The sequence below is a fragment of the Macaca nemestrina genome, chromosome 1 (genome assembly GCF_043159975.1).
Source record: "Macaca nemestrina isolate mMacNem1 chromosome 1, mMacNem.hap1, whole genome shotgun sequence".
NCBI classification, from domain to species: Eukaryota; Metazoa; Chordata; class Mammalia; order Primates; family Cercopithecidae; genus Macaca; species Macaca nemestrina.
This window is the reverse complement of record NC_092125.1, coordinates 5,060,684-5,132,772: the sequence shown is the minus strand read 5'-3', so window position 1 is coordinate 5,132,772 and position 72,089 is coordinate 5,060,684. Positions and strand designations below refer to the sequence as shown.

The window sequence follows — 72,089 nt, the reverse complement described above, 5'->3', positions numbered from 1 at the left end:
AAAGGCTTACAGCTTAGTGTAGAGAAGACACTTGCAGAAGTAGCTACCCTCCTGTCTAGAGCTAGGCTTGTATCCAGTAAGATTGGGCCTGGAATCCTCCTGCACATCAGGACTGGTTTCCCTGGAATACACACATTTGCTATCTTGGACCCCTTCAAATCTTTTTGATTTCAGATTTATCTCTTGTTTTTCATTTGTAGTTTCACTTTTGTCTCTCTGTTTTGGTGCTTGACACAATTCTACTGGTACTGACCTCTGGCTTTCATTTTTGGCTAGGGCTGATATTCTCCCTTTGGATGATGTGATCTAGGGCCACTCTAGGCAATCATCTTACCTGAGCTAGCCTGAACAGGAGCCCGATCCAAGCTTAGTCCTTAGGAGTCCACCAGATGGCAAATTGAAGGTAGTGATTGAAAAGCATCTCCAAGAAAAAAATGGAAAAGTGCTACAGAGAGCCCAAGGGAGAGCCAGCCTGGCCTAGACTCTACCACAGTGGCTTGGTGGACAGAAAGCAGCCAGCTCCTGTGTTGTAATTCATTTCTGTGCAACACAGAGCTCATCCTTGCAGCCTCCTAGCTGACCTCATGTGACTCTGCATATACACACCTCTTGTTAATTCATCTAGTGCCGTGAGTTGCTTGACTGTAACTAGACATCTCCAACAATCCATCAGTTTATTTATTAATTATAGCAAACTGGTCTCAGCCACAGAAAATTAGAAACGAAGTTTTCAATAAGCCACATCTCCAGGGATAGTTCACAAAATCAAAAAAAGGAATACCTGGCCAATCTAAGTCATTATCACAATCAAATAGTGCTAAATGGTTCTTCGTGGGATAAGCCTAAATTAAGAAATTGTATTAGCAGCTCTAATCATTATTGATTATTTAATTATCAGCCATTTAAAAATCGTCTCCAGTTTTGAGATTATGGATCAGATTGAGATTTATAACATCCTTCTTTAGTTCACTCTACCCTTTAACAAGATGTATTGCAATGTTTTTGAGTTAGCACTGATCTTACCTCAATCCCCGCCATAGTTCCTTCATTCCATGGCAACCTGGAGCAAAGATAATAATAGCTAACATTCATGGAGTTCTTATTATGTACTAGGAAAGTGTTTGAGTTCATAAATAACTCATCAATGAGAACTCATACATGCTCCTAGCACACATTGTGATTGATTATATTTATTAACTTATTTAATCTTCATAAAACCCTACAAAGTAATTATTATTACTCCCATTTTATAAATAAGAAAACTGAGGCACAAGGACATTTGATTGAAGTGTTCACAATGAATAAGCAGGAGAGCGAAACTTTGAGCCCAGCTAATCTGGCTCCAGGGCCCTAGAATCCATGCCTAACCACTAGGTCACTTCACCTCTAATGCCTCCTAGCTTAGTGTTCATTGCCTGGCGGGTACTCAATCCAGCCAACCATGGGAGTCCCCACCAGATTGTAGGCTCTTTTGAAGACAGCATGGTGTCTTATTTACCTCTGTATCTATCCTTTACCATTGCTAGCACTGAGCTTTGAATTATAGAAACTCAACTCGTGTGTGTGTGTGTGTGTGTGTGTGTGTGTGTGTGTGTGTGTGTAATTGGAAGGGTAAGATTGAGGGAGGGAGGTAGCAAAAAGAGTAAGATAAAGATTTTACTGATTCCAAAAGTAGCCTGAAGTCTAAAGATGTTATAATCTCCACTCAGAATCTTTGGGGGTAAACATCTTTAACACATACGAATATATCAGAGCCAAGCTACACCCTGACTAGAAGACCCCAGGTCTGAGAAATCAGGGCCTGGACGTACTCTCTTTGAGAAACGTTAATAGGTAACAAAGAAAGTCGGAACGGTTGGTGAGTTAATATCTGAAATGCAATTCAGATGAAGTCATATCCAGACTCTGCCAACTTTCAATTGCTTCCAGCATCTTCAAACACCACATGCCAAAATCTTCCCTCTACCTCACTCACCAACACCTCTGCTTCCCAGTCACTGCAGCGCAAAATCCCGTCTTTGAATCCTCCTTCTCCCTGTTCCTCTCTCCCCTACCGCCATCTACCCAATCTCCAAGACCACAGACTCAACCTCCTCCTTATCATGGCCACGGGTCCCCAACTCCTCTTTCCCTGCCAAGTCTCCTGACTGGCCTCTCTGCCTGTTCTCATCTTTCCTCTATCATCTGTGCACCACTGTTGCTATTATTTTTCTAATTGCAGTTTTAGTATATCCTTCTCCTCCTGGAAGATATGTGATAAATCCCCACTCCTGCTGGAGTAGATAGTCCTTTACCTTGAATTCATGGGGCTTTTATCATATCACTCAATTGAGTAATGTAGGTTTTATTCCCGCCTCCCATCCCACATTCAAGTTCACAGTCTCCACTCTAACCCAGGTGTACTATTTCTAGACCCGCACGTGTTACCTGCTCTTCCCTCCTGCCAGGTCTTTATGGACCGCCGCTCCTCCAGCTGAAACCTCCTGTTTCCTGCCTGCCTTTCAATTCACATAAGCTTATTGCTTTTTACCAGCCAAACCCAAAGAGACACGTCATTGAGGGTGGTGAGGCTCTTTTAATTTCTCTTCTCAAAAGACACATTGTCTAGCAGATTGTATTCATCAGCCGTCAGGACACATGCCTAGGTTCTTTATTACCTGCTGTGCTTTTATGTCGGCCTCCTCAATGGGTTGTCTGTCAAATCTGAACTTTGTCTTTCTCAGGGGCAGGTCTCTCTCAGCCTTACTTGTTTACCTCATAGTCTGTGCCGATTACTTTAGAAGACGGCCACTTTGGAAGAAACCTACCTAGCTATGGAGATGCCTCCAAGGAAGGAGGGCAGAGCCAGCAGCCAGGACCATGAACCTGGAGGTGGATGGCCCAAGATGGGATGGGAGGAGCAATTGGGTCCAGGTGCCAGATGCTCATTCCTTTTGACGCCCTTCAACACACCTGTTATTCCTCAAATGCCTTGAATAAAACAACCAAGTCAAATTCTCTTCTTCCTAAAGGGGATCATGATAGACCTCAGCAGGTTTTGGACTCAGCCAATAGAGAATAGGCATTTTTAGTACTTAGAAAATAGGCTCACCAGCCGGGTATGGTGGCTCACACTTGTAATCCCAGCACTTTGGGAGGCTGAGGCAGGTGGATTGCTTAAGCACAGAAGTTCTAGACCAGCCTGGGCAACATGGTAAAACCCCTCTCTAAAAAAAAAAGAAAATAAAAGATGCTCACCTTTGGCTCACCTATGATAGAATGGACATGAGCATTATCCTAGTGACAACTGACAAAACTCATTTCATCCATTTCTGCGTTTTTAAGATGCTGAGTCACTCCTGGCTTGGGATCCCATAATCCCATCTGCTTTAGATAGATGCTAAGTAGGTTATTTATTCTAGAAGTCTTTAACTTCTGTCCTAAGTAGTGGATGCCATTTCTCGCCACACTATTTATTCCAGGTGACCCTTATAAATGGTTCATTCAAGAGGAACTCAGAGTAGGAGCTCTCCCTTACCCAGAATTTTCCTCAAGATACAGACCCCTTAGTTTGCTATGGATCCCGTTAGAACTCTATGACAACTCTCTCCTTAACACGTTTCAAGTCTGGATCTTTAATATTTTGTCCTAGGACTATAACGAATCTAGGTGCATTAGTCCATGACTCTATCCATCGCCTGCTCTACTATTTCATTTCAACAAGGAAAAGACTGAGAGTACCCTCCAAGTTTTGCAGAATAGCCTTTCAAATATCCACAGTCTCACAAAGGGAGGGTGATGCAGTATGAAACAAGCCATACAACCTCAGAATCAACAAGCAACTGTTAATATTTCTTCAAAGACAGAATCATCACTTACTGTAGTTAACTTTTCTGAATACCAGTATATTCATAGTACTCTCCTAGGCACTGAGAAGAGGGCCAAGGTGATGATGGGAAGGTGAGAAAAGAAATAAAATGGGTCATCAACCTTAAAGGAATTACAGGCAATTCCTGTTATTCTTGGTAGTAATGTTCTATAAAGTCTCTGTGAACACTGAATCAAGTGGATACTGAACTCTTCTTCCTAGGGGAAACACAGGGTTATGTTCCTGTGAGCCTCTGGTCACAACATCTTTGTCCATTGATCAATACATGCCTTGTCTTTGTGAGTGTGTGTCTGTTTACAGACATGATATTTAACACATATTGTTAACTCATTAACGTTGAGCTCATGGCCAACAGCATCATAACTCATGGGTGAACAAAGCATATCTACACATGTATTTTCTCCATAAGGCACATCACAGCCTTTGTGCACTTAGGGATGCTAGACGCACTGCAGCCCTACCCTTGGGGGCCATTTTAAATGGCAATAGCATCAACAAAAAGCACAAAGGTGCAAAAAAATGTGTCATTAAACGTACCACAAAGAGGACACTTGTTTACAGGTTGAAAATTAAAATGAGCGGGCAGAGCATCCCCTGGTTTGACCTCACGTGGGAACATGTGTGTGGGACGATTCGAGTTTTTCTCCACTCTGCACACATCTGCGCCTGATTGTGAAAGTGCCACGGTGTTGATTTGGGGGTAACATAAATTCAGCAAGTGGGCAAAGTCACAATTCTGGAATTCATGAAGAATGAGGACAAATTGTGTATTCTGAAAGGCCTGTCAACAACAAATTATACAATTTCTGAGACAGAACTGGGGCAAAAATGAAATATTGTAACCTGGACCAGCTACCTAATTTGCAGGGCCCAGTGCCAAGTGAAAATACAAGGTCCCTTGATCCAAAAGACAGCAGAGCAGGAAGCCACATGTGGGTCTTGCGAGTGAGGGCTCTTTACCGCTGCACAGTTCCTGTGCCCATGAAGCTGGCCCGACCTAACAGTTAAATGACTACATCACGGGGAGCAGGCTTGGGGACTGGATTAAGAAAGGGTTTCTGGAGGTGGTAGCATTTGAACAAAGCCTTGGATGGCTTGAGAAAGTAGCTGAAATGAATGGCTGAACACCACCAATTCACGTAATGCCCACCATATTTACCAACAACCGTCTGGAGGCCTGCTCCGAACTCCATGGCACAAAGGTTGGGTAGCTCTTACCGACTTGACCACGTGCCAGGTCCTGAGACAAATGGTTAACATGCGTTCTCTCATTTAATCATTACAGTAACCCTAAGAAGGGCAATGTTATGGCACCTGCATTTTACAGTGGAGGAAATGGAGGCTTATTGAGGTTAAGTAACTTGCCCAGTGTCACACAGCCAGGCGCAGAGGAATGATTTCAACCCTGACCCTCTGGCCCCCATACTCTTACTTAGAACCTTCCCCAGAGCATATTTCCCTCTTTAATAGGCAATACATGTTGTCCTATTTTTAAACGGAGCCATCCTTGGTAGTCTCACTATCAGTGGGGGCCAGGTAAACACACATGTATCTCAGAGGGGATAGGTGAGGCCGAGAGGGCACCTCCATCCCTAACCTACTTCCCAATCCTATTGGTTCACGAGCAAGGAAGCGGTCATGCCATTGAGACATGGCCAGGGCCCTTACACTTGTGTAATTCCTTAGAGTTTACAAAGTGCTCCCACCTTCATTATCTCATAGGTTCTTGCAACAGTCCCGTGAATTCCAGACACATTTTACAGATGGGAAGCTGATTGTGAGGGAGGACAAGTGACTAGGCCAAGGGGCAGGCAGGCAGGAAAGCAGGCAGCCAGGCCGGTGAGGAGTGAAAGCGGGAGCCGGAGCCCAGACCTGCAAGCTCCTGGTCAATGTTCTTCTGGCTCAGCCCCTCGGCCTTCACCAGGACCATTTTGGTGGCAAGTCGTTTAAAATCACGGTACAGAAACGCCTCAGCTCCACATCTTCCCCTGCCTGACGCCTCTCACTGATACAGTGCAGGTGCGTGTGTCTGGGTTTGCTTAGCAAATGCATTCTCCTTTGGATTTGGGTTCTTTAAGAGTGGGGCAGGAACACAGAGTATTTGATAGGAGAATTAATACTCTGAATAGTATACAAGACAGGAATCTGCTGGCAGTTGAGGCTCGATTTGTGAACTATTCAGCTGAAGGGATTTTCTAGCTTCTCTGAACAGGTTAATTAAGCAAAGTTGCTGGAGGGGGCTCCCCTTGGTATGGGGGCAGGAGGAGCAGAGCAACATTTGAAGACTCGCACACCGACTGGCATCTTTACCCAGCACCGGGAGGCTCTTTGGATCCAAGAGAGGAGGCTTTCCTTGCTTTCCACTTGCTTTGGCTCTGGTCACTGGTCTCTGTCTTGCAGCCAGTGTGCTGAGGCCCTCTTGGGCCCCCTGTCCTGCAGCAGACGTGAGGGGACGGAGGGCTCTTTCTCCTTCCAGCAGCGGCACAAGGAGGAGGGCAAGGTCCTTTCTCTTCCATGTTGAGATGAGCTGTGGCGGGAGGGAGGGAATAAAAAGAGACGCTGGCTCTGTGTTCCAGAATTCATGGTTAGCGTCTGCTGAGGCTATTCGCGCTGTAATGGAAATTAAACAACAAAAGCAGGGACGAAGCAAAACAACCCAAATGATCAAAAAACATTCTAGTGGTGGGTGTAAAACTTGCTTTCTCTCAGCAGCAGAGGTCCAAGTATCCATACCCACTGGAAAGCTGAAGTGCTGAACAGAATACCTTTGTAGTCACTTTTGCTCAGAGACACATGCACACACATACATTTAAGGAGGAACGCGCCGTTCGCTGCCCTATGAAGTATCACACGTCCGCATAGTAAGCAGTATATTTCACACATGAATGAGGGGTCTGAATCTCAAATGTAAGCCACTGGAGATCTGTGAAAATTATCAAAAGGGGTGAGTAGAAATTCAGCAATTTTATTCCGTTCAGTAAGGAATAAGTCTGTGGTCGCTAACCATCCTTCTGTCTCATCAAGAAATTTTGTGGTAGACTCATTCTATGGAAAGTTTGTCTACAGTTTTCCATCTGCTGTGATAATCGTTATTAATCAAGCTGCTGTCATACCATCTTGGGCTGTGATTTTGTTAACTCCTCCATGCTAAGTAGGGTTTGTCCTGGGGAAGGAAGATGTACCTGAGGGGCCCGGATGATGTGTGCTTCCTGCATCACGTGACAAGTCTCTGGGCTGTTAAATACCATTTTCTAAAAGAAGCATAAAATGGGGACTGTGAGCATCTATCTGTTCTAAGACTCACCCATCAGATTCCCTGAGATCCTGTTTGAGGTGGGGAGTCGGTTTCCTACCCCACAGGTTTTCCATGCAGTCCATGTGAATCTCTGATTTCACCAGAAAACATATTCGCTGTCTGCCCCGCAGCTTCCCGTGTCTTGGCCCCTGTTGAGTAGGCACATGCTAAACTCCATTCCCACGCAGTAGGGAGAGGGGACTCCTGGGTCTCTAAGAAGCTGACCCTGAGTTAGTGTCTGGAGCTGCCCCTGGGTCGGTGGTCCACAAAAATCAGTGCTTTCGAGTTTTTTTGGTTTGTTTACTTCATTTTTGTATTATTTTTATGAAGTAATTTAAGGCTAAACAATGTTTTAAAAATAATCTAAAAATTTCATCCACCACCAGAGATACTTAGCTGCATGTGGAGTTCATTTAGAAACTAGAACCCCAGCATTGGGAGACAGCAAACAGAAGGTAGTGGTGGATTTCCATTTTAGGATTAGTGCAATGGAAGACATTTCACAAATATGACTTTGTGCCTAAATACGTAATAATTCATCACACTGGAGATACCAATAAAAATGAACTGTGGCTCACCTTTCTGGAATCTTCCATTGGTAAAATCCCCTCTCCTCTCCTGGCCTGCCTCATCCATCTCCCAATACATCTTATTTTAAAGGCAGAGAGAATTGAGCCTGAGAAAACAGAGGTGTGATTGAGAGAGGTGATATGATAAACATATTCAGACTGATGAACAGAGCTTTTGTAGCTCCTAGTGTAGAATGGAGATTGTGATAATAATAAAACAACGAAGATTTATTGAGTGTTAATGTGTGCCAGACACTGTGCTAATTGATTTATATCCATTGTCTCATTCCGTCCTCACAAGATCCTATGAATAAGTTGCTGTTACTGTCCTGCAACTGGTAAAGAGCAGAGCTAGTGTTTGCATTCAGGTTCCCTCCAGAGCCCATGCTCTTCAACACTGGGCTCAGTTGAGAAAACAGGCGTCCAGCAAAACTAAGAACTGAAGTTCACGATGACTTGACCTCAAGGAGAATTCCTCAGTCTTTAAGGAAAGAGTTAACTACATTCAGTCCTCTGTACTTACCAGGACACTCAGGAGTTTCCAGGTTAACCTGGAATTATCCAGAAGTTCAGGTAGCCTGGAGATAACACTGCCAAACAATTTAGATTAATTAAGATTTAAATTTCTTTTGATGGCTTTTCTTATTGTCCCTAGACTTTCAGGTCTATAACGTGTAGATACCTAGGTTTCCCTTCCTCTTATGGTGTTTCCCTGTTGCACCGCGAACGTTCTGACTTTTGTGCACCTCAGATTTTTGTCTCACTGCCATAGTCCCGCTTTCTTTGCTTGGATGAATTTTTTTTTCTTCGTACTTCCGGGTTTCTATTTTTAAAATGTTTTCGGAATAAGCCCCGGATCTCTACTGAAGAAGGCAGGTACTATTCTCATTGCCTGTTGTCTACCCTCTTGCTCTGCACTAGCCCAACTCCAGTGTTTTAAACTTTCCTTCCTTTACATCCCTACTGCCTTTATTTACATCACTCCTTTCCCAGTTTTCTCTCCTCTTCTATCCTAAATGTTCAACACTGCTCTTCCCACTGAGGAAAGTACCCCCTCCAGGAAAGAGGAGGTTCAGCTTTCCAAGCTGCCAATTCAGCATGGCAGTCGGGAAGGCAACAGAGAAGCATACATTTAAAATTGCTGACAGGCATAGAAAACCCTGTAGGACAGTGGAAAACGGTGGAATCCAGGAATTTTCCGGGGCCGTTCATTACTCACGGAACTTTGGCAGGTTGAAGCCTGCTCACCTCTCCCCGAGGATGAACGCTCCCGCTAATGGAATTCTTCTGTTTTCCTATGGCTCTAGTTTTGTTATCTTTAGGCACCGAGTCAAGCAGCATGTGCCAGTGGGGGTGGCAGCTGCCCCTGCTGTCACTGTCCTGGCATGGCGATGACCCTTCTCTCTGTATCAGCGTCAAGAGGATGCTGTCATCCCATGGCGCCCAGCAAAGCCTCCACCCCACCTAGCAGGGCACCAGGTTGTCTCCAAATCCCTTCCTTTCACCATTAACCGTGAAATACCCAGCCCAGGAAATGAAGGTGAAAAGACCTGTACATGCATAGGTTTCTGCATCCTGATCATACAATTTCTTTTATGTGGGGTTCTTCTTTTGCTGACTATGGTTTCAAATTCTAACGATACTGTAACTAATTCCTGGAAGATGATGGGATTTTTTAAAGCACAATTAAATTAAAGCAGACTTTTCTTTTGGTAAACTTATTTTTAGTGAAGTGTATAGGATTAAAAAAAAAAACCCAACACAACACTAGCAACATGCTCAATCTGGATGTGAAAGCACACTTTCCAGCTAAAATTCCTTACACATATTTTATTAATATCATTTAAGAAATGCACTGGCTTATTAGTCTAATAGAAATTTAACCTTGTATGAGTAAGTATGAATACACAGCAAAGCATCTGAAAAATCTAATTTATAGATACTCAAGTGAAATAATTTAAACTATTAAAAATGCTAATATGCCTGTCGACCTACTATTTAATTTGCATAAAATACCATACAGGGAGTCACTGCCTAAGAGGACAGAAGTGCCAGGATGGAAAATCTGAAACAGTCAGGCTCAGAAAACGTCTAAGGACTCATAGAGCAGGCATCTCCGATTTTAAAGTCAGCCTTAAGTCCTATAAACAACTGTACAACCATTATCTAACCTCTGTATTGTGGTTAGGAATTCAAGTGCCTAATTACATGCTTAGCAAAGAGGAAAAGACACAAGGTCCTTCATGACAGGTCAGCTTTAAAATGGGAAGTGTTTTTACTCAATCTGATCCCCTCATAATAGAAATGATCCTAAAGTTTCCCCCTTTCCTTTCTCTTTTCCACTGAAGAGAATTATGAGTGAGAAAATGCAACCCACTGGGAAGCAAATCCTCACTGCAGACCCGATGGTTGAAATTCCTGACTTGATTGATTGCCCTGATGCACTCCCTTCCCCTGGCAGGAGCATCCTCACCCCTGCCCAGGACCACAGAGCCATCTCCTCCGCGCTGCTCACCAGACCCGCCATCCATTACCCCCTCCACTCAACAGCTGTTTCCTGCTTGCTCCGTGCAACGTGAGGCTTTTTTAAGCCTTTAAAAAAAAGATGTTTATATAGTTTTCATGATTTCCTTTTGGGCTCTAACTAAATGACTGCTCTTCTTCTCTCCTCCCCCATGTCTATATTTGACACCACCAAACCAAGAGGCTGGCCGTCCCAGGGTTAACATCTCAGTGAATTGGACAGGTAGACCAGAGTCACAGGAGGTCACAGCCCTAGCAGCCTTCACCGAGGTGCCAGTGCCATGGCCGACATCGCCACTGGAGCCTCGCTGGAGGGTGAGAGTCACAAAGCCTGCATCTTCCCTGAGCTCTCTCTCAGTACCCAGGAACCACACAGATCGCATCAGGCTCCAACTGGAAAACAGGCTGCTGCCTTCCTTTCCTTCCAGGCAATAACGTAATGGGAACCGGAGGATTCTTAAAAGGAAAATGAACAGCAGAAAGATTGGTGCCTCTGCTATTTCCAGCAGACTGGACAGCCTACACAGAGAATCGTCAGAATGGGCAAACGTACATAGCCCAAATGTAACGTTCACATCCGCAGTACATTTTCCCTTATGCAGAAAAGCAATTCTCAGTATCCTGTAGCTAGACCTTCCTATTGCATAAAGAGTGCTTTCCATTTAAAAAAAAAATCTTCTTTCCATAGTTTACCCAAAGGGCAAATAATGGACTCTTGCAATTGCCGTTTTGTGCCCAGCAAATTTAGGAGACAGAGGAGGAAAATAACTTGCTATTAGTCAGGAGTCACTCAGTGGTAGAATCTAAATTAAAACGAAGTGTCTTTTGAGTCCTCAACTTTCATTTCATCCACTGAGTCACACAAACAATAATATTCAACAGACTAGAAAACACTCATGGTCACAGTGTAAATGCTACAATCTTGTAAATCTTTCAGAAAATTCTTGAGGCATCATAAGCCATTCAGAAACATTTTGAGTGGTTTGTCACCAGATCTTCCAGATGAGATATTGCCTTCGTTTTCTTGTGGCCTATTTGTCCTATTTTAGTACTTTCAGATATAATTTTTAATTTGTATTTGCCAAAAAAACCCAACCTACAGTGACAACATATGCAATAGGTGCAGCTTTGGGGGTGTGTATTTTTTTTGTCTTTGGATGGGAACTGTCAAAAACCAAATCCTAACCCTGCTTAGTTGACAAATACATTTTATAGCTGTTTGAAGATTTAAAGCAATACAGATTGTCTGAGCCAATAAGTTGATTTGGTGAGAGCGGGATGCTAATGAGTCTTTGATCCGTGCAGAGGCCAGTGAGCCCGTAGCACAGCCTCCGCCTGCACCCCTCACCCCGCCAGCTGTCTCGCAAATGCCTGCCATTGGTCACAGGGGGGACCAGGCAAGCTGGGAGTGTGGATGGATCAGCGCAAATCCATCATCTCTCCAAACGCATCACTCAAGTGCTGGTCCTCCACATGACAGACCAGCAGCATTCTCCTTCTGCACAGAGATGGCACTCGGTAATAAAGAAAGGGTCTTTACAAATATTGGTGTTGGTTTTTAAAGGAGATCTTTTTTTTTTTTTGCCTTGTGCTGAAAATAAATGTCGACTGGTATCTATTTCATGACTTGGGCTTTTTAAAGGTAGTGTGTGTGTGGTGAGGTCGGGGTTGGGGCGGAGGAAGCTTCAAGTCCTCGGAAAAGCCGGCTGGGTCCTGGGGACTGACCGTGAGGGTGAGTGATGGCAGGCACGCGATGGCAGCGTGAGGCAGCTGGCCTGCAGCGGGGAGGCCGAAACAACCCGCAGCAGCTGCACAAACGCGAGAGGTCAGGCCGTGTTTGTGGACGCTGACTTCTCCCTAGGCACCCCTGGATGGTGGGATACATCAAAGCCCCACAGCCAGGAATAACACCCAGCGGAGGGTCTGTGTATAAACCCCATCCCAAGATGCTGACCCAGGAGTTAGCTGCAAGCCCTCCGAGGGTGGAGTCACCTTCTTCTTGCACATGCTATTTCTGGAAGTAGGTTGTGTGATGGAGGAGGAAATAACCCACATTCCAATAGTATTGAGAAGGTAAAATTCAAAACAGTGTTCCCATGCTGTGTGGCCACTTTCTTTTTCTGATGGAAGTGCCTTTTAACAGTCAACAGATTTTGATTAAGCCCCTGCAATACACCAGCCACTGAGGCTAAGGGGTGATGACACAGATCCTCAGGTTGAGGTGAGTCAGGAAGGGTTTCCCCGTGGGTGCCATATTATACCTCTTTTCTTATAACTGTCATACTTGAGGCTGTGGAATATCGTTTTAGCCAAAGGCCTATTATGAGAAAAACTAATTAAAAAAGAAGACAGGAAAATATAGTCTCTAAGATCTAGGAGCTAAGATGACGATTATTTTTAATTGTTGCTTGTTGAAAGTGTTGGAGATGTCTAAGAAAGACAATTTTGTATGGCAAGAGGAGGAGACCATGATACACTGAGGAAAACCATGACAAAATTTATAAGGGCCATTTTGAGCGAGAGAAGGTTCCAATTGTGTGTGTAAAGTGCTTGACAGTGCTTGACCCCCAAGAAAGGTCAGTGTGATTTCTGGACTATTTCATATAGAAAGGAAGGCTCCCATTTTTAAATGAGTTGGGCTCCAAAAGCTGACCTGGAAGTCTGTCTCGTGGAATATAGACTGCTCTGCTTTATAAGAACATAAGGCATTTAGGGCCGGGCACGGAGGCTCATGCCTGACATCCCAGCACTTTGGGAGGCTGAGGTGGGCGGATCATTTGAAGTCAGGAGTTCGAGACCAGCCTGGCCAACATAGCAAAACCCTGTCTCTACTAAAAATACAAAAATTAGCCGGGTGTGGTGGTGCAGGCCTGTAATTCCAGCTATGTGGGAGACTGAGGGAGGAGAATCGCTTGAACCAGGCAGGCGGAGTTCGCAGAGAGCCGAGATCACACCACTGCACTCCAGCCTGGGCAACAGAATGAGACTCTATCTCAAAAAAAAGGGATAAAGAATATAAGACATTTAGGGACCCCCACCACTCAGGAAGGCTGAGGCAGAAGCATCACCTGAGGCCAGGAGCTCTGGGCTGTAAGTGCGGTTGGCCCATGGGGAGACTGCGCTAGGTTCAGCATCATTAAGGTGACCACATGCTGCCTGAGGAGGGGTGAACCAGCCCAGATGAGAAATGCAGCAGGTCAAAACTCTTATGCTGATCTCTAGTGTGGCTGCGACTGTGAATAGGCACTGTGCTCCAGCCTGGGCAACAGAGTGAGACCCTGTCTCTTAAAAGCCATATATATATATATATATATATAGAGAGAGAGAGAGAGAGAGAGAGAGAGAGAGAGAGAGAGAGTATTTTTACAATAACGAGAGTCCCCTGATGACCTTTGGAAATGCTTTTTTTCTCTACAATGGCCTCAAGGCCCCACACCCCACTTGTCACCTTGCGCAGACTGCCTTGTGACTGCTGCCCCGCGACTGTCCCCCAGCTTCGGCTGTCCCAGCCACACTGACTCACTGTGCCTGGATCTTGTAAAGTTGCTCCTGGCTCAGGACTTTGCACTGGTTCCCTCTGGCTGGAATGCCAGTCCCTGATCAATCTCTGTGTGGCTCACTGCTTCTCTCCCTCCAGGGAGGTCTTCTCTGACCACAGTCATCCCAACCCTCCACGCTCTGACTCACCCACGGCTGCTTCATTTTCCTCCCTAGCCCTTTCACCTTCTTAACTGCTATGCAAGACACTCACTTTGTTTATTGTTGGTGTCTCCCACCAGCAGGCAGAATCCCCACGGGCAGGAATTTTGTCTATGTTATTCCCTGCTCATTCTCGGTACCTAGAACAGTGTCCGACACAAAGTCAATGCCCAGGAAATATTTATCAGATGAATGTGATTATTAAAAAGATACTTTAGTGACCACTTTGCAGTGGTGGACTCAGGCTTTAGAAGCCCAGCTGTGTGACCGTGAGCAAACGGCTCACCCCAAGTCTATTTACTCACCTGGGAAGCATGCTTTCTCTGTTCACCTCATAGCACTGCTGCGATGAACAAATGCAGCCCTGCTTGTAAAGTGATTTGACACTTTCCCTCTCTAAGCCATGGTTTTCATCTGTAAATTCAGAGTGCCGTATTAGCTATACTTTAAGATCATTTAGCCCTCTTACAGTCCACGGTAATGATGGAGACAAAAATCTGAGCCTCTTTCATGTTGCCTGGTACCGACTGTGATGACTCCTTACGCCTGACGACAGATGCGCTGCCCGGCACTTCCATCCTGTTCCATCCTGAAGCCCCCATCTCTTGTGCCTGATGGCAACAGAATTCTGACCCATGTGCCCATGTCCCTTTGGGGGATCCCTGCTGCCCACCCAGAGCTTCCTGGGTATGCCATTGGGGTTAACTCTGGGGTCTGCTATGCTCAGGTCTTCCTTCTGACCCATTACAATGTGATTGAGGGACTTCTCAGATCCTCCCAAAGAAGGATGGAGGCATCCTCCCATCTACAGCTACTGTAAGGCTTCTGCCACAGGTCGAGGCGGGGATGGATTTTGTGATGATGGATTCCCCAAGGGCTGGGAAACAGAATGCATTGCAGTACCGCGGAACCATCCAAATCCTCTGCCATAGCCTCAAAGCGGAATTGTCCCTGTAAGCCTGAGCTCGAGTATTTCCCTTTGAGTCCCTCCTGCTTCATGGCTGAGCCGTCCTGAGAAAGAAAGAAAGGGCTTCTTCCCCCGAGTTACCTGGAATGACCTTTAGATGCCAGTCAGTTCGCGCTCTAACTTTTGGGTGTCTCTCAGTTTTCACGTCTGCAATGTAGCCTTGGCATATACCGAAATTTAAATTTCTAAGATCTATTTTAAATTTCCCTTTTGTATGTTAGGCAGACTTTCCTTTATCCATCCTGAAATCACCTTTGAAATTTTAGACAAGGGCAGATGTCACTTAATGTGACCGGCCAGCATTCTGCTTGCCGTTTGTTATGTGTGGTGGTTGTTTTTCCCTTTTGCTTCTTTTCTCTTTCTGTCTTTTTTTTTTTAATCACCATCATACTATAAGACCAATTAAAACAAACTTTCCAAAGACTCTTATTTTCTGGCTGAGCTATTCCAACCTCTGACTTCTTCTGAAGCGCGAGATAAGACTTTCTGATTAACTGGGAGTGGGATGTTTATTCAATCTGTTCATTTTATACATTATGGAGACTGCTTTTTAATTTTTATGCCATGTCAGTGGCATATACTTTCTGAAATTAATAAATACAATACATCCCATCAATGTGTGAAATTTTTAAAACCCCGTGTTTCCATAGTTTGACATACAAAAATGTACTCACACACTTCTGAAATCTACTGTCAAATCATTTCACATCTGTACCTAAAGCAAACAGACATAATGCTAACAGCTTGTTAGAATTCAGAAATGCCACCCGCTAATCAGCCCACCTGTGGCATTCTCGGTCCATCTTGCAAGCTGCATAGCCTGCTGCCAAGAAGCTTGACAAGAAAATGTATATTAAATTATTGAATAAGATGGGAAATATTGTACAGTGTGGGATAAAGAGAATGCGCAACGTGTGGCCAATGAACATACTGTACCTTTTCATTATAATGCCTGCCTGGAGGTGACCTAGCTTCCTCCCCATGTGCCATAAATGATGAAGCTACTGCTAAGGCTCTGGATGCAAAGTCGGCAGCGAGGTTTTCATTGTTTCCATCGGCTTTTTGTTATGTGTAGTTGGCATTGGCTAAAACAAAAACTAAGACAAAAAAAAAAGCAGAAAGCAAATTTTGAACTGAGTTAAACAAGAACAACCCCATTTTTCTACAATTCTGTCCTGCGGTTCAGAGCAAAACAAAGAAGATTTCCTGACATTCCTGACATTCTTTAGAAATCATAGTAGCGATCATGTCAATCAACTCCCATCATCAGGTATGATTTAAAATCCTAGAAACATGATCTTTGGATCTTTCAGGGCAAAAAAAGCCTAATAAAATGCAAAGGTGAAATAAAGTGATTTAAGATCCTGGAGCAGAATGGAGCGGCGGATCGTGGAACAAACCATGTGAGTGCCCTCTGCCCATGCCTGGAAGCTCGTGAAGTCGGCCTAAGCGTGACATTGCACAATGCGATTACATTTCTACAAATTATTAGTTTCTATAGAATATGAACTAACGTGCTTACAGACGTGTCTTCTCTGGGGGTCTGTGGGTAAGAAATGTTATTTTAGCATCTGTTCTTTTAAGGCTATTTGCTCTGGGAAGGCAGTGTGTTTTGCCATAAATTTAGGTCATTAATTTGTATCTGTTCTTTGTTTATTTAAGAAACAGGACAAAAGGGCAGCTGCTGAAACATTTGGCTGTGCCGAGGGGTAGTGGGCTCGACATGCTGGAGTTCTGCACATGACCAGCTTGAGTTTGTATCCACAGCTACAGGACAGAACTTTATGGAAACACTTTGCCAAGCCATGTGGTGCTCGGCTTCCCTTTGCATCAATACCCTTTTAATTACCTGATCCTGAGGGGGAAAAAGTTAGGGAAAAGTGTCAGTGCAAAAGCCTAGGAACCTGCCGAGAATCAGACTTCTTTAAAGAAACAGCATGATAAAATGTCTGGCAATTATTCTACAGGACATCGATATAAATCCTGCAACTGGCCTGCAAAGGTAATACTATGACCTATATAATTTGATATTTATAAACTGAAGCACAATAATATCCAGTAAATTGATTGTTAACAACATTTAATGCTCTGAAATTGGCCATTAAGTGCAGAATCATTTGAAAGGCATTATTGTTATTATGAAGCATTGCAGAGGATTTATTTATTATCATAAACCTAATGGACTCAGTAAATTAGGTGTATTTAAAAAGGTCATTTGCTGCTGGTGATACTGAATTCTAAACACTTTAATTCAAATGGATAACAAAACATAGCAGTCTTTTCAAGGATGGTACACATTTAGGCTACTCCAAATAAACAATACAGAAGTACATTTCCTGAAATTTGAATAATAATAATAATAATAATGCGACAGTACCTGTTAGGATTGTTTTAAAAGTCGTATTTGAAAATGATAAAATTTTCTATTCAGAACTACGTACTAGAAATAAAAGAAACAAAGTAAAATTTATCATGACTGAATTTTAAATAAAAAAATTTTGCCTAGAATTGTATTTCATCTGGATGAAATATGATGCCCCCTTTACATTTTTTTTCCCTAGAAAAGTCCTCACTGTGAGAAGATATGGTAACTTGGCCCAGGCTGGAGTGCAGTGGCCGGATCTCAGTTCACTGCAGGCTCCGCCTCCCGGGTTCCCGCCATTCTCCTGCCTCAGCCTCCCCAGTAGCTGGGACTATAGGCACCGCCACCTCGCCCGGCTAGTTTTTTTGTATTTTTAGTAGAGAGGGGGTTTTACCGTGTTAGCCAGGATGGTCTCCATCTCCTGACCTCGTGATCCGCCCCTATCAACCTCCCAAAGTGCTGGGATTACAGGCGTGAGTCACCGCGCCCGGCCGCAATGTGGTAACTTTTAAAATCTCAGCGGTAGACTTGTCTCAGCCTGGGGGCCTATCCTTGCAAGCCACCTGCAGTGTTAATGGGTTTGTCCGAATGTAGGATGGAAATTAAGTACGTCTCTGGACAGCGGTTTTCTCTTTTCTCTGTTGAATGTGTTTTCATGTGAGTAGAAACGATCTTGTGTTTTTCAGATGCTCTCTTTTGAAGAAGTCATAACTGAAAATGTGGTTGGAACTCAGGACTGCTCTTGCAGTTCAACATCAGCTGCAGGCCCTTCCCTGGAACACTCTGGAAGTCTGAGGAACCTGCAGGCACCTGTGGTTGCTGGAGCTGTCTTCTCCAGAGGCAGCAGGCAGTTCTCTGTGGAGGGACCCAGATGGTCTGCATTCAAGAATGTAAGAAAGACCCTTAAGCAAGACCTGTCTTTTATTTTCTCTTGCCCAGTCTTTGGATTCATCATTAGGGTCGCAGGCAAACCCCCGAAATCTTGCTCTCAGAATAAATGTGAATTTCATTCAAAGAAAGAACGTGTTCCCATCATTGCGTTGTTTTGTGGTCAGGTAGTGCAGAGGAAAATTTAAGAAGTATCAAGACACGTGATTCCTGGGAATAGCTGAAAAGATCCTTCTCAACGTTGATGGGAAAAGAAAGAAAAACAAATCAATTAGATGTGAGATCTCATCAGATTTCTTATATTCTGAGACTGTGTTTAGAGAAGAAAACACGGGAAAAAAATGCTTCTTGAATATGCGCATAGCAGTAACTTGGTATTGCACGTATACTATCTTAAGTTCATTAACAAACAATTGGGTGGCTCCTAAAGCATCTTATCTACACAGCACCTACTACAGGTATAGAAATATGCTAGATATTGTAATAATGAATACTATCTGGAAAATACAGCGATTTTTAAAAGTCTTATGGGGGAACTTTGATGTACCAAGTTTGGCATACCTAGACTCATTCTGTAGGCTTAGATTAATTTAAAACTACTTTTTATTTTTTTTTTGTAAACCAAGGGAAACCTAATTGAAATTATTCTAAAACAAAGGGAGAAATCCTCAGAATTTATCAGTCTTAAGGAAACTGATCAACATTTCACCACTGATCTCGGCACAAAGCACTTTGCACTGGTCCCACCCCATCATTATGTTTCAGTTCTATTCACCTCTTGATGCTTTTCTTTTCATCTGACCCCTATCCTGACTCCTGTATTCTCCCAGACTGTCTCCTACTCCCCAAGGGTTTAGTGAATTTAAAAAGTACACACACATAAAAAGATGCTGGATTCCCAATACCAGCATAGCCAAAAGGCATCTATCTAGTTCTTTATTGGACTCTCATTGGCTGTAACAAAGCATTTCATACGTAGATACTGGATTCCCAATACTCTAGCATAGCCAAAAGGCATCTATCTAGTTCTTTATTGGGCTCTCATTGGCTGTCACAAAGCATTTCATATGTATAAAGAAAATACTATATTTCTAATAGAGAGAGAAGATCTGAGCCTCTCTTCTACTACCTATACCTCTTCCATTCTCTAGTCTTGCTCACTTTTCAGTTCTACCCCAATATCCCTTGACTGCTAAGTTCCTCCACTTTTCTCTGTGTCTTTTTCTCCCTCACCCAGTTCAGATGCTCCACATCTGATCATCTTCCCCAGGGTGGCTGTGGCCTTTGGGATGCAGTCTAGGTGTTAAAGGAATGATTATTCATTGTGATCTCCTCCTCCCCTTATAGAGGCTCTACTCCCTAGAGAAGAGTTTGGCAGCATTTTTCTCAAAGTGGATTAAAAAATGCATCACACTTTAAAAAAAACCCACATGGCATCTCTCAGGAGACTTCTTCTGATGCAGGTTCCATTTCTGTCAAGAGAAGATGCAATGTTGTAGCGGAAAAAGCATTCAGCCCGGACTCAGGAGAACACCCTTCCAATCCTGGCTCTGCTAATTATAATACTAACTGGGGATCTTGTACAAGTCACTTATCTCTCTTGGGGGTCCTAGATCCCCAGTGTAAAACTAGAGGTTGAGACTAGTGACCATCCAAGGTCCTTCCAGCTCTGGCACGCTCCAAGTCTAGGAAATGAGACCCTGAGACTTTGAAAGGAGCCTTTCATCAAAACTAGGATTTGATGCCGGTGAGTAGGCAATTCTACCCTCTTGGTATTTTACCTGCAAATCATAAATTTTATCCTGTTTCCCAAGGTTTTGCTAGAAAGAACATCTACTAATCTAACATCTAATAATAATAATAATCTAATTTAACATCTAATAATCATTTAGAGTACAACTTCCCTTCAGAAATAGGTTTTTTTTTTGAAAGTTTGAACCAACATGCTTCCTCTTCTGGCAACGCCTATATAGTGAGAGGCAATAGATTGAAAAAAAGGGTCAACCTTGTAATTTTGTCTGCGTTTTTGGTGAACACTGGAAAGTATAAGGCTTATTCTGAGAAATCACCCTAAAAAAGAAATATTTTCCTTCTGATTCTACAGCTACAGTTAGATCAACCCATCATTCTCTCTACTTATCTAGTATAGCCTTGTGTACATAGATTTTATACTATTTTAAAAATAAAATTAAGAAACATCTTTTTCATCTTATCTCAATAAATATCCCATGTTAAGTGTTTTCTGCTGTTAAGATTTTCATCATTGGGATGCATTTCAGATATACTTGAAAATCTGTAGAGGATCCAGAACTAAAGAATGAGCAAAACTGCTTGATATTTGCATGAGGAAAGGAGAGAAAAAAGGAGGGAGGGAGGGGGGAAGTAAAGAAAGGCAGTCGGGCCTGGTTGATTGCTCTTAGCCACATTTGTGCATGTATGAGCAAGATCCATGATCCCTGTGTCGGGACAGCCTTCATTAGTACCTCTGAACTTAGAGACTGCAGAAACTTCAACAGCACAGGGAACTAAGGTGCTTTCCTAGCACACTCAATGTAGTGTGCTTCAACTATGTGAAGTACCCTGGAGAGTCTTATAAAATTTTCACTTGATGGCTAATGCTTTGGAAAGTACAAGTGTAATTTAGGCCAATGTTTTCCCCATTCCCAGTTCAGCACACAATAGCATACCTTCTTCAAGCAAAGCCCTCTCTGAGATGTGGGTGTAAACCAAGCTGTCCCCAACACATAGGATGCGTGTGATTGTGTTCCTGAAACTCTCCCTTCTTGCATCTCTTAATCAGCTCCTTTTTCTGAGCTCCCTGCCCAAATCAGGACCCAGCTCAAAGTGAGGCTGCTCATAGCAATGAATCTCAGCTGCTTCCTGAACATCATCTCACTGTAACCACGATCCTGCAGCATCAACCCTTTCTTTGAATCTCGTGTTTTGGACTACATCCTAATAGTCTCTTCTGGATTTGATCAGGGACACTCTCAACTCTCACCCTCCTCCAGATGGGTTAAAGAAAATGTTAACATTTAGCAATAAGTGAGACAAGCATTTGCAAAGACTTACCCTAGAAAGCCCAAATCTGTAAGTAAAATTAATCATGAAGGAGACATTTCTTGGATCTTTTTAACCTCTGTCCACTTAAACCTTTCCAAGGTGCTAGGGTTCTGTTGGTGCTCATCATGTTATTAGGAAGTGATTCAGGTATCAAAAAGAATCAGGCTTGGTGTCAACCAATATTAAATCTTAACTTAGATGTCACGTGAGTTTTAAAGACACAAGAGGCCAACTCTCCAGTCCGTGGTAATTCCCCAAGTTTATAACAGCCCGACATCTAAGTCTATGGATTTGATAATCAAGCAGATAAGTTACTGATGTAAAATTAAACTAACATTTATTAAAGACTTACTGTGTACTAGCCAATGAACTAAGCATTTTCTGTGCATTATTTCCCTGAGTTTTGTCAACTAACTTCTGTGGAATGCGTTATTAGTTCCACTTTAGTAAGCAACTTGCTCGTGATGGTACAGCTACTGAAGCCAGTGAGAAAGGGGGCCCAGGCCCAACACCTAAAAGAGGAGTGCTGTGCTAAACATTAAAATACTTAGTTCAGATTTCTTAAAGCGGTTAATCATGGAATATAGACTTTGAAGCAAATCATCTGTAATGGGAGTATTTGCTCAGGACAGTGGGGGAAGATTAACTGACATGAAGGAGAGAGAGAGGCAGGGCAAGGTGATTCCCAATTTCCAAGGCCCAGGACTGTTATGCAGAGGACAGTAACAGACTATTTTTCAATGTTCCCAAGGAGGGAAATAAATGAATGTCTTCTGGAATATGAAGGATTTGGTTTAAATATATAAAATATTTTCCCATATAGGTAGTTGTGAGACACAGGAATGTGTCTTCAAGGAAAATGACAGAATCTGTTTCGCTGGAGCCCTTTAAAACATAGGATAGATTTTCCTTTGAACAGAAGTGAAGACCCACAGGGAGGATGCAGAATATTCCTTCCCTCTAAGATTCTATAACCATTACTCTAGGATTCTGTAACCATTACAATTCTAAATAGTCTTCTGGCATTACATTCTTCTAGCAATAAGTCATTTGAGACCATGATAGCCAAATATGTGCAGACTCAGAAAGAAGACTGGGAGTCAAAACTGGGTGAAACTCCATTATTTTTAACCTCACGATTCCAGTTTAGATGAGAAATGAGTGCTGGAAGGAAGGGTATGAATCAAGTAAGAGGATTGTATCCTAATTTAATATTTTGTTAATTAAATACAATTAGAACAGTCTTTTTCCTATTCCGGAGGTACAAGACTCTGTCCTGTAAAGCCATTGAAAAGAGAAAAAAAAAAATCACCTTTTTTTTTTTTTGTAGTTCTTATAGTGAAAGCAATTTTTTTTTTTTAAGATGAAGTCTAGCTTTGTCGCCCAGGCTGGAGTGTGATGGCACAATCTTGGTTCCCTGCAGCCTCTGCTTCCCAGGTTCAGGAAGGTCTCCTGCCTCAGTCTCCTGAATAGCTGGGATTACAGGCGCATGCCACCACACCCAGCTAATTTTTGTATTTTTAGTAGAGTGGGGGTTTCACCATGTTGGTCAGGCTGGTCTCGAACTCCTGACCTCAGTTGATCTGCCTGCCTTGGCCTCCCAAAGTGCTGGGATTACAGGCACGAGCCAAAAAAAAAAATTTTTGCTGGAAGCAAATTTTTAATCATTCACAAGCCCTTAAAGTTGTAGTTCACTTCTATTTTAAGCAATAAAAAAATGAAATAATAACTTTTGGAAACAATTAAGGTTTTAAATCTTTACTTCTTAAAGTAATCATTAATCAAAGAAGAAATCTGTATGCATGCAGCAGTTAAATGAAGAATTCAAGGTCTATTTTAATTAGTGATTCATCATAGGTCTGCATTCTTTGGGAGAGATAGGGGCTTGGGGAGATCATATCAGTGATAAATCAGTCTGTGGGAAGTAAGAATTTTGATAAAATTTGGAACTCTGATCCAGGGAGCTGTTTTTGGTGATTTCTTAAGGCTCTGATGGCATGCTGTCACCAGATGCATCATTATTTTGAAACTAAAATAAAATGTGAGAAGGCCTGGGAAAATCTTGTGGGCTGGAAATTGCTTGCGGACGAGTAGGGCTAGCTTGTAAAACTCATTTGCTGGAAAAGATTATTCTTGTCTTTCTTCTCTACTTTCAATCATTGAAAATATTATTCTCTATGTGCCATTAAGTGCCAGACTTTTTTTTTTCAAAAGAAACAATAACAACAATTTCCAAACACTCAAAACATACTTCAACATGCTGTTTTAAGAGAAATATACATGAGCAATGGTTTTGAGCAAAAATCCATTTTTAATCCAGATTATACATTCAGTAGCAATTTAAGAATGTTTGCTTTGATTGCCTTCCTCCATCTCCATCACGCCCCTTACACTCTCTTCAGCAGTTCTGATGTGAGTGTACACTTTCCATTGTTTTCTTTATTGATTTAATCTTATAATTTGAGGTTGGAGACTGATTATCCAGCTTTTTATACAGCAGTACTATTTTTCTTTCTCTGTTTAACACATCGCAGAGAACTGAGTGTCAGGTTTCTATCTCATATGTTCCACAATTCTGTGTTCTGGTGTGATGCCGGCGAAACTGGTATAATTCGAGACAAATAGTGATCTTTCCAAGTTTCATAAAATAAATCCTTATAATTTATAGGAATTAGAAATGCAAATATTGAAACACTTTAGAATAGCACATGGTTACATTCTAACCATTTCAAGGACAGGCAGAATTAGAGAAACTGACCTGACCTCCTCCAAATTACAGCTACCATTCTAGACTGTACAAGAATAAGCAGAATGGCTTCTCTCAGAAGGAGAACAGAGACAGAGAAGACACTCATCACCTTGTCATGATGGCGGTTTCTAGCTTAGAAAGGTGAACACGGTGCTCCCAGGACCACACACACTTGTCCACATGTCCTTTCGGCATTGGGAAATAAAGCAGCATTTAGGTGGGTAAAAGCATCATTCTGTCAGTTGCTGAAGTCTCCACTGTTGATGCCAATTGTGTTTTCCCAAATGTCTTAAAAATCTGTTTAAATAAAAATGTCAAACCCTCGTATGATTTCTAAAGTTGTAGGGGGCATCTGAGGCGAGACGCGTGGTTGGGAACAACATCTTAATGATCGTTCCATCTCCCACAATGCCCAGCACAGGGTTTTGCTCAATAATCCTGTGTTTAACATTAGAATAAATGAACGGGCCAGTGTAACTGATACCCTGATGCAGGCAGCCCTTCTCTGCATTCCTGAATATCTCACTAGTCACCCTGAGTCTATTACTGCTTACCACAAATGGTTCCAAAGCTCCCCCTGAAGTTGAGCCAAAGTTGGTCTGACTGTAATTTCCACCGATGAATCCTGGTCTGTACATTGGAGGGAGTAGTCTGTTCCCTTTACTACAGGATAATCCTGCTAACACATGAAGACGGTTATCACATCTTCCCTTAGGTGTCCCCAGAATAATGTTTTCCCAATCCCTCCACCACTGCTTGTAAGAAAGAGGAAATGACTAGGTGAGTGCTCAGTAAACTTGCGTTTGGGGTCCTGTTGCTGCGAATGATCGATGTGACCTTTGGTGGGCCACTTAATTGCTCTGGTCATTTATAGAGTCATGTATAAGATGGCATTTTTACACTTTTCTGTTTACCTAGTAGTATTGTTTTGCGGAATCAAACCCTCTGAAAATTGTCAGATGTTATGAAAACGTAAGATATTATTATCACAATGAGATGCAGTTTCCAGCCACTTCACCGATCTAGCACGCTTCCCTTGGCTGTGCCCATAGTTTGCCATTGCATTCCTTAAAATGTGGGGACCAGAATTAAATTAACTCACTATTCATCCATTACTGGCCTTTTACAGTAGAAATGAAAGGAGGAGAAAGGAAGAAGTGAACTCATATTATTTAAAACTTACCCGGTGCCAGACCCTTAATTCTTTATTTATTTTACTCCTCATACTAACCCTTGAAGGCATGCGTAGTATAGGTAAGTAAAGAAAACCTTAGAAATTGTAAGTAATTTGCTCATGTCACCAAGGTCGACTTGACTCATGTTCTCTCCACTCTAACATGTTTTCCACAATTTTTATTATTCCCATAATTAGGACACTCTACTTCTATGATTGGAACAGTCAGCAATGACAACATCTTCCTTTGGCTAGAGCATAATGCTGACTTGTATTAATCTTGAAGTAGGCGCAAAGTTTTATGTTTTCATTTTTATTTCGTTTCACATATATTTCTATTAATATTTACACTATACTTGTACAACAGGTTTGGGGGCCTAAATTCCAGCCTTTTTAGAGATCCTTTCTAAACTTGATGTGATCTCACATTATTCACAATCTCTGTTCAATAATTCTTTTTTTTTTTTTTTTGAGACAGAGTCTTGGTCTGTCACCAGGCTGGAGTGCAGTGGCACAAACTCAGCTCACTGCAACCTCCGCCTCCTGGGTTCAACCAATCTTCCCACCTCAGCCTCTCGGGTAGCTGGGATTACAGGTACCTGCCACCATGTCTGGCTAATTTTTGTATTTTCATTAGAAACAGGATCTCACTGTATTGGCCAGCCTGGTCTGGAACTCCTGGCCCCAAGTGATCCACCCACCTCAGCCTCCCAAAGTGCTGGGATTACAGGGTGAGCCACCACGCCCAACCTCAACTTGATCTTTAACTGTCTGTCAAGGGTATGAGTTCAACCATCTCAAATGTGAAGACTGTTCCCCATCTAGGAAAAACTAGAAGCAAAGTGGAAGTTAAGTAGCTCCACTTGTTTCATCCCTAAGAAAGAAGACTGTCCTTCCTTTGTCCATCACCTCCCTCTGTGAACGTGGCCCAGTAAGTCATCCTGCGTCTGAGCCTCCTATGGTTAGTATGCAGAATAATCGCCCACAAAATTCTCAGGTCCTAATCCCTGGAACCTGTAAATGTTGCTTCACATGGAAAAAGGGACTCTGCACGTGTGGTTAAGAATCTTGAGATGGGGAGATTGTCCTGGTGGGGCCTAAATGTAATCACAAGTGTTCTTCTAAGAGGGAGGTAGAGGGAGATTTGATACAGATGGAAGAGGAGGAGGCGAGGTGACCACGGAGGCAGATTGGGACCATGCAGCCGTAAGACAAGTGGTAGCCACTCAAAACCAGAAGAGGCAAAGGACAAGTCCACCCCTGCAGCCTGAGGAGGGAGTGTGGCAGCTGTCGCCACCTTGATTTCAACCCAGTCATACTTATTTTTGGACTTCTGGCCTCCAGAACTCTGAGCAAATAAGTTTCAGTTGTTTTAAGCCACCAGACAGTAGGGGGGTGGTTTGTTATAGCAGCAGCAGGAAACTAATACACTCCCTTGTGTTATTCTTTGATGTTCCTGAAACTCTTGTAATCTCCTTGGATTGTATGCTCCTCCTTCCTTTCAATCTATATACATGTTATTTATGTTTCCATAAAAGTTTCCTTATAATATCTGAGCTTGCCAGACTGACATCCATACTTGACACTGGTCTTTTGAAATGTTGTCATGTAGAGGTCAGAAAACATAAAATACTGTTTGGACAGATATATAACGATTTTCAAATGTCTTCCTTTTTGGGTTTTCAAATATTGATGATACGAGAATGCTTACCAGCTACCAGTTATTATTTGTTTGGTAAATTAAAATTTTTTGTGCTAGAAGTTCTGCAGATGGCAGTAGACCCAGTGAGCTAATAGCTCAGGGGAAATGCCTTTCTGGGGGGGGAGAGACCCAGGGAGAGCCTCCCTTGCAGCTTAGCACCTTCCCCCCAACATCCCGTGTAGCTCTGAGGAATCTCACCTAAATCTGCTGTCTTTATAAAAACTGGACAATCTAATGCCTCTTTTGAATAACCCAATTGGAATTGGGTAGTTACCCCAAGTGTGTCCCAGAGTAACAGCAACGGAATTCATGTTTACTAATCCGTCTTTTCCTGTTCCTGTATTTCTTTTGCCACCTGTCTAATGTTCAAAATAATTAAATCTTAAGAAAAGTGACTGCATTTTAGAAGAGTCTGAAACAGGTCCTGTATAATTTCTGTGTCTGCTCTGCATAAAAAGTATCCTACATTGAAACTATTGAGAAAGGCAGCCACACCAAAGAATCATTTATTGCTCTCAGGCTTACTGAATTTTTGCTCTGGTACCATTAGGGCTGTTATCCGTATCTGGGTGTGAGGAAGGGGATTTGGGTGGGAAAGGAGAGGGGAGTCGCTGAACGGAAAGTGAGGGAGGAGGAAAGAGATAAAGGACGCCGAGAAGAAAGGCAGCAGGTTTGACCGAGATTCCCAGCTGCCCAGTCTCTGAATATCAGAACTCATTTACATGCTGTTGGGGGAGGGGCAGAGAACAGAACTTTCCAAAGCGTGAAGTTCAAGAGTCCGAATATCTGATTCTACTCATTTTCAAAACTGTGTCACCAAATCCTGTTCAGTTCCTAAAGCCCCACCCTCAGATTCCCATGTGCCTGTCTTCAAACATGGTACGTCTTCTTTCTCCAGTGAGATGAAACTAATGTATTCTGCCACATGCTTCAGAAATACTTAACCTTGTTATTTGATAGCCATGTGTTTTCGTGCGGAGGTAGGAGGAGCTGTTTCTACTCTTTTTCACTGTGAAAGAGATGGACTGTTTGAACCGAGAGGGTGCCCCCGGCAGTTGGGAATGGCAGTTGTAACGTAACAAATGCGCTGTGGCCCAGCAGGACCCAGGGGGTGCTCAGACACCTCCCAGAGACCGTAACCCACTAACAGTGCCAATGCCCGTTTCACTTTTCTGTTTCTGTCCTTCCAGGATTCTTGACAAGTGACATCTAACCTATTCACAGACACTTTTTAAAGCAAAATAATAGTAAAATCATGTGAGTGGGTTTTTTTTTGTTTTTTGTTTTTGTTTTTTGGCCCGTCTGTTTCTCTTGTGTTCTTTAAGGTCGACATTCTCATTATTGCATCTTGATATCTTATCTGAGGTTTCAGTCTCTGTCCAGCTCTTGTATTCTGTGATGTATATGGATTTCTTTATTAAGCACCCACTGAGTGGAGGGTGAGATATTTAGCCCTGTGGCAAGCACAGCATGGGAACCTTGATCGTAGAGAGAGGGACAAAATGCCCTACCCCTGTGGATGACAAGAACTCTCCCATGGCAACGTATACCCACAGTATACTTGACAGCAGACAAGGATTAGATCAGCGCTGAAACTGCAGATCAAGAGGGCTGTCAACACTGAAGGTCTTCATCAGAGACGCCGTTTAGGAGCAGAATGGGAGGCAAGGGAGCTGCACTTCTGTGCAGGGCTAGGAAGAGGGAGAGGCAAAGGAGGCATTTGTATCTGGTGCCGAATTTAAAACGGTGCCAAAAAACTCAGGAGTCAAATTAAGCATATTTGAACACAAGAGTTTTGAAAATCACAACTAGTACAAAAAAATCAATAAGGAACAACATGTCAAAATGTTGAAGAACGACAGGGTTGATATTACTGGTTTTTCCCTTTTTTTCTCAGACTCTGTCATGGCTCCACATGGAGCCTGTAAGTGAGGAGGGAGAGGAGATGGAGGAGAGGAGGCTAGTGCATTAGAGATAGTTACCAGGGTACGGATAGAAGAATGAAAAACTCACATAATTCTGTCAGGCAGAGAAGCTTGGCTAGGACAGAGATCCAGGTAAGGGGATGTTAAAAGATAAAAGGTGGGCCGAGTGCAGTGTCTCACGACTGTAATCCCAGCACTTTGGGAGGCCAAGGCGGGTGGATCTTGAGGTCAGGAGTTTGAGACCATCCTGGCCAACATGGTGAAACCCTGTTTCTCCTAAAAATACAAAAATTAGCTTGGCATGGTGGCAGGCACCTGTAATCCCAGCTACTCAGGAGGCTGAGGCAGGAGAATGGCGTGAATCCAGGAGGCAGAGGTTGCATCGCACCACTGCACTCCAGCCTGGGAGACAGAGCAAGACTCCATCTCAAAAAAAAAAAAAAAGAGAAAGAAAGAAAAGAAAAGAAAAGATAAAAGGTGAAATGGAGAAAGAGATGTGGAAGTCATTAAGAGTGAGATGAGCAGTCATAACCTGAGTCTCAACCTATGAGAACTGATAGGCAAGATTTGTCATAGTGAATTACCAAAAACAGTGGGGAGTGTCCCATAAGGACGATTGTAGCAACAGCGTGTAGGAAGGGTTGAAGGGAAGGGAATGGAAAATAAACATTTCCAAAAGAAGTTATAGACAAAAAGAATGTGCAGAACCCAATCATTTCGATATGGCAATAAAGGAGAAAGAAGGAAGCAAAACATATTAGACATCTGCCCACCTTCTGGGTAGAGATGAGTCTCTACTACCCACGAGATCTTTGGCAGTAACCGAAGTGAATGAAGGGCATGGAGTAGCACTGAAGGAAGAGGTGAGAGAGCCACATTTGGGCGTCTTGTGTGTACAGGGGAGATTTGACCCCTGTTGAGGCAAAGAGCTCAAGAGTAGAGGCTCGGAAATAACGGACGAGAGGTCAAGGATTGGTTTCCCACTCAGTAGAGGGTAGCGCTGTTTATGTTTTGGCATAACACATGTTTGTCATGTGGAACTGTTCCATATATCCCATTTAAAGTTCTTGCTCCTATCCCCTTTCCCCACCTCCTCCACCCGTTAAATGTCAGCAGCCCCCTCCACTCACTGGGACAACTGGAAAAGGCCCCACACATATCTAAACAAGATATGGTTTCCTCCAACCCTGGCCCTTTGAGAACTCCTCTGGGGAGGGAAAGAATCTGCATTCAGGGAAGAATTGTCCAAGAGGCACCAAGATATAATAGTGTTGCAGAAAATCCAAAGGCAAAAAGTTCCCCGAGGGAGGGTAGTCAGTGGTGTCAAATGAAACAGAAAGATCAATAAGAACACCCTGAAGAAACAGAAGACAATTGGGGAGGTGTTTCTCATAACACCTTTGGTTGTTCCAAAATGCCTACGTGTTGTCCTATGTGGTCAGTGATAGGACAGCTGTATTTTTTCAAGGAAGGCTCAATTTTCATGTTTTTTTATTATACTCATGCTCACACAGTTACACAATCTGAGGATCTACTCTAGTAAAAATGCCATTATATTTAATCTATGTATTATTTGTGTATATGTTTGTATATGTGCGTGTAATATGGGCTAATTCATGGAAGAGTGTGGTTTGATAAGCGAAAATGTTATCTCATTGTTGTTATGGATCCATTAATGCCATCTGTGAAGCTATCTGTAGGATGAGGATATGTAATCCTTTCACTTTTTTCTAAATGTAAAGAATATTTTTGTGGGCGTGTGGAAATAAAAGGGCAACACACTCATTTAGAAATGAATCTGCCCAAATATAAATGGTAATTTTGTAATTAAAATTACAAAATTAAAAATTAATTTTAAAAATTAAAAAAGCCTGATTCTGGCTTCTTCCTTACCAGTCAAGCTCCTCCAAAGATGTTTGAGTGCTTGACCTGCATTTCTTTGTATCTGTAGTTAATCCTTGAACTTGCAGAAAGGTTTTGTTATGGTTTCCTCTTTTAGAGTATTTTCTCTTAGAAGTGAAATGGAGAAGGTAATTTTTATGTATTATTTTTCATTCTGTTTAGTCTAGTCTTGCAGTTGGATACTTAATTTGGCATATGGTCTTTGGAAGGATCGTGGCTGTCCATTTCCACTGAGTTCTGTTGGTTGTACTGAATCAAATTGGATAAAAATTTTGTGAGTTTCCACTTAACGTTCTATGAAAGTTTTTTCTAAATTGTTGGTTTTGGAAGATTGCATTACTCTAGTTCTAGCTACCATGTTCTCTCCAGATTGCAAAACAGACTATGGAATAACATTTTTAAACATAAAATACAACCCTTAAAGTTTCTTAATTCCTCTTTCTGAATCTCATATTGTCAACAGAGGTCTTTTTTCCCTCTTATAATGTTCAAAATGATCTGCCCTTTTATGAATGCCTTGAGACTATCACACAAAGCTAACGGTGAGGGAGCAGATGCCGCATTCAATTCCAAATAGAAGGAAATCTGTTGTCTCAAATAATCCCTAAATTCAGACACTTTCAGACAGCTATTATCAAGAGACCACATTCTAAGAGCAGATGTGTTATTAAGGCTGAGAAATGTTATGAGGACTTCGTGATCTGACAAATGATTTCAATCTATCCAACATTCCAACATTTCATCTTTTAATAAATTAGAGATTAAAATATCCATTTTGGGGAGGCAATTTGTATAAGGTAGTTGGAAACTGGAGTTGTAACTGATACTTCATTTCCATGCAAAACTGCCTAAATTATACTTACAGGTCCTTTTTATATATAAAGTCTGCTCATTTGACTGAAGCAATTATGATGTATTTTAATCTCTGTATTCAGTCCTATAGCTCCTGCTCACAGACATGAAACACAATTCCTGTTTTTCAGTGAGGAATAAGAAACAAACACAGCCAGGCATTAGTTGCCCCACCTAAATGTGCTCAGTCATTCCTTTATATCCTTCAGTTTACCTTTTCGTGATTATTTAGAGCCTTTTCGGTGAAGCAGTTACTGGAAATTTCTGCTGAGGGCTAACAGTCTCCCTTTCTTGTTGGAGTGTGGTTATCTGCTACTAAACCTCTTTGTGTGTGTGTGTGTGTGTGTGTGTGTGTGAAAGGTGTAATAGAGCTCTTACATTCTTCGGATAATAGAATCTTCTTCTGGGTTCACGTGAATGTTTTCACCGGCCCTGTTCAGAATCACAAATTGTCCCATTCAATAACAAAATGTACATTCCTCAGCACTTGCAAACTGCTTATTACCCACGGGCTGTGCTTTGATCTCCTGAGAATACCTGTGGTGCTATAGGATTTTTACATAATCCTATCATTGTCAAAGAGAATAAAACTTAGATCCAGGTGAACATCAATTACTATCAATAACTCAAAAAGCAACAAAACCACCCAAATTCTCTTCAGCAGGGTTGTCCCCAGCTGTGCATATATTGGAATTTATATTCTATCTGACCTTATGAAAAGCAGCTAATAAAATGTCCTTGAGCAGTTTTCTTTAATCATCTGGAGTTGATCTTCTGGCTCAACATTGGTAGATGCTTCCTGGGTGTGAAATTTGGGAGCAGAAATAAATCATCTAATAATTTTCCTTATGACTGATGTTTTTTTCATCTTTGACCTTAAGAATCAGAATTTGACAGCTAGATTTCAGAGGAAATGGCATTTATGTTATAATTTTTAAAAATATGTTAAATTGTCAAAATCCTAAATATGCAAATGTAGCAAAACAAAAAAGAATGGAACCTTGTGGTTGGGCTGAGGGGCAGCAGTCCCGGAGTGCACAGCAAACAGCTCACTTGGCTCCCATGAGCATGCTGCTGGCGGGGAGTGGTGTTGTCCTCCCTGATGTGCCCACTCTCCAAACACTTCTGATTGGTTTTAACCTATAACAAATTTAAGCTTTATGAATATCGCCATCCCAAACTTGTTCACTTACTGATTCATCCAACAATAATTTAGCTCCTACTGTGTGCAACATGAAATAAACTGAAAAGTCTTCAGAAGGCAGATATTCAAAGAAACTTGCTACAGAGCACAAACATTGTGTAATTGTGATCTGATTGAAGCAACATTTGGTGTATAAGGAGTTGAAAGAACACTAAAATTGGTGGCAACCTTGCCACTTGCAAGCTTTGTGATTTAAGGCATGTTGCTAAGGCTTTTGTGCATCAGATTTCTCACCCCTCTAAAGTGGTCATTGCTAAGTAAGTACCTACTATCTATAATCATGTGTTGGGCACTCTGGGGACCTTATTTAACTTCCAGTAGTTATGAGATCAGATGTACGGGTAATTACAATACAAAGAAGAAAAAAGAGATGAGGTCAGTAAGAGAGGCATAGGTTGCTACTGAAGTCCAGGGAAGCAGGTGGCTATTTGCATTTGGGGATGGATGTTGGGAGGGAAAATGAATTTGATTTGGGTCTTAAAGAGTGGGCAGACACTAGGTGTGGTGGCTCATGCCTGTAATCCCAGCACTTTGGGAGGCTGAAGTAGGAGGATCGCTTGAGCACAGGAGGTCAAGGCTGCAGTGAGCTGTGATTGCACCACTACACTGCAGCCTGGGCAACAGAGCAAGACCCTGTCAAAAAAAAAAAAGAGTGGGCAACATTTCGATGTAGAGAAATAGGTAAAATTTCACCCCAGGCAGAGGGAGCAAGATGGAAAGCACACAGAGGTGAGATGAAGCACACATTTTTAGGTGAAACTCCAAGCATTTTGGCAGCATTAAGTTCTAGTTTTTGTTGATTTTTTTTTCCGTTTTGTTATTGTTTGCTTGCTAGTTTATTTTTGTGAGGAATTCTCTTGGTCTCATTTCTAGGCTCAAGGGAATTCATGCAAGAAAAAATTTCAAAGGTGTGTTAGGCGAGAGGTAGGAAAATAATGGCATAGTGTTCAGGACAAGATGAGGGACACAGGGGCCAAGGGGAGGCAGGGACCTCGTTAAGAAAGAAGTTGAGGCCAAGTCAATACAAGTAGATGCAGAGGAGCAGGCAGAGCTCAGGACAGCGGAGGCAGTCCATACCTAACGCACCTGTGTTCTCTATGACAGGTTGGCATCTGTTGAGTCAAAGGAGCCAGGAGGTGGAGACTGAGAAGATTTAGAAGCTCTGATGAAGTGGATGGAGAATGGAACCAACTGAGGTTATGTAGAATTGGCTCCTGAGGGCCAGATAACATCAGGAATCACGTGCTGGTGATGGAGGAGCCAGATAGGATGGTAATTTCCCATGAAATCTGAGTGGGAGAAGATCAGGAGAAGGAAACACTAAAGATAGAGACAGAAGGCAGAAACTTGATGGAGCCAGGTCATGGAGTAGGCAGGAGATGGGAGCAAAGGTAAAATACAGTAAGTAGAAAGATGGGGCCCAGTGTGGGGGTGGAGAGAGTTCTTGGGGAACTGGGTGCATATTATTTTCGCTGAATAGGAGAGAGGAAGAATTTTCAGGAAATCATTTCTCTCTGGGGGTTAATGTATTGGGAATTTAATTGTGCCTGGCCCAATTTAAAATGCTGAATAAGTACATTTTCAAGGATATTCTATATTGAATATTAAAACTCAATAGAAAAGAGGTATGCAAATAAACCTTTGGGTTCCATTATGTAAATACATCTTTAATGTAGCCAGCACTTGGAAAATAGTCTAACTCAAAGAAGATAAATAGATTTAAACTAATAAACCAACTCCTGCTTGGTGGTGGCTGCTTGGAGTACTGTACTGAAAATTTGGAGGATCAACAGGAAACGGTGTTGTGGTCAACTTGTGACAGCTGGTAAGGTTGCAGAAGAGGAGAGTGGGGTATGTTTACCACATATTTACCATTCATGAAGGTAGACAGAATATACAAGTTAGTTTACCTATCAATTAAATACAATAGTTAACTATATCCTTACAAATTGCAAGTATTTTTTACTTGCAAAGTCCTTTGATCTCTTGCTTAGATGACACATCCATTACAAATTATAAAAATGTGAGCAATATATTTCGTCAAATGAGTGTTTATCTTTTACCTGAGCTAAATTACTATCAGGAGAAATGTTTGGTTAAAGTGAACTATGTCCATGGAAACACGATTCTAAAATCTTCCAACTGCTGAAAGTTTCAAAGACCCTTGTACTTTACAGGCTGACAAAAATAAAAAGATATGCCATGGTCATTTTATAATTTCAGGGAAAAGAAGAGAATTCATTGTTTACTGAGACCTGTTTTAGGTCCTTCACATGTGTTCTCATGTAGTCCTCGGGGTGACTCTGTGAGATGGAAACTGAACGAAGCTGAAGGAGGTTGAAATTCGCTCCAGGGAAACAGCTCTCACATGACAAAGGCGGAAGGCAAACGTCGGTCTCGCTGACTTCAAGTCTGTGTTCTTTCCATCACTAGTGAAGAAGAGGCACATGAATAACTGAAACAAAAAATAAACATTAAAACACTATCAATTTTGCACATAATGGAGGGGAGAAATTATGATCACTACAATGCTGGGAATGTACATCTTAACAAATGGCTCCTAATTTCTTATCAGCAGATTTTAAAAATGCATCTATCTAGGTTTGCTTTAAAAATAGATCAGTTAGAAGGCAAAATTGTATGAGTGGATATTATTAATGATACTGAACTTCCATGTATGTGAACCAGCATTGAGTGGCACTTTGATAACGCTCATCCAATCCTACTTAGCGCCCTTCTCTCTTTTGCTGTCAAAGCTTACGTACGGGTTCATGCTTTGTCTCATAACCTCTTGGTTAAAACGTAACATCTGGGCCTGGTGTGGTGGCTCATGCCTGTAATCCCAGCACTTTGGGAGGCTGAGGTGGGCGGATCACGAGGTCAGGAGATCGAGACCATACTGGCCAACATGGTGAAACCCTGTCTCTACTAAAAATCCAAAAATTAGCCGGGCGTGGTGGCAGGCACCTGTAGTCCCAGCTACTCAGGAGGTTGAGGCAGGAGAATTGCTTGAACCCGGGGGCCGGAGGTTGCAGTGAGCTGAGATCACAGCACTGCACTTCAGCCTGGCAACAGAGCGAGATTCCGTAAAAAAAAAAAAAAAAAAAAAGTGACATTGGTACAGGAAAGGTGGGGCCACATAGCCAGTTCAACACTAATGCAGATATGGATGAAGTAAGGAAAAAGAAAGAAGGAAAGTTGGTCGTCTGAAAGTCCAAAGGCAATGCCAGCTTGTATTCTGGAGAGGGTGCTTCTGGGGTTCAAATATAAATAGTTTTTCTAACTCAAAAACAAATCTAACATATTAAGTGTTTCATTGAAGTCCCCAATTATGTCTAGAGTTTTGCTGAGTTTATTTTAAAATGTATCTTGAAAAGCTGGTGGTCCAAATTTTTCCCTAGACTTACACATGATGAGAATCTGTCTCTTTATATTTAGCTGCAGGGCACCTAACAAGTTCTTAGGCGAAACACATTATTTTGCTAGTACAAGAAGAATAAATACTGTATTTGGAAAGTTCCAGTGTTCTTTAAAATATCGCTGTTTCCATAGCAATAACATAATGTACTAAAGAGTAGAATGGTGTTTCTTTAGAAACCACGTGTATGGATGCATGTTCCCACGAAGGGCTTTGAAGCATCTCACCTGCTTGTGGTCCCAAAATGGAACAACAATAGTAATCGAATCAATCATCATCTTATGAAATGAAACTTGGCCAGTTTTCTACTGCCTAACACGGTCAGCCTTCTGCTTTTGGTCATCTGTGTAGTGTCTTTTTAGGCTCTGTGCTCTTAGATGGGGGAGAATAGATCTATGTTCATTCATTAGTTCATTTGGTCAACAGATATGTATTGAGCACCTATTATATGCCAGGCACAGTTCTAGGCACTGAGGACTCAGTGACATTATGGAGTTTACATTCTAATGGGGAAAACAAGAAAATTCTTTTTTAACAACAAGGAATGTCACATCGTGTGCATATAGAAGTGCTCCTTGGTGATGTCAGTGACATTTTCAATACTTCGCAAGAACGCATGTTGCAATAACGTATGAAAGATGCCGGGAATAATGGAAAAGGAGAGTGCTAGGAATGATGATAACTGATAAGTTGATTCCCGGGGTGCTCTGCCAGGATTCTGATCTAGGATGAACCTCACTACATTAAGGATAGCAAAGGGTGTCTTAGGGGGTTTGGGCAATTAAGGTATTACAAATAAATACAAAGGAATGAGTTCTGTGTGGGTGAACGCTCTTCTGGAAAATGGGGTATATCTCTTAGGATGTAACTTTGATCCTGAAAACTCATATTAAGTTGGAAAGATTCTTTGAATGTTTACCCCCTCTGTTGACTTGGAGTTGAGTGCCTTAGCCTTCCCTGTAATCCTCCAAATTTGTTTTGTGTGCTGACTTTGCCCTGACGAGCCCCACCTTCCTCTGTATCCCCAGCTCCGACTCTCAAAAGCCTTTCTGTGGGGAGTGAATAGGTGGCAAGGATATCACTGAAAAGGTCACTTCTCTGGTTAACTACCAGCCGTCTAGCATCTGGCAAGGGGGTTGCAGGTCACAAATGTCTGCATGCTGGCACCATCACTATTCCGAGAGAGAACAGTAGAAGGAACAGTGTGCCCACCCCCTCCCAGAGGCCACACATCTTTGTCTCCTACACAAGACTTCATTTGTGCTTTCAGTTACAAAACCTTGAAATATTTAGTCTTAAGAAACTCACATCTATTCGCTATATGCAGGCTCCTTTTGTGTGGCAGCCTCGCTAGTGCCCTGATCATAAGTGAGCAGCCACCTCTTGACCCTCCCAGACTCTGAAAGATTTGACTCACTGTCCACATCGCTCCAAAAAGCTCCTGGTTTGCAGACACTTCTCAAACCACGCTGGGAACCGAAAGAGGTTCATGGGCCAGATGCAGGGTCACCGAGTCAGAGAGGTTCTCAGGGCACCCATCCTTTCCTCAGAATCAGACAAGTCAACCAGCTACCCCAGCAGCCTTCCTAGACTCTCAGCGAGGAGCAAGGTCACAAAAAAAGAAAAAATGCCAAAAGGTAAGAGCGGATTTTCAAGGCAGGAACTTCAAAGTCTTGCTTTTGCCCCCAGCAGAGCCAGAGGTCTCAGAGTGGAGGGAAAGTCTCACTCTGTCAAGGTGAATTTTGGGTTGCCAACCACCCAGTTCTTTTAACCACTGTGATTCTACCCAGATGTTCTTTCTTAAATGCAAAGGCATCATTTTCTTGCCAAGAAACGGAATGATTGATCAAGCCTCCTTTAAATCATTTCATCTTATCCATTCCCATCTGAAGGAGCAGATATTGCATTAATATTAATATTCGTATTGTGTCCCTTGAGAGAGAAATGCCCCCTTAACCCCCTGCCCAATTACTGCCATCACTACAGGGATATGAAGTTAGAGGAGGAAGCTACCAATGTAGGGGCTGCAGTTGTTTTATTAGCAACAGCTGGTGGCAGTCCCCTGCCTGCACCCCCCCCTTCTTTTTAAAAATGCTATGCTTGTCAGATCCAGCTTCTTGAGACTGGATGGCAAAGGGTAAGACAGGAACACGGCATATTTCAGCTTTTGCATGCAGAAAAAGGGATTATGCTAAAGAGGGTGCAAGCAACATTCAACGCTGATTAAAAAACTTTACAAAAGATTATTTGCTCTCAATATTATGTAGGTAACATTTGAGCAATTACACAAACATATAGAGTAATTGAAACCACCTGTAGGATTTGAAAAAATATTCTGTCTTCCCTTCTCATTTGTCCAAGATGCTTTAATAGGAAGCAAAATGTGGGCAGCACATGTCTTAGATTTATCCTTATTGTAACTTTGCGTATGTTTACGATCAAGGGTGGAGTTTGCAACACCAGGGCTCCTTCTGCGTTGGAAAGGGTTGACCATCAAAAAGAAATCTGTGCCATTTACCCAGTGGAGAAATAAATCTTCCTTTACTCACTTTTGCCCTGGCTCCTATGTAAGAAGTCCAAATGAACCCTGTTTCATCTTATTTCATCTTTGGAATTCCAGGTAACATTTTTAGGTGTACTAAATTCACACGTGGAATGTAGATTTGAGAGAAACTTTTGGCCAGTTAAATAGCTTTATAATTGCAGCTATTTCATTTTTATTTATTTTTTCTAATCTGATCAAAATTGGGTGAATTTCATGTATGTATGAAATCACTGAGCCCATACCATACGGTCAGAGTGATGCAACCATCCTGGTTTCATAAATACCACTTATATATCTCGTAAATAAGAAAACATGAATTTCAGTAGGAAAACATAAGTATTAGTAGGAAAAAGGCATAGTTAAGAAATGTATTGCTTGCTTAGGTCTATAAACAATGACTGTTGGGAAGAACATGGTTAACGTAATCCAATGGTTAATGTAATCCAAAATGTAGATCCATTATATGCCTGCCTCTTGGGGAGAGAGACAAGAATAATGTCAAATGGAAAGAAATCTTGGCTGTCCTCCTTATTTCTTTCATGTGTAACAAATTTAAGATGTTCATTTCTTCCCTATGGCTCAAATACTATTAATTTTTACAGTTAAAAATTAATTCTAATAATTCTTAAGTTTTGAATTCTAATAATTCTTAAATATAACAGCAACACTTACGGGACTAATGCTTGATAACTCCATGGAACCTTAAAAACAGTAGCAACAATAGCACTGGGAGATGCAAGCTCCCTCTCTAGATAGGGCTGCTTCATGGACCGTGTGTTCCCTGATCTTTGTATGCTCAGATCATCAGGAAGTTTGTTGCGAAGAAAGCACAGACCCCTGCTGTTGGCTGCCATGGTCTGTCTGTGTGATACTTTAGTGGATGCAGACCTGGGGAGATTCATTTGCTTCTTTTTTATTCTTCCACTCTTTAAAAAATGTATTTATTTTACTTAAATAGACATAAAATTGTATGTATTTATTACATACAACATGACGTTTTGAAGTATGTATACATGGTGGGATAGCTATAGCTAAATACAGCTAACTAACAAATGCATTACCTCACGTAGGTATTTTTGTGTGAGAACACTATTCACTCTCTTAGTTTTCAAGAAAGCAATATATCGTCATTAACTACAGTCACCATGCTGTACAATAGATCTCTTGCAGTTGTTCCTCCTGTCTAACTGTAAGTATGCATGCCTTAATCCACATCTCTACCTGCCTTCTTCCCCTCAACTACCCAAGTCTCTAGTAACCACCATTCTACTCTCTACTGAGATCAACATTTTTAGATTCCATATAAGAGTGAGGTCATACAGTATTTGTCTTATTCGTCTTTCTGTGCCTAGCTTATTTTACTTAACATATCTTCTAGATTCATCCATGTTGTCACAAGTGACAGGATTTCATTCTATTTTTTATGACTGAAGAGTATTCCATTATGTATAGATACCACATTGTCTTTATCCATTCATCCATTGATGGACACTTAGGTTGATTCCATATATTGGCTATTGTGAATAGTGCTGCATGAAAGTGCAGATATCTCTTCAACATACTGATTTCATTTCCTTTGGATAGATAACCTGTAGTGGGATTGCTGGATCATATGGTAATTCTATTTTTAATGTTTTCAGGCACCTCTATGCTGTTTTCCATAATGGCTGTACTGATTTATATTCCCACTAACAGTGTATGAGTGTTCCGTCTTCTCCGCATCCTCATCAACACTTGTTATCTTTTGTCTTTTGTATAATAGACATCCTAACAAGACTGAATTGATATCACATTGTTGTTTTAATTTGCATTCCCTGATGATTAGTAATATTGAGTATTTTTTCACATACTTGTTCGCTATTTGTATGTCTTCTTTTAAGAAATGTGTATTCAGGTCTTTTGTCCATTTTTTAGATCAGGTTATTTGTTTTCTTGCTATTGCATTGTTTGAGTTTCTTATATATTTTGATTATTAATCCCTTATCAGATGTATAGTTTGATATTTTCTCCCATTCTGTAGGTTATCTCTTCACTCTGCTGTTTTCTTTGTTGTGCAGAAGCTTTTTAGTTTGATGTCATCCCATTTGTCTATGTTTGTTTTTGCTGCCTGTGATTTTGAGGTCATATCCAAAAAGTCATTGCCCAGACCAATATCTTGGAGCTTTTTCTCTATGTTTTCTTCCAGCAGTTTCATCATTTCCAGTCTTACACTTAAGACTTTAATCTATTTCGAGTTTATTTATGTATATAGTGAGAAATGTGTATAGTTTCATTCTTCTGCATGTGGATATCCAGTTTTTCCGACACTGTTTATTGAAAGTCTGTTCTTTCCTCCATTGTGTGTTCTTGCACCTTTGTCAAAATAAGTTGGCTATAAATGCATGGATTTATTTCTGGGCCCTCTATTCTATTCCATAGGTTGATGTACCTGTTTTCATGCTAGTACCATATTGTTTTGGTTTGGTTTTCTTTTTCTTGTTCCTCCATAAAAACAAATGACAGTACCATATTGTTTTAGTTTTTATACTTTTGTAGTGTACTTTTAAGTCAGGTAGTCCGATACCTCTAGCTTTGTTCTTTTTGCTTAAAATCGCTTTGTGCATTAGGGGTCTTTTGTGAATGCATAGGAATTTTAGGATTGTTTTTTATACTTCTGTGAAGAATTTCATTGGCATTTGTATTAATCTGTGTTGCGTTGTTACAAAGGAATACCTTAGGCTGGGTACTTTATAAAGAAAAGAGATTTAATTAGCTTATGATTCTGCAGGCTGTGCAGGAAGCATGACACTGGCATCTGCTTGGTTTCTGGTGGAGGCTTCAGAAAGCTTTTGCTCATGATGGAAGGCAAAAGGGGAATACGCAAGTCACATGGCGAGAGAAAGAACAGGAGAGATGTCAAGCTCTTTTAAATTACCAGCTCTCATGTGAACTAGTAGAGAGAACTCACTCATTACCGTGGGGAGGGTAGCTAGCCATTTATGAGAGATTTGGCCCCATGACCCAAACACTCCCCCACTAGACCCCACCTCCAACATTGGGGATCACATTGCAACATGAGATTTGGAGGGAACAAACAAGCGGACTATATCAGTATTTTAATAGAAATTGCATTGAATTTGTAGATTACTTTGGGTAGTATGGACATTTTAACAACATTTACTCTTCCAATCCATGAACATGAGGTATCTTTTCATTTATCTGAGTCCTGTGCAATTTCTTTCATCAATGTTTTGTAGTTTTTAGTATAGGTGCCTTTCGCCTCGTTTGTTAAATTTATTCCTAAGTAATTTTTTTGTAGTTACTGTAAATAGGATTAATTTCTTGATTTTTCATGGGCTTCTTATAACTTAGAAACACAATTTTTCAGGAGGGAGAATGCACCATATCCTAAAAATGTTATTTTTAGACACCCTAAAAATTACTGTGGTAGGCAGAATAATGCTTCACCCCCAAACAAAGTCTCTGAACTGGTGAATATATTACTTTACACAACAAAAGGGACTTTGCAGGTGTGATTAAATTAAGGGCCTGGAGATGGGGAATGATCCTGGATTATGCAGGTGACCCAATGTAATCACAAAAGTTCTTGAAAGTGACAGAGGGAGGCAGAAGAAGAGCCTGGAGGAGGTGTGATTACAGAGCAAGGGTCAGAGTGATGTGGTATGAGAAGAACTCAACTTACAGTTGTTGGCTTTGAAAGGAATCATGGGTCAAGGAATGCAGGCATCCTCTAGAAAGTGGAGAAGGCTGGGAAATGGACTGTCCACTAAAGCCTCCAGAAAGAATCAGAGCCTTTTGGGAACCATGGTTTTATTTATTTTAAATTTTAAATTTGTTTATATTTTTGAGATAGGTTCTCATTCTGTCACCTAGGCTGAAGTGCAGTGACGCAATCATGGCTCACTGTAGCCTTGACCTCCTGGGCTCAAGTGATCCTCCCACCTCAGCTTCCTGAGTAGCTGGGACCACAGGTATGCACCACTATGCCTGGCTAGTTTATTTTTTAATTTTTTTATTTTGAGATGGGCTCTCACTATGTTGCCCATGCTGGTCTCAAACTTCTGGGCTCCATGATTTTAGCCCAGTGAGACCTGTGCCAGACTTCGGTACTGCAGAACAGTAAGACAATACATGTGTGTTGTTTTAAGCCACTGAGCTTATGGTAATTTGTTACAGTGGCAACAGGAGACTAATCTACTTGGTATACATGTTACTTTTTGTTTCTGAGGATTCTGTTTGGAATTATGACTCTGACTGCCTCTGGAACGTGTTGCATCAGGAAAACTCACCAAGACTCAAACCAAGACAGAGAAGAAAATGAATATGGAAAGATGAGGATGTGGCCTAAATGAGTAAGTGCAACAAAACTATTTATCATTTCAGTTATATTTTCTGACAGTCCCTTAGAGGAAGCTGTGATTTTAGTTTCAAGAAATGGTACACCTTCGGTTGACATTACTGACATTTGGTTTTATCTAGAATTTAAAGAGTATGACAATATGCTTTCATGTTAATGATTTAGCAGACAGTAACACAAAAATCTGAATTTTAATGCCTTCATTTTTGGCTAATATGTTTATCTCACAGCAAACTAAATAGACAACAGCAAAATCAATATCTTTAATGTTATTCAAGGGCCATCTTTTGAATCTGTGGGAGAAGTCTTGATCAAACAGTTCCTTCTTGTTTCATTCTCTTTCATCAGCGAAGTGAGAGGTGGAAAAGATCTACTAGATCATAAATTAATGATCCTGTGTTAATGCAGATGTCCCCACTAATTAATGAAAGCAAAATGCAAAGCTTGAATATATTGAAATATCTTGCAGTCTAGGAAAAAGATTAAAAATTATTTACCTCATACCTAGCCAAAATTTGTTCATGTTTTACACAAAAAGTAGACATAAAGCCCTGACTCGAAATCTTAATCTCAGTGATTCTTTTTAAACAGATTTCTTCTCTAACTGGGGGTCAGGCAGAATTGGGCAACCTCAGAGCAGACAGAGGGAACTCCCGTGATACTGTGTCACTAGGCGGAGTCGTTGCAACTCAGCTACTTCGTGGTTTTCCCCAATCCCTTTGCTGGGTACACTGATTTCCTGCGAGTGGGTGCCAGATGTGCCACTGGGAGCTATAGGGCTCAGAAAAGATACATTGACTGAATGAGGGGGGAGGCGTAACTTTACAAAATAGTATACTTAGAAATGGACACCAATAACAATCAACATAAATGAATATAGAACCCAAATGTCTTTGATGACCTATCCAGAAATGACACATCATCATTTCTATAGTATCCTATTGGTTCCACTGATCGCCACTACTTATTGTAGGCATGGACTACACGGGGATCTGAATACAAAGAGGTGAGAATGACAGAGAACCATTTTAGAGGCTGACTACCACAGATGGGTTATTTTCCTTCAAAGACATTGGTAAGGTTTAGCTACAGAACCCTTGAGTCTTCAAGCTACAGAACACTTCCTTTAGAACTAGAACATTTACATAACTGTCTGCTCACGTTGTCTTCTTCCAGAGTGATGACTCCCATGATCATGACGTAGGGTCTTGAATGGAAAGATCGATATCAATGTTATGGAAAGAATTATCCACTAAGTAACTCAAGCCCGTGAATAATCTCTTCTGTGTTCTAGGAAAGAACCTTTGTTTTTTCTTAAGGCAAACAAGCAAACAACAACAAAACAGCTCATGCTTGAGGTTAAACCAAATACTTCAAGACTTGCCATTTGGAAAGTCGCTGAACTTATGTGGATTAAGGAAGAATGTCATAGTCTCTTTTACATCCTTGACAAAAGTCTTTTAAATAGCTAATGGGTAAGTCAAGGCTCTGACACTGCTGAAATTATCAGATGTGAAGCAGTGGTGGACACAATCTGAAAATCATCAGTCAAGTCTTAGAGGTGAGCACATGCCAACGTCAAAAGCAATGAGACACGATGGGATGTGGTGTTTCTTTATGTACCGCAGAAGTAAAACCAGGTGCACTGATGCTAAGCATAGCATGTGCTTCATAAACTCAACAAGTAATCAAGATTTTGTGTCCAAGTCAGGCTTGTGTTTGGCAACAAAACTCTTTAATAGTTTTGGAGATGTCAATGGCCTTTGAGGTTTCCAGAAAAGACTGACAGCATAGGAATTCTCTGATAGCATCAGTGTGCACCTAATGGACAGAAACCAAAAGGTAGATGTGTTGAAAGACTTCAGCAACTATCTTCAAGGGAAATGGCTTATTAGCCAATTCTTCTATGACCTTCATCAAATAATAGAAAGAAATGCTGGAGATTCTGAAGTAGATGACTTTATTTGACAGGAATACTGTTTTAATATTCCTTCTCTGATCCAAACTACATCTCTTTTGACTACTTTCCAGGACAAAGTTTCCACAGTTGTGTGTGAATTCTTTTCCTTAGGAATATTATAAGCATCTTTGAGAAATGTATGAAAACAAAGTTTTGTGTTGAAGCGAAACTGCATTATGGTAAGGTTCCAGCCAAAAATAACTACCTTGCCTGATGTTGTTGAGAGGCTGGACAGTTTTGCTGGATTTGTGCTTTCACCAGGAGGATCCGGGCCCCACACAAACACTGTGACTTTTGTATCTCATGATGTTCAATAGTGAAAGTAGAAATAAAGACACGGAAGACTTATCATTTGTTTCTTTTCCGTGACATTTCCCCCAACTGAACTTGGGCCTATGTGAAAAGGTGTCAGGGTATACTTCCTTTCATTGTGATCTGTAGGACACTAATCTCAGCGCCATACTGTGGTAATAATAATTACTTTTGCCTTACTTGACCATGTACAATGGAATCCCTTGTACCCGTTTGAAGCAAAATGATTGATATTAAACACTATTTTTTTCAGAGTCTTGCTCTTTCGCCCAGACTGGAATACAGTGTTGCAATCACAGCTCACAACTCACTTGGGCTCAACCGATCCTCCCACCCCAACCTCCTGAGTAGCTGGGACCACAGGCACACAGTATCACACCTGGCTAATTTTTTTAAAATTTTGTAGAGATGGGGTCTCCCTATGTTGCCAGGGTGCTCTCAAGCTCCTGGACTCAAGTGATCCTTGGCCTCCCAAACTGCTGGGATTATAGGCATGAACCACTGCACTCAGCCATCAAACACTATTTTTAATGAAAGCAATGATCAAAGTAACGGAAAGGCAAATCAAAGAAAAATAATGTTCTCCCAAGGCTCACCCATGAATTTCCTAGGAAACCTTGCCCCATTCATTTAGTTTTTTGTCTTTTCCTCACAAGGTTGAATTTCTTGTGGGCCTTAATCTCTTTGTCCCTACAAGATTTAGTTGTTTCTTACTCTAGAAACACCAGCACTCCAGAAGCCACTTGGAATCACTCACCCCATTCCCCAAATAGTTACTACTCTGACTTCTAATAGCATAGATTAGTTTTGACTATTTTGTACTTTACGTAAATGAAATGATACCGTTTTTACCTTTTGGCACTTCTAATATTCTGCCTGGATTGTGATATTTTACAAATTTTGTGTGTGTTTTCAGTGATGAGAATGCAAGCTCCTTTCTGTAACTTCTTGGTAGAAAAAAGCAGAATCTGTAACAGTGCCTTCAACAGAATGCATTAAACTGAATGCTTCTAAACCTATTCAATTCAGCCAAGCTGGTGGAGACGCAGACTTGAGACCTTACCATGAACTCGTTGGAGGATGGGGATCTAGTTTCTATTCTAGTCATCTTTCCTAGACACCACTCTGTGTGTATGTGTGTGTGTGTTCACATGTGTGCATAGAATTATTCTCTGTCAATTCATCACTGCCTAATTTAACCAACATTTCTGAAATTATGCATGATAATAAAAAATAAGGTGTTTTTTTTCCCCCTGCCTAATAGTATTAATGGAGGATTCATCAGACTGGAGCTGACTTTTGGGATTTATCTGAAACACTATCCTTAGCCTCGTAGCTGCCTTCTGGTGACTTTATTAATTGGTCAGACAAGAGAGTCACAGGGCCCCACTAGGGATGATGGGACCAGTGGGTTGTTTTCCTCTCCAATCTGGGAAACACCCAGCTGCTATGACACTGCGAAAAGACCCTTACACCCATTTCCTATGCTGTTTTTCCTTTTTGTTTGTTTGTCTGACATATTACCACCATTAATGCTTGCCAGAAGCTAGGCAAACCTTTTGTCAAAAACCAACGTGCAACTCTACAGAGAATATTTTTCTGCATCACTTACTTTCATTTTGAGCCTTTTTAGAAGCCTTTTTAGAAGGCTTTTCAATTCTCAGGATTCTGGTAGGCATTGACTTCTGCTATGCACTCAGGACCATAGCAAATGGGTTGTTCTGAGGGATAAGGAAAGAAGCCCTTGAAATGTAGCTTCTTAATGGAGCCATTCTGGGAAGGATTGACCCAGCAAACAGCTCTGATGTATTCACTGCGGATGTTCATCTCTAAACAGCCACAGACAAATCCTGCAGAGTCATGGTAGCGCAAGCTGCTTCAAGTACATCGAGGGAGTGGGAAGACAGTGGCTGAATAATACGGGAGCTCCAGCTGAGAGATGTCTGTGATACAGCTCTAGATTGTGGTGGGCAGAGCTTCAGATCTGTTGAGTTTGAGAGTCGTAGCCAAGATTTCCTGCTCACTGCTTCTATTGTTATTCCCATTGTTAGTTGCTGGCATCTCATATCCTAGATCATTAATCCATCCGCTGGCTCCCTATTGCTAATCCCTTATAGGCAAGACGTTGAGACTGTCCCTTCAAGATTCACAGGGTCATTTCTGGCCGTCTCCTCCACTTTTTCTACACACTGATACTCTTTCCTATTATTCATAAAGCGATAGATCATAAACATGCCGTTAAGCAAGAATGCTAATCAACCAAGCAGCACTGCCGGTGAGTTGGTTCATATTTTGTTCCTTCCATTTGGTTCCAGCTGCGCTCTTCCTGTTTTACCAACTGGGTGAATGGGAGGGGTGTGAGGCATGGTGAGCCCAGCGACGGATACAGAAACACCTTGTCTCCTCATTTGCTTTTGCTGTGAAGGTGACCATCGGGGGGCTGGGTACAGTGACAAAGAGTGGCCTGTCCATCTCCCTTAGTTATCACAGCAGCGACTAACAGGGTCTCCATTTGGACACAAGGGCTTTCTACAGTTTAAACCAAGACAATAGGAAAGAATGTTTTCTTGACCCTTTGCAGGAAATCCTGCCCGACACACGAAAGAATGCAGCATTTCCCGGAGCGTGGGCTGCTCAGGTCTGGCTCTCTAGGATGGACTTGAGTAAACCTGGTAAAAGATGCTTATGCTGTTACAGAATGAGAAAACTCGGCAACATCATCCATGCCCAGAGGTCCTAACGTTCAGCAAAGCCCCACCATGAGTTAGTTGGAACATACAAAAAATGGTATGTATGATTCAAAATAGACCAAAGGAGAGATACGCATCTGACCTTGACTTTGCCCATTTTCTCTGCTTCGTTTTCAGCATCTTACAAAAATACCTCCCCACCAAGAAAAACAGAAGATACTAGTTGGGAAGAAAGGAAAGTGAGATCTGTCTCATGACATTAGAAACAGATGATTGCTCAATATCTTTATTCTGAAAGCCATGGCTTCTAAATTTTTTTAAAAACTGTAAGCTACAATTGTTTTTCCTGGGCCCTGCTGGAAGTCACAGGGTAAATAAGGCACAGCCGTCCTTCCCTTTGCTGGTGGCCCTCTCGGATGGTGACATGTCGTAGCAGCAGTGGTGCCTCTGAACAAAAATAATGAGAGAAACATCTGTCTCCTGCTACGCTCTTTTCCAGGCAAATGGCACTTAAGATTCTTATTTTAGACTTGTAAGTGCTCCCACAAAAAAGCAGCTTCGGTGTTAACCACATCTCCTTCTTTCTTTGAATCTGTGGATCACTTTTTCCTTTGCTTGTATTTTAAGACAGTTTAAAAACAAAGATGACAACAGGATGCGTGCATGTCTCCGATACTGTGGGATTAAGAAAAAAAGAGGTGAAGAATACAGTAGAATGGTGTTATGTGAGTGCAGATAATTCTTCCGTCCTTGTTAAAAGAAATTGGGAGAGGCAATGTTTTGGAAGTGTTTATACCTAATATATTGTAGAGGCTTGAAAATTACCAAGTGAACCAGATCACGAATGAAATGGTGTTGAGAGCGGCGCTCTCTTGTAGTCACAGGGATCATAGTCCAAATATTGAAGAGGACCTACCCTTGTCTGTTTCTCTCTCTCTCTCTCTCTCTCTCTCTCTCTCTCTCTCGCTCTCCTGCTCTTTCTCTGTCTTCTCACACATACACACCCTGGCCCATACACAACTACAACTCACTTTCATCAGGAATTCAGATAATGTCCCCGAGATTAAAGAGCGACTTGTGAACTGGCATCTCCGAAGCAGCGCGCTGGAAACACAGGCTTCGTGCTTTCCCACTGGGATATTTAGACGAGCATATGCATAAAGTGATACCATTTTTTGTTTATTTTGGCTTGCATACAACTAAGACATTTTAGAGCTGGAAGGAACTTCAAAAACGAAGCAGTTCAACCCCTCGGTTTTTCTGATGAGGGAACCAAGGCTCCGCGAAATGCCTCCGTGTGGCCGAGGTGGCAGCGGGGCACTGGATTCTCACGTCTGGCCTCTCCAGCCCTCTCTTCCCAAGGTCTCTCCGCTCTCTCTGGCTTTTCTTCTCCACCTCCTCAGGCATTTCAGATCGACTTCCTCCTCCATGTCGCTCACGACCTCTTCCCAAAGCATTCTGCTGCTGTTATTTGGAAAATAACGAACACAGAAACGATGTGTTTCTGCGGATATTTTAGTGCTCACAGACTTGCAGCATCTGACCAGCCTGAACATAGCACCGCGTGCACGCACACCGTAGAGTGGGCAGGGCACCGGTATCAGTCACCTCAGCATGACCTCTTTCGCTACCCTTCTTTATTATTTGTAAGCAAATATGTTTCTAAAATTTAGTCATGACTTTTAGAATTTTGGATAACCATTTAACGAGATTTAAGATTGCCTAAAAGGAAGATAGAAGAACAAACCTGTATAAGTTCAAGTTTATTCTGAAAAAGTTTTTGGTTAATATTACAAGTTGATGTTCCATTCATCCATCCACCCATTTATCCACCCAGCTATCCTCCATCATCCATCCACCTACCCCACCCACCCATCCATTCATCCATCCATCCATCCATTTATCCACCCATCCATCTTCCATCGTCTGTCCACTTACGCCATCCATCCACCCATCTATCCATCCAACAAAAGTTTTATTCAACCAACATCTCATTCAGAAACATTTTCTGCATGCATCGTAAGTGCCAGTTACTGTGTGCATGATAAGTTACAGAAACACAATCTAGTGGGGAGATAGAAAAGTGTGAATATTGAGGCCGGGCGCAGTGGTTCATGACTATAATCCCAGTACTTTGGGACACTGAGGTGGGTAGATCACCTGAGGTCAGGAGTTCGAGACAAGCCTGGACAACATGGCAAAACCCATCTCTATTAAAAATACAAAAATTAGCCGGGCCTGGTGGTGCATACCTGTAATCCCAGCTACTCAGTGGGGCTAAGGCCGGAGAATTGCTTGAACCCAGGAGGCGGAGGTTGCAGTGAGCCAAGATCACACCACTGTACTCCAGCCTGGGAAACAGAGAGAGACTCTGTCTCAAAAAAAAAAAAAAAAAAAAGAAGGAAAGAAAAGTATGAGTAATGATTATACAATGGGATGGTTGATATGTAGTATACACATAGATACAACATAATGTACTGTTGATAGAGATTTGTGCAAGGCTTTTGATTGAACAATATAAAAGCCACAAAAATGAGAAATAAATATCTCCTGGCAATTAGGAGTTTTAATTAATAGAAAAGATGAGACATGTACACAAAAAAACTCTAATACAAGATAAATGTAATGTCATTTGTTCTGAAGTACTCTGTAATTTATAGCGTTTTAAAACCTGGGGACAGAAACTCCAATATGAAAGTGGTTGTTGTTATTTTGGAATAGGATGGAAAAAGATCTTGAGGGTCAGAGTGTCCCATGGGTTAAAGATAATAATTAGCAGAGAGTGCTACAGTTTAAACAAAGAACCTGGTGTGCCTAAGCAAATATAAACTGTTCAGCTAATATAAACTGTGAGAGAATCGTAGCATCTAGACCAGAGTTGGTCTTCATGACTTAAGGGAAAATTGGAAGAAATAGAGACATTTTATCTTACAAATGAAAATGAAGGCTGAACGTGGTGGCTCATGCCTGTAATCCCAGCACTTTGGGAGGCTCAGGCAGCTGGATCTCTTGAGGTCAGGAGCTCAAGACCAGCCTGGCCAACATGGTGAAACTCCGTCTCTACTAAATATACAAAAAATTTGCCAGGCGTGGTGGCGCACACCTGTAGTCCCAGCCACTTGGGAGGCTGCAGCACGAGAATCACTTGAACCCAGAAGGTGGAGGTTGCAGTGAACTGAGATCACATCACTGCACTCCAGCCTGGGCAACAGAGGAAGACTCTGTTGGAAGGAAGGAAGGAAGGAAGGAAGGAAGGAAGGAAGGAAGGAAGGAAGGAAGGAAGGAGAGAAAGGGGAAGGGAAGGGAGGAAGGAAGGAAAGAAAAACTAAACAGAGAGGGTTTCTAATGAAGAAACACTTTTAAAAACACCTTATTTCACCAAATGAAGAAAAGATGGATATATTCTGATTTCACGCCATAGAGACTCGGGCGAGACTGTTCCTGACACCAACTCCTGCCATGCTCTTGCAGCCTTCAAGAGGAGGAGGGCCGTCACCAAGCCATCTGCTTTGGATGCCAGAGACTGAATTCCTCGGAGACTTTCTGCTTTCCTTTTCTTTGGTGTTATCAAATGCAATGTTGAGCCTTCTGTAATTGTTTTGCACTTCATCAAGTCACAAAAAGGAGAGCTATTATCTCCACAATGATGGGAAAAATTCCATAAGAGGTGAAGCGTTCAGAACCTGTAGATGTAAAAACTAATTCTTTTGTTTAGCTGGGCACCAAGTTGCTACTCCAAACCCCTGCCTTTTTCATGTCTTCTGCCCATGAGGCCCATCTAAAAATGAGAAAAGGGTTTTCTGTATGTTTTCTTATGATGTTTCTTGGAAGAGTGTTTTCTCTCTCGGCTCAGGGCTTTACTAAGTGACATCTCCCTTCTTGCTTTGTTTTTATTGACTTATCTATACATTTCTTATGCTTAGTCCGGCTTCCTTAATTCCAAACCCTAATGTTCATTTAATTTTGGATATTTTAAAAGGATTTTCCAGGCAGCTAGGTTTGCCTTTTTCTCATGCTGAGATTGACCTTTCTAATGCCTTTATCATATTTTCTTGAAGTAGATTTAGCTACTGTGGTATTATTTGCCAGTGAAACCAAAGCACTATGCAAAAACCTTCCTCTTTCCCTATCTCCTGTCTTAAAATGGGTCATCAAGAATTTTGAATTAATCACTTACTCATCAGTTAGGAGATTGAGTGCTCTCTCTACCATTTTCTTCAAGTCCTTTTTCTCAAATAAATTAATAAAAATAAAAGCAACCGTTTGATTAGAAAAACAGAAATTTTTGTCAGTCAAGTCACACTACAGCTAAAAATCCTAATAACCACTTTTCATGTTCCACATAGCCTAATTTTTACATTTTAATTGATTGATTTTTAAATGTTTGTTTTTGTTTTTAATTTTGGCCTACAGCCAATTCTCTAAGCAAACACTGTATTCCAAATTGTGTTAAGATAGTGGCTTGACAGGAAGAAAAAATAAAGTTTCAAACTGGGACTTAAAACCATTTCAAATTATTTTCAATAATTTAGCCCTGCTTAAGGCATTGAAGATCACAGCATCGAGAGTTGTGAAATATCAAAAGAGGTACAATTTTAAAAATATGCACGTTGCCATGATGAAACAGTGGAAGATGAGGGATAAAGACACCGTTTCAAAAATGGAACCTGATCTCCACATATGGAAATATCTGAATTGAGCAAAACTATTCTTCTTAAGCTGAGCTCATTGGTTATTTAAGGACTCATGAACAGATCCATGAATAAAATCCACCTGTGGTGGTTTTAAAACATGGCTGCAAACTCTTTGGCACTCTTCCGTTGAGAGGTGAAATCTCATTCCCTTCCCCTTGAAGTTGGGTTGCCTTTACTGACTAGCTTCTGACAAAGAAAGCATGACAGAAGGGATGCTGAGTGACTCGTGAGGGTCATTAGAAGGTGGATACAACTTCTATCTAGCTCTCTCTCTCTCCCAGGATGCTCACTCTTGGAACCCAACAGTCATAAGGTAAGGAAGCCCAAGCCTCATACCACATGCCAACGATCTGGCCAATGGCTGAGGTCCCAGCTGTTTGAAAATGTACTTGCAATCTGTTTGAATGAAGTGCGGTAACACACATAGACACAGAAATGGCTCTTATGAAGGAAGAAGTTTTTACCCTCACGGATCCCTGGAAACAAAGGCACACCACACCATGGGGGATGATACAGGGAAGTGCTAAGGATGGTCAGGAGGCAGAGAGAGTGAGGGGAAAATGTGGGCAAGAGTCTTTATTGTAGCTTCTGTGGGAAGGAACAGAAAGGCAGGCTGAGGAGGTTTAGGATTGGCTTGAGTAATTTCCGTGGTCTCTAGGATATAGGGGTAGTCTCTAGTTGTCTGGTCCCTGAGCAGATAGGTAAGTGGCCCAAGCTGGAAAAGCTCAATAAAGGAGGTGGTTGGGGTACAGGGCTCTGGATTGGTTGGTTTGCATATGAAAGTCATTCATTATCTCTATGAATTAGCTGGCCCTGGGAGGGGAAGTCCCTCTAGTGCCAGCAAGACCCTGGATGTCCAAGTACCAGGATAAAAGACATGCTTAATACAGCAGCTGACCATCAGCCTCAACTGCCCAACATGTGAGTGAGCAAGGCTTTGAGATGATTCCAGCCTCGGTCACCGTAATCTGACTACAGCCACTTGAGAGACCTTGAGCGAGAAATGTCAACTGGAACTATGTCTGCCTCCCAAACCCAGGACAGACAATAACAACAACAATAACGATAAACGGTCACTGTTGGTGCTTTATGCCACCAGTGGGTAGCTTGTTATGCAGCAATGGGTAACCGGAACACCTTCTGTTTAAGGAATTGACATTGCGTAAATCACTTTTACGGGCCAATACTTATCCTTTCAACATTTAGAGAAATTGTAGGTAATATGGTTTATGTTACACATTCTCACATATAAGTCATTTTCCGTATGATATCCTTTTAACAGCTTAATTATGGCATTTCTGGAATGTTTTAAGCACATAGATTGTCCTTTAAACCATAACGTCTATTTTGAAGCAAATTACTCTCATCAGTTACTATATACAAATAAAGATGTTCATTTTAGCTAAGAACCATTGAAGATGAGAACGTGGCTGCTTGAAGACACTAACGTTATGGGGCAAAAACTAATTGGGCTCCCATCTAGAGAGCATTCATAAAATCATGTTTGCTGGTGTCTAAGAGGCTGTTGCGGTAGCCTTGGAAGAGCAGCAGAGGGGTGCAGGGTTTATACCTGGGCTTGCTGAGATGGGTGAGGCTGAGCTCTCTCCCTCGTTAACTATTTATTCACTTTCATAAAGAGCAGTCCCTGTGGCTTTAGGCCCCACTCATCAGCTTGTTTCTGCTCTTAGCCACTCCGCTAGCAGCACAGAGGCTGGCCCTGGAGACGAACTTGCTCAGCTCACCACCCAGGAAGAAGACACATTCCTGGAGCTGATGCTTACGGGTGTGTGATGGTCACAAAAGAGCAGGTTGTCAGAGGGTCTTCACTCAAGGGGTGCTAACGACCCTGAATCTGAATCTGGAAGGGCAGCCCCTCTCTTACAATAAAAGGAGAGGAAAGCCACATGCCTTCCTTCGGTCCTCCTCTCTAAGCATCTCTGGATGAGGAGGTCTAATGAAGGCCAGTTACTGGAGGCTGCAGAGTATGACCCAGGTGTGCCTCCAGCTCCTCTGCCTACTACCCCTTCTACAGTCCTTCTCCCACCGCCACTCCAGGTGTCCCTGTCCCAGTATTATCTGGGATTTCTGATGTTACCTCAGCATCTGAGACCCAAAATTATGATGCTCTGGTGGTGAAAAGTCAGGTGAGAGTTGGGGATTTGGGGACTGGAGAGCTGTGCCTAGAAGCTCTTCTAATCAGGCCAACCTGGTTATCACCAGCTCAGTGTCCTACCCTGCTCTGTGGATTTACTCCATTGAGAAGTTCCTGTTCTCCCATCTACCACATGAAAAGACAATCTGGAAAAAAACACAACTCAAAACATTTCAGGAAACATAATTGTAAATGCCACAAACTAGAGGTTTAAAGCATTGTTTTGCGAATCCTAAAATTCTGACATTAACATTTTAATAAGTTGTTATTCACACATTTTCAAAATGAAGCCTGAAATTGTCCATAAAGGAAATCTCTTCAGAGGCAAAGTAAGGAGTTCTCCTTCAAGTTCACCTAAATGACTTCAAATGTTTCTACCCTTAAAGACTCTGCATCATCTTGTAGCCCCAGTTCCTAGCTACATAGTGGTGTTCAATGTTGTGTGGTTGAATGAGTGAATGGGGAGAAAAAGATATGGCATCTTTAAATATCAGAGAAGTAACTTATGCACTCAACCAAACAGACCAAGGATGATTGATTCTTCTTTTAACACCAAATACTGGAATGAAGAACTATTTGAGACAGGATCTATACTACTAATTAAATTGACAGCAGTAGCCAATTGTGCCTGAATCTGGCTGCTCTGTGATCAACAACCACCACCCCCTCCACCACACACACACAACATCCTGCCAAGTGAATAATCTTCTCGTTAATTCAATTAAGCTGTTCAGAAATTGATGTCTTGTTAGATGCAGGGGCTGCTTTTCTAGAAAGCTTCATGACTTGATTAAATATGCTCTTTATTCAGAGACAGGTTAGGGTTTTGGTCGAAGGCAAACAAAGAATTTGTTTTTGTTTTTGTTTTTGTTTTAGAGACAGGGTCTCACTCTGTTGCCCAGGCTGGAACGCAGTGGTATGATCATGGCTTATGGCAGCCTCAAACTCCTGGGCTCAAGCAATCTTCTTGTCCCGATCTCCTAAGTAGCTGGGACCACAGATGCATGCCACTATGTCCAGCTAATTTTTAAAATTTTTTATAGAGAGAGGAGGTCTTACTATGTTGCCCAGGCTGGTCTCAGGCTACCAATCCTCCCACGCAGGGCTCCCAAAATGCTGGGGTTTCAGGTATGAGCCACCACACCCAGCCAGAGTGTTGATGACTATTTTAGTTGCTTTTTGTCATTTAATTTATGATCTCAGCATTGGCTACCTGTACATAAATTTGAAAATTTTTCTTTCATGCTATTACTGCTATTATGAGCCTGTAAATCACCACAGGCTAAAATGCAATCTTCCAAACAATGATTTGTGTCTATATTAAATGCAAATGTACAGATATATAAATATATTCACAAATAATTCATTTAAATACTTAATAGTGCTATTGGAAAACCTGGACTATAAGTGTGGGCAGAAACCAATGAATGTAACTGTGTTCTGTCAGCTAAGTAAATGCATAGTGAAATGTGGGTTCTACGTAAGTATCTCGAAAACCAACACTTTCAAAGAAGGAAGAGAGGGAATGAATAAATACAGAGACCCAAACTGTACAATGCCTCTTAGGCTCGACTATATGGGGAGTTGAAATTGCTATTTAATTATTTATATACCGTAAGTATCTTTAAAAAATAAAAAGTGTGGTGGTTTCAACAGCTCGTAATGAAAGAATAGGTATAATAAGGTCCCAAACCATTAATGAAAGATTAAAGAAAAAAAAACACCCCATAGCCGAGAAGATGGGGAAAAGGAAGTCAAGAAATCCTGCTGAGAAAAGCTATACCATTTTTAGTCATTGTTTTGGTGTTCACCTGTTGGCATGAAATGACAGTATAGCAGTGACAAGAGGTGTATCTTGCCTCCAGTATTTAATAGCCTTGTGATTTTGGGCAAACTTCTTTAACCTCTGCATGCCTCACTTCCTTCATCTGTAAAACATGGATAATAATAGTACCTATCTCACTAGAATCGTTAAGAGAATAAGATGCATTAATGTGTATGAAGTGCCTAGAACGGTGCCTGGCACATCATGACCTCTGAGTGTTTGTTAAATAAAAATAAATTTTTATTCAATGATAGCATTCCCAGAGTAAGCCTGAGAAAATAATGAATCATAAAACCGATACCAAAGTCTTTTAAACATATGTACAGGCTGTTGAAGAAAGGGAAATGTAGTTCATTTTGGTGACAACTTTGTGGATGTAGAATAGGAACTGTTGGCTTCTTGCAAGGCTCTCGTTTGAAAAAATGGATACTGAAACCCATCTATATTAGGCAATCAATTTCTTCTTTTATTTCAATGCAATAGATGTTTGTGAAATTGATCTCTATTATTATGATGTCAATATTTGACCATGTTTGACCTGTGAAAGAGTGGAAGGTTGAAGTGGTTCAATGTCATATTAATGGATAAAGAAGAACGATGTTTGTTCCAAACTAAAACGGCTTTTAAGCTTCCACTTTGCTGAGAGTGGATGCTTCTGGATGTTGAAGACACTAGGTGACTCAGGGGAAATCATGAGAACTTTCCTGCGTGTTTGCTCTTCCGTCTAGAATGATGGGACACCATTTCTTAGCTTTAGCCACAAGATTTCCTGGAGTTTCAGAAGAAATAGAATCTTTTCCATCCTTCTCTACTTTATAGGCTCAAGGATGTCAACCCACCCAGGCGGTGAAGGAATAAACTCTGTAAATGATCATCACAGACTTTTTTTCAGCTTGACAGACATTTATCGAGTGTCTCCTAAAAGCCTCACCTTAAGAATATAAGCATCACGAATGTCATTAGCATTATGATCAGCAGTAGCATTTGAATTTTGAGTAGGGACCATTTCGTGAGGACCATGCGCCTGTCGCTGTGCTCGGTGTTTCACAGGCATTTATTTCCTCTCTGAAATCCCTGGGAAGCAGGATCCTTGCCTCTAAGGAGTTGAGAACCCAGAGTGGAAACAGCCAAGCAGCCCTAATGTCATGGGATGAGCTGTCTCCCTGTCCGCTCCTCCAAGCAGATGTCCTCCATGATGCATCTGAACTTACGCCCAGCTGCTCTGCTTCTAAAGGCTGCTCTGGCTACACTCAGTGCCTCTTCTCCAGAGCAAGTCACATCCCATGCTAGAGCAGGAGCTGATGCTTTATTGTGAGTCAAGGGGCAGCATGGAAACACTGAGAGGGAAGGCAGCCTCCCCGGGGGCCATAAAGAATGTGCAATACAAGGGCTGGGCGTGGTGGCTCACACCTGTAATCCTAGCACTTTGGGAAGCCAAGGCAGGAGGATCACTTGAGCCTCAGAGTTCAAAACCAGCCTAGGCAATATGGTGAAACTCTGTCTCTACCAAAAATATAAAGATTAGAGGGGTATGGTGGCTTGCACCTGTAATCCCAGCTACTCGGGAGGTTGAGGTGGGAGGATGGTTTCAGCCCAGGAGGCAGAGGTTGCAGTGATATAATTCCAGCCTGGGTGACAGAGCCATGCACTGTCTCAAAAAAAAAAAAAAAAGAATGTGCAATACATGTAACAAACCTGCACCTGTGCCTCCTGAATCTAAAATGGAAGTTGAAATTGTTTTTAAAAATGTGCAATAAATCCAGATCTCCTTCTCCCAGCAAGATCTTGATTTCTTGATTTAGACTATGAGTCATATACAGAAAAAGGTAGGATGGTAAATAAAAAGTAAAATCCCTCTACATCTGAGCAGTAGCATTAGGGCTATCACTTATCAATGCCAACTGTGTGCCAAGGGCTATGCATGGACTTATGGGCTCCATCTTCACAGCAATGCTCTGAGGTAGGTACTCTTGTCTCCATTTTATTTATACATTTATTTGATTATTATTATTATTATTATTATTAGAGAAAGGTTCTTGCTCTGTCACCTAAGCTGGAGTGCGGTAATGTGATCATAGCTCACTGCAGCCTCGAACCCCTGGGCTCAAGAGATCCTCCCATCTCAGCCTCCTGAGGAGCTGGGACCACAGGCATGCACCACCATGCCTGGCTAAATTTTTTACTCTTTAATAGGGATGTGGTCTCTATATGTTGCCCAGGCTGGCTGTGAACTCCTGAGCTCAAATGATCTGCCCACCTCAACCTCCCAAAGTTCTGGGATTACAGGCATGAGCCACTGTGCCCAGCCATCCTTCATTTTATTGATGGGAAAAATGAGCCACAGGGCAGTTACGTCACAGCTGCATGGGAGGTTCGAACCCAGGTCTGTCTGGGTCTAAGTCCCAGGGTGTTCTTAAGACATTGAGCCCCTCTAGCCTGGGCACAGCTTTAATTTCTGCCCCTCTCTGCCTCCAACCTTCCCATTCTCTTCCCCCACTCTTCAGTCTCCCCCTTGTGATTTCAGCCTATCCTGGCATCCAATGGTAACTGCAGCCAGGGCCCTGCCTTGTCAGAGATGCCCAAGAGTAGAGGAATAAGATGAGGTTTTATCTAAAACAGGGATGAGGCATTTATGCAAAGGATCCAACAAAACATTAGACAGATTCATGCCTTGGAAGCCTTCCCCATCCTCTAAGGAGAAAGTGACAGAGCTCTGAGGAACCCTCATCCATCAGTTCAACAGCAACATGTTGCTAATATTTGCCAGCTGTGTGACCAGTCCTCCCTCTTACAGATGTGGACACTGAAGCAGGATGAACGTTAAGAGGCTCACCCTGGGGTCACACACAGCACAGCAGGGATTAAAATCCATAGACTTTGAATTTCTAGCCTATTGCTTGGCCTGCCAGCTTACCATCCAGGCCCTCAGGAACGGATGGCTGGCTGCCTCATGTGATTGAGTGTGAATGTACTTTTCTTGCTCCCGATTCACCATTCTCAGGGGCGGCAGTGCAGGGAGCCTGGACTGTCGTTTGCCTGCAGGGCACACAGAGGGAAAGTCATGGGAAACAGCCAGACTCCAGAAGCTGACTTCAAGATCAGGGGTCACTCCTCCTTAAAAACATGGCAGGCAGTGTGAGTTTCCTGTGCTTTGCTGACTTACCAAATTATCTTCAGAACCTCCGATTTCCTCCAGAGGGTTAGAGACAGCAGGTAGGGATTCCAGGTTAACAAGCTCTTCTCATGGATGGCCTTGTCCTGAAATTCTGTGCTGTACGAACGGGAACCACGCCCACTGTCTTGAGGCCAGGGTTTTGACATTTTAAAACCCAACTCCTCTTCACTATGACTAAACAAAGATATATATATATGTAACATGAAAGTGAACCAAGTGCGTATCTTTGGAAAGCCCACACTTCTGAGAAAATGGCAAATAGGCCTCCTTTCTCTTTTAACTGAGAATGAGGAGAGTGAGGAACATCAGAAATTCTGTTTGGTTTGCTTTCCCACAAGGCCAGTGGGGACAGCTGTTGGTTTTAATTCACATCTTGGCCCAGATAAATATTTTCTCTATGGAGAGTACAAGCAGAATTTTCCAGAAGTTTCACATTGAGTAGGTGCTTTCCAGTGATCAGGCCTCCTTGCCCCCCAGAGAATGGCTTCTGTGTGGATAGCTCCATCTGGAACAGGAACAGCCCTCAACAAGCACCAGATTGAGGGTATAAAGGAGTGTACCCTGGCTCCGCTTGGTGGCCCCCTTACTTCCTGTTTCTAAAAGGAGGCTCCGAAATACCAGGGGTCTCACAACCTGAGGCAGCCACTGATTTCAGATTCCAATTTACTCTTAAGATTCGTAATCATGTCTGAATATGTTTCATGGAATTTGTCATTGGCTTATGTCTACTTAATTTAAAAAGCCTGTAGCCCCTTGTTCTTGTCTTATGTGAAGTAACGGTACTGTTTCAATGAATTCTGATGAGGTCAGTTACTTTAGAAGGCCAGGAATTATGGGCGGAGCAGACGCACCAAGGATCCTTCTCTCATGGGCCATAAAATTGTCAGAAACACAAAAATACTAAAGCACAATATTAACATGATCATAAATAAAGATTCAAAGATGATTGTGATAAAGAACAGAATGCCTTATAGGAACTTTTGCAGTCCCTATAAATCAGAGCATCATAAAATCATAATCTGGTAATAAACGTGAGAGGCCACATTCACTCCGAAGTTAGAAGTCACATGTCCCTTGTGATATCAAACCTGCCTATAATTTGTATTTTTTAAATGTTACTATAAATCAGAGCATCATAAACCTGGCAATAAACTTAAGGAGCCAGTTTTCCTGTGCGACTTAGGGTCAGAATTCCTCAGCAAGAGAAAAAAGTTATTTTTTTATAATTTGTATTTTTTAAACATAATATCCAAAGTAATTATTACACTGAATGTATTTAACAAATGTCTACATGAAACAATAAATTACTCATCAGCCTTACATTATAATACCATTTAAAATGTTTCAGACTTAGTAAGACTTCTAATCATTTGGTTGACATAATTCACAAAGGAATTATTTTTCTTCTTACTGTTTTGAGAGCTGCTCATAAGAAATGTGTAGAATCTCAGGTCTAAAGTCTGCACTTCCTGACCAACTTCGTTCCATTTGTAGCTTTTAAACTGACACTCTTGCCTACATTTTAGAAGGTTCTTTTTTAAAAAGAGAGAGAGATGAGAGGAGATTTACTAAGGAAATTGGCTATCATGATTATAGAGGCTGAGAAGTCCCACAACAGACCATCTGCAGCTGGAGACCTTGGGATGCTGGGTTCATGGCTCAGTACAAGCCTGAAAGTGTCAGAACCAGGGAAGTTGATGGCGTAACTCAGTCTGAGGCCAAAGGCTGAGAATCTGGGGTGGCTGGTGTGAGTTCTAGAGTCCAAAAGCTGAAGAGCTTGGAGTTCTGATGTCCAAGGACTCTTAGATGCTGGACCCTGTACTAGGTTACCAGGGATGTGTCAGTGAACAGGACAGACATGGTTCTAGTTCTCACAGAGTGGGAAATATATTGTCCAAGTAATTACACAAATAATTACCTGATTACAAATTTGTATATGTGATTTAAGGAAGACATACAGGGCACTGTGAGAGTGCAGGAAAGGGCACCCTCACTGAGCCTGAGAAAACAGAAAGAGATGACTTTTAAGCTAAAGGACATGACCTGCAAAAGGAGTGTGAACACAGTTGGCTCCTGAGTGTTCCTAGAAGAGGACAACTTTTTCCTCCTACCCAACTCTAATACAGCAGTCATTCAGAACTTTCTGTTCGCACTTCAAGCCACAACATAGAATATCTACCTACAGATACTTATTTAAAAATTCAGCCAAAACTCAAGCACTTTTGAAGCTTGAAGACATTGGATTTTGAAAAATACTTATTTTCTCTACCTGTCAGTCTATCACCCTTTGTCCCACTCATTTGTGTATAACCTCTCACTGCCTAATATCTCTTACCAGGATTTTTGCAGCCACCTCCTTGCCTTAAGTCTTGTCGAAGGAATTGTCCCCACTGCTATCTGGGCGTTCTCGGTAAAACCTGAATTTAGCCAAGAGGTTTCCATTCTTTGCCAGCTCCTACTCATCAGGCTGGGTTAGGTAGCCTTCATCAACAGCATATTTCTTTCATTGTCTTCAATGAGGCACACTGGTGTCGTGTCATTAGATTGTTTTGATTGTATGTACAGGGTCAAGCAGGCAAAGGCTTGGGAAATATTTGAAATCCGCAAGTTGGCATTCACATATTTCAAGAGTCAAAAAGGCAAACCCAACTAATATAGTGGAGGGAGTTAGTTACATCTTGGTGGGAACTGCAGATTTCAGAGAGTGGACAGAAAATTAAATAATGATAAAAATTAAATAAGACTTAAGTCTTGGAACATGGACAAGAGACCAACCTCTTTATCAAGTTTTGGTGTACCTGTTAGAGTGACAATAAAGACACTTCGTTTTGTCTCATCATGGTAGCAGCAAGAATCAAGTCCTAGGTCTTAAAGAAACTTCCATAAACTTGCTTGGGTTAGGATAACAAAACTCTTTTTAAGTGGATAACTTAAATTTTTTTAAAAACTTTGGGAAGCTATAGCATTACATATTTAAATTTTAAAATAAATCAAACCAATATATTAAGACTTTAGGCTAAATTTGGGCAGAGTAAGTATACGTTTGCTATATTTGAATTTTGGAATACTTAAGAAAAATGGGCACATTTCAATATGTAACAGAATACCATTCTACTTTCACATTTCAGTTTAAAATGGGAAATGGAAGTAATTAATTTGACTTATGATTCTAAGTTGAAAAATATAAGAGAATATTACCAAAGTTGTAAACAATATAGAAAAAGTTTAAAGAGGCTTAAGATTCATCATATGAAAAAGTTTCCTTTTTATTAGATTTAAGAGAGCAATGTAGATACTTGGGAAACTTGTTTATTTATCAGACAATTGAAGCATTTTTAAAACGAAGCAGAGTATATTATTTTTATAAATACAATTTTAGATATTCAAAGTAATTTAATTAAGAAGTAAAAGGACTCTTAAAAGTAGTTGGAAAAATGTATTCGATGTTTAAATAGAATAATGAGAGTTGTGGAGTGAACCTAAAATTTAAGGAAAAAATAGGTTTTTAAGTTTGAGAATTTTTGATTTTGATAAATCAGGTATTAATTTTTAAGCCCTTAAAATTCATACAAGAATCAGAAAAATCAAGTTGAAAATGGCAATTATTGGTGGTTTATCAACCTTCCCTTTTATACTGTATCTTGAAGATAAGGGTCAGTTCTCACCAAAATGATAATTTTTTTATTAATATGGCTTTTTCATCCACTGTTTTACCTCTTTCATCAGCTGGCTGACCTCCTGTTTTATTCTGCGTTTATATAGAGCAGGATTGAATATTAAATTACTGTCATTTTTCTTATTTTATTCAGGCAGGCTGAATTTTCAAGACCACACAAGTGGTCTAGAAATGAGCTTGTTTTAAAAATTTGGCTCCGAACTTGTGGCAAATATTTTCAATTCAATATACTATAAATATAATCCTTAGTGCCTGGCACAGTCCCATGGGAGCAGTTTGTGTGCTGAAGCCTGTAACAGAGATAGAGACCATGGACATTGTTTTATCTACCTTGTAAGCTCAGCCCATTTGCTGCATTGGGAAGTAGAAAGGATTGAGTTTTCTTCCAGCCTTCTTCATTGAAGTGTCCTGTATAGTCAGTGATTTACACACTGTGCTCCTGCAGAAATGTTGGGGTCCTACCAACCCATTGTTCACAACCAGCAGATTCTGACTTGTTTCCCAGTACAAGTGACACCCTGCCGTCAGTTCCACCGTCCCTTTCTTGTCCTGTGATCATCAGAGGCTCCCATTTATGAGCCTTCCAGAGTCACAGAACCCGTGTGTACCACTCACCCGCCCACATGGGCATCAGACTTGCCTCGTGACCTCGGCTCAGGTTGTACTAAACAACTGGCAGAAAGGTAACTGCCAGAGCCGAGCTGGACATTAGACACGATCCACAGCCGCAGCCGGGCGTGGCTTCCGCAGCCCCTGGAACCTGAGGGCATGGGGCCCATGCCGGGCTTTGTGGGCAGGATGTGTGCAGGGGGCCGGCAGCTGCTTTGTGCCAGCACAAGTGGGACAGCTGCAATGAACGGGCCAAAGAGCCACCTCAAAGGCACACTGTGCCCAACTTCAAACACAAGGCCTTGCTGCGGACAGCTGAGGAACAGCAGCAGCGGTGGCAGCGGCAGTGGCCACAAACGGGCCGCCTGGGCCCAGCTCTGGGCAGGAGGGAGGGAGGGACGCCCCACCGTGCAGGGCAGCGTTGGGCAATGCCCAGTTACAGCTGCAACCGCCAGCCAACAGCGGTCTGCACATGCACATGGTCAACCAGGGCTGCCGGACGCACAGGCTGCGCTCTCAGCGCGCTCAGAGTCAGCGACATCCATCTCTAAGGTCCCCCCAGACTGTGTCTGTAACGGGTGTACAGGCAATCTTGCTCCGGTTCTACCTGCCTCCATTAGAATGCTTTCCAAATCTGCTGAGGACCACCGATAGGACCCCAGCTATGGAGCTGTCAGCCTAAATACAGAGCCCGGTTCCACGCGCTCCCCAGTCGCTCCCGCCCTCTAACTCTGCTTGACTCATTCTTGTTTCTTGCCCCGACACCAACGTCTCCAGGAGGAATGGGCGTCACAGACGGCTCCGCGCTTATTAACCCATCTTCCTGTCGCGTAGGGGTGGTGGAAGCTGTTGGGATAAGGCACACAGATGTTTCACCACTGAAAACGTCCTTTGATTGAATTGTGTTAGTTCTCTCTAAATCGGTACTCCCCTTGCGTCCTGTGTGTTGCCGTGTTGTTTGTATTAACACCCAGCACTCAGCTCATCCGTGATGAACTCTCAGAGAAAAATTGGGTGGGCTCGAACATAATTTGATCACTAAGAGTGAATGTTTAAGAGAGGCTGATACACTAATTGCTTAGTGATACTAACACCACACACACACACACACACACACTCCCCACTAGATGTTTGAAAGGAAAAAAGGAAAGGAAAAAAGATTTTTGACTTTTCCCAAGGAACTGAGAAAGAAATGTATGGGCAAGAGGTGTCTAGTCTACATATGGAGTTGCTAATATTATTCCACAACTAGTTTTCTTATTCATTTTTGTCACTATTGTTCACACTTTATTTTAAGACCCCTCCCTCACCCTCCACCCACTGCCTTTTGTTCCCAGCCATACTGTGCAACAATCTGAAAGATTCCGGAGCATCTTACTTTACCTCTGTGCCTGTGTCTGGTTCACCCTCGGTGAGGAGTGGGTTAATGGCCTGTTGTTAGAACACAGAGACACGGCACACTACTGCTCTTCAGAAGTTTTAGATGCAGAAGAGTGGGTTCCCAACAGTGAGAGCTGAGGGGTACTGCTCTGGCTGGCTGGCTGGCTGGCTTTCGTTCTTTCTTTCTTTCTTTCTTTCTTTCTCTTTCTTTCTTTCTTTCTTTCTTTCTTTCTTTCTTTCTTTCTTTCCTTCTTTCCTTCCTTTTTTCTTTCTCGCTCTCTTTCTCTCTCTTCCCTTCCTCCCTCCCTCCTTCCCTCCCTCCCTCCCTTCCTTCCTTCCTTTCCCCTCCCTCCCTCTCTCTCTCTTCCTTCCTTCCTTCCTTCTCTTTTTCTTATTGTAATAAACTATGCATAACTTAAAAGTTACCGTTACACTTTTACGTGTACAATCCAGTGGCATTAAGTACATTCACAATGCTCTGTAACCATCACTATCCATATCCAGAGCTTTCTCAGCATCCTAAACGGAAACTCTAGCCATTAAGCACGAACTCTCCTCCCTCCAGCCCCGGATAGTCTCTATTCTTTCTGTCTCTTTGAATTTGCCTATTCTTGGCATTTGTGGTTTGTGACTGGCTTATTCCTTCTGGCAAATGTCTTCAAGGTTCATCCATGTTGGGGCATGTGTCAGAATTTCATTTCTTTTTATGACTGAATAGTATTCCAATAACATTATATCACATTTTATTTATCCGTTCACCTGCTGATGGACAGGTTGTTTCCTCCTTTTGGTTGTTGCAAATAATGCTGCCGTATCTGTTTGCTTTTTGAGAATACACAACTTAGATCTAACTGGCACCAAAGATATCTGTGTAGGAGGACACTGAGGAGTTTTTTGGGACATTTTTACCTTAACTCAGAGTACCCAGAATCCTTGGGTATATGCAATTGTCTACTAAATCAACTTTGTACTGCCTTAAATTTCAAAAACTACTTTTAAAAAGTCAGAGTACACGGCCGGGCGCGGTGGCTCACGCCTGTAATCCCAGCATTTTGGGAGGCCAAGGCGGGCGGATCACAAAGTCAGGAGATCGAGACCTTCCTGGCTAACACGGTGAAACCCCGTCTCTACTAAAAATACAAAAAATTGAGCCAGGAGAATGGCGTGAACCCGGGAGGAGGAGTTTGCAGTGAGCCAACATCGTGCCACTGCACTCCAGCCTGGGCGATAGAGCGAGACTCCGTCTCAAAAAGAAAAAAAAAAAGAAAAGTCAGACTACACTATATAATTTGTATCAAGATGTATTGTTACCGAAAAGGGGTCCAGATCCAGACCTCAAGAGAGGGTTTTTGGATCTCACACAAGAAAGAATCCTGGGCTAATCCATAAAGTGAAAGCAAGTTTATTTAAAAAGTAAAGGAATAAAGAGTGGTGATTCCATAGGCAGAGCAGTGACGTGGATTCCTCGATTAGGAACACTTACAGTTACTTCTTGATTATACACTAAACAAGGGGTGTATTATTCATGAGTTTGCTGGGAAAGGGGTGGGCAATTCCCAGAACTGAGGGTTCCTCCCCCTTTTAGACCATATAGGGTAACTTCCTGATGTTGCCATGGCATTTGTAAACTGTCATGGTGCTGGTGGGAGATTCTCTTAGAGTGCTACTGCATTATAATTAGGGTATAATGAGCAGTGAGGATGACCAGAGATCATGTTCATCGCCATCTTGGTTTTGGTAAGTTTTGGCCGGCTTCTTTACCACAACCTGTTATATCAGCAAGGTTTTTGTGGCCTGTGTCTTGTGCTGGCCTCCTATCTCATCCTGTGACATAGAATGACTTAACCTCCTGGGAATGCAGCCCAGTAGGTCTCAGCCTTATTTTATGCAGCCCCTATTAAAGATGGAGTCGCTCTGGCTCAGGCTTCTGACAGTATTAGTTACAATCTCACAATACCATGACTTTTAGATGGACTCAATATCATAACAAGTAATATCCAGACATCAGACATAGCCTAGAATGTTTACAGAATAGCCAATTTGTACCGAAGCCATTGTTTCAGTAAAAATATCTAATTTTTTGAATGAATTACAGTTTGTCATGCTGTACCCTCCATTGTGCATTATGTGGTAGTTATAATAGCACATCAGAGATGAATACATGTTCATTTTTTATTACAGAAATTAAAAATAAGCAGCTTTACCAATAGAAATTATACGTCTTTCAGGTGGTGTCATCAATAAGAAAAGTCACTATTTGTTTTTTGGTTTTGTTTTTGTTTTTGAGACAAAGTCTCACTCTGTTGCTCAGGCTGGAGTGCAGTGGCGGGATCTCGGCTCACTGCAACCTCCATCTCCTGGGTTCAAGTGATTTCCCTGCCTCAGCCTCCCGAGTAGCTGGGATTACAGGCGCCCGCCACCATGACCGGCTTATTTTGGTATTTTTTGTAGTGATGAGGTTTCACCATGTTGGCCAGGCTGGTCTCCATCTCCAGTGTCTGACACATCATGTTTCTTGAACATATAGGTTCCTCATTCTAGAAGCCACCTAATAGGCAGTAGGAAATAATAAAATAAAATAAAAGGCTGGTTGTCCAGTTGAATGGAGCTCTTGGACTGGGAGAAACTGTACTTCTTAGAGCAGAAAAAAAAAATGCATAAACTTACTTGACTTCAAAGTCCTTTTCCTTGCTCTGCCTCCAAAACTGCTGACCCCTGAGAGATCAAAATGGATGGTGTCGCTGTCATACTCAGTCTTCCTGCCTGCCTATCTACTTGGACTATGGAGTTAAAAAGCCAAGATGAAGGACTGAAACACAAAAACCTCACCACACTCTTCATAATGCTGTGTAGTCTTAACTCTGGAGTAATGAAAAGATAGGCACAAAAACGGTTTCTTTGAGCTCACTTCCTACAGCAGAGACTGGCGAGGATTTTGCGTGTGCATGTGTGTGAGTGTTTCTGAAACAGGGACAATGACATTATTATTGTCTGATATTGTATTCCACATTCTAAAGCCAGTGACTTTGTCTCTTCTGATTGTTGCAAAGCTACTCCCAGCAAGGTTAAGTGCAGTCCTTTGACCTGTAGCATTGTGGGTGGCCTGAGTGGAGACCATGACCCAAGGTCTGCAGAAGGCGAAGGAATAAATAGGAAGGTAGGGGCCTGTGCTGAACTGAAGCTTAAAGCCCTCCAAAAAGAGGCCTCTGACGCATATTTCTTCCTCGGTTGATTAAGCATGGACAGGGGATTTATGGGAAAATGTGTGGAAACCAAGCAGCCATTTTCCATTTTTTCCTACCTATGGCCATGGCACAAGAATGGAGTGGGAGCAGCGATGTCCATAAATAGTCTGGCTTTGGTTTAGCAGAGACAATTCCTTTCACAATCACAGCTTTAGCATGTGCTAAAAAATGACAATGCCATCCAGTGTCAATCCTTCCAGAGAGACCCCTGATTCCTAGTTACAGCAGTAAAACCGCTGGTGGGTGGTCGCTGCTCCTGGTTGTCTTCATTATCATTTCATTGTGCTTCTGTGAGGCCCGGTGCACTGTGGAACTCTCAGGCATTTTTAAAGCCTTTCATGCATTGGAGTGGCTTGACATTCATATTTATATATCTTGCTTGCATGGCAGCAGAATCGCTATTCGTAGGGTCCTCATCCTTTGTGCATTCAAGGTCACACCCCATTTACGTGGGAACCGTAATATACCCTGTGAACGTCAAGCATCGTAACTCAACTCTGCAATCCAGAGTCCCCTTGGGTGCTTCAAGCTCTGCCTCTCGATTCAAAGTCAAAGTGAAACCTAGAATAAGCTTGTTGAACGAAGATAATTTGTGTTTACTTTAGAAACTTTAACAGGTTTACTTTGGAAACTTTTGAAGTTTTGTCATCTTTAAGACATATCCCTCCAAGTTGCATTTTTAAACAAACGTTGGCTTGTCTAAATCAGAAACCTGGGCATCACACCCACGTCTCTTTCCCTCAGTCTCTCTATATAGTGGGTCATCCATTACATTCAATTCTATTGATGAAGCATCGTTTGATCTTCCACCTTCATCCTCATCCTAACCTCTAGTCTTGCTGCTCTCTAATCTGTCGTCTATACTGATGCTACCGGAGAGGGGTCCCAATTCAGACCCCAAGAGAGGATTCTTGGATCTCATGCAAGAAAGGATTCAGGGCCAGTCCATAGAGTGAAGTGAAAGCAAGTTTATTAAGAAAGTAGAGGAATAAAGAATGGCTAATCCACAGACAGAGCAACCCCCAGGGCTGCTGGTTGCCCATTTTTGTGGTTATTTCTGGATGATATGCTAAACGAGGGGTGGATTATTCATACTTCCCCTTTTTAGACCATTTAGACCATTTAGGGTAACTTCCTGATGTTGTCATGGCATTTGTAAACTGTCATGAGGCTGGCAGGAGTGTAGCAGTGAGGGTGACCAGAGGTCACTCTCATGACCATCTTGGGTTTCGTGGGATTTGGCCGGCTCCTTCACTGCAACCTGTTTTATCAGCAAGGTCTTTATGACCTGTATCTTGTGCCGACCTCCTATTTCATCCTGTGACTTTGAATGGCTAACCATCTGGGAATGCAGTCCAGTAGGTTTCAGCCTTATTTCACCCAGCCCCTATTCAAGATGGAGTTACTCTGGTTCAAATGTCTCTGACACTGATGCCAAAGTCAATTTTCTGCAATATAAGCCTAATTATGCCGGGTTCCCCACAGCCTTCAGAGTAAATGGCAACATCCTTAGTAGCCTAGAAGAATCTTCATTGCTTGGTTTCTACCTCCCTCAGTTTCTCCCAGGAGTCCACACCCATGTTCCCTACAGCCAGGTGTCCAAAAGGGCCTTATTCCCTGACACATCCAAGCCTCAGCCTCAGTTCCTCCTTGTTTGGGAGTGCGTTTCTTCCTCCTCTTCTCTTGGCTAACTCCTATTTCTTCAGGAAAACTCACCTTAAGTATATTCTGCTCCCAATGCCTTTCCTTTTGGAGCCCACTGGGGTTGAATTCGGTGCCCCTCCTCTACCCTGATCTGTGACCCTTGACATGCTCTGCACTCTGCCCAGTCGGCGTGGCCCCCGGATTGCCATTGTGGATTTGCTGGTCTCTGTTTCTCATGGACCGTGAAGTCCTATAGAGCAGGAACAGTCTCTTTTCTTTCTCTGCCTCCCTAGAGATTCCATAAGGCTGACCCACAGAGAATGGGTAAGTGATTGTTGGACACATATCAAATAAATGCTGCTAAATTACACATGAAATGATCCTTCAAGGTGGTAGTATAGATCAAGAATTGGAACCCATTACAGTAATAAAATAGTTTCTTGTCTTCCCTTGACATTATATAAGCAACCACTGAAATTCTAAACAGGAGCTCTGAGAGCTGCAGTTGGGAGGATTCCTGCTAGGGACGTGTCACTGCCTCTGATGGCTTAGGGTTTGTCAGGCCACTGTTTCCCTGGGCACATGTTGGTTTGTTTGCTTGCTTTTATGGTTCGTTTGTCATTTCCCTCATAAGGAGATGAGCTGTGGCATCAGGATCTTTCCTTTCTCCAAGGCCATCAATGGTTCACGTGAGAATTTCATACCACATGGCAGAATCGTTCACAATGGAGCCCTCCACAGGCCAAAAGGAAATGGTATATTCAGGGCTTATCCTTTGCGTAGAAAGAACTCTGCATCGTTCACCAAAGCATTTTAAACCTGGGATTTAATCAGTTACTTTGTGAAAACTGAAACGGTGTCCTTCCCCCATTTCTGAGAGCGAATTTGAGATGAGACTGGGTGATATATTATGAGAAAAAAAGAACAGAATGAATGGGGATGGCCCAAAGCTCAGGTGGGTAATTTCCCAGCATCTTCCCCATGCTGCTCCCTGGGGCGTCCCAGGTAAACTGTGCCCTGGCTTCCGGCAGCCTTTCCCTGGTCTCTAGGTGGCCTTTGTTTAAGCATTACATGGATGTTTGCAAGATTATTCAAGTGATTTCCCACAATTTATTTCAAGCATTTACTGTAGGTGGCTTCAGAATTTTAAGTAGCATGTAAACTACAGACCACCTGCCTCAATGCACCATATCCAGCATCGGTTTTATATTCTAACAAGACGGGATAACGCACAGTTCTTGAACTGTTGCCAACTCTCCAGAAAGGCACTGGGTACATCGGAAACGCCTTCCGGGGGCCCTCCTAGCACTGTCCAGAGCATTTGTCCTTCAGAGCCTGGCCCCAGATCTGTTCCTCTCCCCATAGCTGGGTTCACCAAAGACACTTCCTGATAACTGTTCCAGGACTCAACAATAGAAAATGAAAAAAATCAGAGAGTGTTTTAAAGCCCAAGGATATAAAGTACTAAGACTCTTCTAGAACCTGATTGTCCTTCTCCAGTGTGGTAAGCAGGCTCTGACTCACTTCCCTCCTAGAGAGGATTTCCTCCTGTGTATACTCCCAGAGCAAAGAGATTCTTCGAATGCCTTTGCCATTACCCTCATTTCTTCAATTTGCATCTCTGCATATTCTTAGGCTGTGCTGAAGGTGTTTCTAGCCACATGA

At 42.0% G+C, this 72,089-nt stretch overlaps 4 long non-coding RNA genes across 7 annotated transcripts in view; 2 read left to right on the top strand and 2 right to left on the bottom strand.

Annotated features, from left to right (window-relative positions):
* Positions 1 to 3,620, bottom strand: part of LOC105474679 (uncharacterized) — a 25,133-nt gene extending 21,513 nt beyond the window's left edge. For 2 of the 3 annotated variants that reach the window (XR_011610106.1, XR_003016420.2), the window contains exons 1-3: positions 2,428 to 3,620; positions 1,024 to 1,060; positions 11 to 121 (exon numbers count right to left, since the gene is read on the bottom strand). This is a non-coding gene — a long non-coding RNA (uncharacterized lncRNA). The remainder of the gene's footprint in view (positions 1 to 10; positions 122 to 1,023; positions 1,061 to 2,427) is intronic. The other variant, XR_982904.3, reaches the window with a different exon arrangement.
* Positions 3,621 to 16,070: 12,450 nt separating this feature from the next.
* LOC139356411 (uncharacterized) lies at positions 16,071 to 18,067 on the top strand. The gene is made up of 3 exons (XR_011608249.1): positions 16,071 to 16,191; positions 16,584 to 16,923; positions 17,970 to 18,067. It is a non-coding gene; the product is annotated as an uncharacterized lncRNA (long non-coding RNA).
* Positions 18,068 to 23,567: 5,500 nt separating this feature from the next.
* LOC105474681 (uncharacterized) lies at positions 23,568 to 28,027 on the bottom strand. The gene is made up of 3 exons (XR_982909.2): positions 27,805 to 28,027; positions 24,538 to 24,659; positions 23,568 to 24,280 (listed from the first exon to the last, which is right to left on the bottom strand). It is a non-coding gene; the product is annotated as an uncharacterized lncRNA (long non-coding RNA).
* LOC105474680 (uncharacterized) lies at positions 27,598 to 49,269 on the top strand. Of its 2 annotated transcripts, none has more exons than XR_011610103.1 (5): positions 27,598 to 27,738; positions 33,847 to 34,143; positions 42,934 to 43,057; positions 47,916 to 48,121; positions 48,202 to 49,269. It is a non-coding gene; the product is annotated as an uncharacterized lncRNA (long non-coding RNA). The 2 variants fall into 2 exon arrangements; XR_011610104.1 differs by lacking the exon at positions 27,598 to 27,738 and adding an exon at positions 28,727 to 28,916.
* Positions 49,270 to 72,089: the final 22,820 nt, after the last annotated feature.